The 72089-nt window shown below is 33.4% G+C and overlaps 1 protein-coding gene across 2 annotated transcripts; it reads left to right on the top strand.

Moving 5' to 3' along the window:
• The first annotated feature begins 16522 nt into the window (after positions 1-16522).
• Positions 16523-59517, top strand: LOC140449588 (uncharacterized). 2 transcript variants are annotated; one of them, XM_072542807.1, is made up of 2 exons: positions 16523-16723; positions 57964-59517. In XM_072542807.1, the coding sequence occupies exons 1-2, from the start codon at positions 16712-16714 to the stop codon at positions 59428-59430; spliced, it is 1479 nt and encodes a 492-aa protein (XP_072398908.1). In that variant the 5' UTR covers positions 16523-16711; the 3' UTR covers positions 59431-59517. The 2 variants fall into 2 exon arrangements, with proteins under 2 accessions (XP_072398908.1, XP_072398906.1); XM_072542805.1 differs by lacking the exon at positions 57964-59517 and adding an exon at positions 44702-46320 and having other exon boundaries at positions 16529-16723.
• The last annotated feature ends 12572 nt before the right edge of the window (positions 59518-72089 follow it).

Raw genomic sequence — 72089 nt, 5'->3', positions numbered from 1 at the left:
TTAAATAAAAAATTCGTGAGTGGATAGATGTATAAAATAAAGGAATTTTTCATTGTTTACTATTAGCAAGTGATTTTATTATTAATAATGATACTACATATTATAAAGGAAGCTGAATAATCGAATGTACCACAGGAAATGTAAAGAAAAATTTTAACTTGGAATTCCGAATTTTTAACATTGTTTTAGATAAAAAAATTATTTCTATACAAGTGAAATCTGCCTGCGAAAACTTTTTTTTCCATGTTATACACGTTCCAAAAATGATAAAAAATTAAAAAAATACTATAGAGTCATCCTTTTTACGGTGAAATGTTAAAAATGAGTAATAAATTATTTAAATTATGTGAGTTGTTTCTATTGATTCTTACTGCTCTATTACGCTCATAACTAGACTTCGGCAAATATGCAAATAAAAATGTAGAAAATATGCGTATAAATATGCACGTGTTTACCCGAAAATATGCAAATATTTTACAAAATATGCATACAAATAAATAAAAAAATCGTAAAATAGTAACAATTTTATTTAAAAAAAAAGTGTACATAACTAAATATTTCCTACTATTCATTAAGATTTACATTTATTTTAAGTAACTACATCATTTTTAAGTATGAATAAACTTATTTAGAATTATGGTAACAATAAATGACCAAGTGGTGTTCAAAATTTTCTAACAAAAACTTGTGGCTTCTGTCAGAGTACATATATTTATATATGGAAAAACTTCGTTCAACATCAACTGATGTAACGGGAGCATTTTTCAAACTAACCAAAACATTTGGTTCTAAATTAATTGTTTCCGAAATATTTCCAGCTAGAACACTGACTACTTCAGAAAGAATATGGTAACCTTTATTTTTTTCCATAGTAGCTTCAAATTTTTTTAAAATATCTTTTCCAATATTACCTCTAACGTTCCGACAACATGACGCAAATTCTTTTATTAATGCTGTACTTTCGAACAATGACAGTTTTGGTGATTCTAACTGAGTAATTGTTTTTTGAACAAAACTAAAATTTGATTTTATAAATGAAAGTTCTTGTTGAAGCAAGTTACTCTGAAAAGTTTGTTTAGAATCCAAAAGAGATTGGGAACTTTCATCTGTTAACGTATCAATTATGTTCTTTATTTTAACAAAATGATCTTCATAAAAATTAGCTGCTTCTAACCATGTTCCCCATCGCGTTAAAATAGGTTGTGGTGGAAGAGGAATGTTAGATAGCATTTCTTTATAAAGTTGAATTCTTATAGGAGATTTAAGAAATACTTTTTTGACACTGGATATCATGGTATTTACAAGAGGAAACTTTTTTCGTATTTCATCTGCAACTCTGTTTAATCCATGCGCTACACAAGTAACATGTATTAAATCTGGGAAAAATATTTTTAAATTTTGTCCTGCTTTCACCATATAAGGAGCAGCATCCGATAAAATAAGCGTAATTTATTAGAAGGAATAGTTGTCGGAAGAAAAAAAGTTGCTAATGTTTCTTGTATAAAACGCGAAATTGTTAAAGCATTTGTTTTCTCAAGTTGCTGGCATGAAATAAGATGAGATTTTGGTAAGGTATCTTCTTTAAGAACACCAATGAATAAATGAGCAATATACTTTCCTGAGGAATCAGTGGTTTCGTCTACAGATATGTAAAAATAATTATCTGCAATTTCTTCCTTAATATTAATTAACACCGACGAGTATAGCCCGTTCACATTATTTCTTCTTAGAGACCGATCGCTTGGAACATTAAGTTTGCAATATTTTTTTAGAAACGAACTAAAATTTACATTTGCTAATTTTGAAAGCGGTATGTTTGCAGACACTAATGCGCGACACAAGTCTTCATTAAAAGTTTCTTGCTCATCTAATTTTTTTGAAGTAGATTGGAAACATTTAGCCATTGAAGTTTGATGTTTTCCTCCTATTTTTCCTTTTTTTGCAATGTGTGAAGCAGTTCTCACATGTTGGTCTATCTGAAATTTCTTCTCACATGCTATCTATAAATAAGAATAAAAACCTTTATTTTAACCCAATCTTTAAAATATAAAAATATACAAGGTGTTTTTGGTTAATCAAATAACTGGTTTGGAAAAAAAACACTCGCTAAGTGTTTTAAATGCAGTATTAATCCACAAATTAGTTTTTTTTTTGTTAATTCAATTACAATAAAAATAATTGTGTTTTAGAATAGCTGACTTCATAAAACAAAGTAAAGGTGAAAAATTTTTCTAAATACACACCATTGTATTGTACCATGGACAATTTTTTCTCACTAAAGGAAGCTATTTTTCATTTAAAAACAACCTACGAGTACTAAATTTCAAGTAAATACGTTTGTTGGTTTTAAAGTTATTGTTGTTATTAACTAAAAGAATTTAATTTTTTTTAATTTTAACACCCTGTATCTCGAAAAGTAAATAAGTTTGACCCCTCATTAACTATATCGTTTTGTTCAATTTTTCGAGAAGTATCTACAGTCAAACGTTGTAAGTGTCATTTGGAAACACTCTGTATGTATGAAATATTAGATATTTAATAGAAAATATTAGATACTTACAATTTTGCCACAGACTGAACAGTAGATTTTTCTCATATCCATAGACAGCTCTTTATAAGGTTTAATCCAAGTTGAAGCACTGGTTGTTTTAGTCATTATAAAATCACAATCTTCCTTTTTGTTACGCACAACGAGTGTTTACGCTTTGAATATCAAAACAAAAATGATTTACAAATCTGAGCATCAAATTAGAAATGTTTAGGTACCTAATTCAATAAACTGGGAGATTTTGGAAAATCCCTAAATTAGGAACAAAACTATTAGCCGTTTACCTGCTGTTAAGATACAATAAATTGTAGATAGATTTGGGGATTAGATCATAAAATGCAAATGAGCGAACCCTTAGCGATTATCCAATAACTGAATGCCTCAGTGACCGAGACTTTCTAAGAATGTTGAGGGCTACTTAAATTGATCTTCTTTGAAATTGTAAATGTTTTGTACTTGTAGAGATTACGTACTTAGATCATTTCTTGATTAAAATGACTACAAAATTTTATACAAGAATTGAAATAAATTCGTATGTTTAAAAATTTTCAAATACAGTATTAAAATCTGAACTTTTATGCACTTTATGCAAACTTTTATACAAATATGCCAAAATATGAAATATTTGCATAAAATATGCACAATATGCAAAATATGCAATATACATATTTGCCGAAGTCTACTCATAACCTTCATTGGACAGACCTCAAAGTATTACAGAAAAGACTGAGCCCCATTATTATAATGCGTGAACTATGCCCAGACGAAAAAAACCTGTAACAATAACACATTATTTTTATAGTATTGAACAAAATTATTACACGTTACTCATATTTTTTTGCTTTTCTATCTTTGCTTTTACAACATAAACTAGCGGACCAACTCGACATCGAGTTTTGATGTAAGTTTTGCTGATATTTAAGAGGGGCGGAGTCTAACGATCCATCGTTTCCGTCGCCTGGTGTAAATGTTCCAAAAATCCTAAAAATAAACTGTCATTTTGGCTTTACAACCCTGTGTGGGTCCTAGCCTCCCCAAGAATTTTTCTCCAGTCGTCCCTATCCATCGCCTTCCTCCGCCAAGCACGTATTTCCATATTTCTCATGTCTTCATCGATGTTATCTAGGAATCTTGTTCTGGGTCTTCCTCTTCTTCTTTGACCAATAGGTCTATCAAGGAGCGTTTCCATCCGAGCCATCCGCATAACATGGCCTACCCACCTTAGACGTCCTATCTTTATGTGTTTTACGATATCTGGTTCCTGGTATATCCTATAGAGTTCGAAGTTGTATCGTCTTCTCCAGACACCATTTTCATTTACCGCTCCATAGATGCGCCTTAGTATTTTTCTTTCGAAACATCCTAACATGTTTTCATTACTTTTTGTTAAAGTCCAGGTTTCTGAACCATATGTTAGGACTGGGCGTATTATTGTTTTGTAGAGTTTTACTTTTGTATTTCTTGATATAACTGTAGATTTAAAAAGGAGATTAAGTTTATTAAAAATAAACTGTATCGACGCCAATTCTTTTAAATTGAAAATCGATACAGTAGTTTTTTAGGATTTTCAGGAAGATTTATATTAGGAAACGGAAACAATATGATTGTTAGACTCCGCCCCTCTTAAATAAAAAACGGAAGTAAAACCGGAAGTAACTTTTTTTTGCATATTTTAGATTGTAAAATGCCACGTTTAAGAAAAAGAAGTCGGTTTGAGAACTGTAACTAACTAACTAAATTTATATTTAAATATTATTTAAATTTAAAAAATACAGAAAACAGTATGATGCTCCGCACTAGTCTACACTACCGCCTACTGTTCCACTTTTTTGAGAATACGCCACAATTTTACTTTATAATAAGTTTATTTTTTATTTATTTATTTAAAATAAATTTAATTTAAAGTAAAATTGTGGCTTATTCCCAACAAAATTAATAATATATTTCTAAATAATAAATTAAAAACAAAGTAATGGTTACCTCATTATTTAATTCTTCCACTCCTCACACACGCTGCACTTGTTGGTAACAGAATACTTTCGAACTAAACATAAAAATAAAAAAAACTCATCAGATAGTGTAAAACAGACCCCATAAATTAAAATCGGAGACAGGAGGATCCCGAATTTTGAGTGGTCATTATCGTTATTCCTTAAGTGGAAACACTTGTTGGTGCATTCCAGCATTCGAGAATTGACGCGTTGTTGCATTGTGTATAATATTGAATTCCTATACTTTACTATAGGAAACATTCATTTTATGGCCGCCATTTTTAAACCGGTTCGAATTTTTTAAATTTTAAACCTTAGGGGGAATCTACTCAACAATCTGTTTAATTATTCGAAAAAATTATTCCCCTATCTATCACCGTTTAGGAGGAGTATTGCGTACAAGAAAAGGGCTTAGCCTTTTAGTATATAAGATGGCACTGTTCCCTAGTATTTTTTTTTGTTCTACTCAGAGCTAAGTAATATCCAAAAGTTCTGGGAACACGTCTGCCATATAACACTTTTTATTCTTTTGTATGTACTTATTATTGAATGCCTGAAAATATATTCCTATCCTAGAACCAAAATTTACATACTACTCATAATTGTGCTTTTTCCAATTAGGATATTTTAGTAGCCACAATGTACAGGAATTAATACCTGCGATATCAACAAGATGAGAGATATGGCCATTGGCCAATGGTTCGATTTTCTTTGTACCGTATATTCTTAAGCTAACTTATCGGTGGTATCGAGAGCTCCTTTCATTTTACTGTAATGAAAAATAATTTCAGGCTTATAGGAGAGTTTTACACCAGCCACTTTATCGTCAAAATGCTCAGTTGAAAGTAAGATGACTGCAGTTCTTGGTTTTGGAGTATAATAGACTAACGTTCAATATCTTCTAAAAGCAAACAAACTTGAAGAATCTGTTTTATATGATGCTGGTAGAAACTCCCTTGGAATAAACGCTCTCAACTCTTTGGCCTTAGCTTTTTTCGCCTTAGTACCGTGTTTTCCTAAATTAGCTTGTTTGTTTATTGGCAGTTCAAAAACTTACCCAAATAAATTTGAATGTTTATAATTAAACAAGTAGTGCAGTATACAAGGGCCTATATCTTTAATCCGTATTTATCAGGTTTGCTCTTCATATAAACTCGGAATGGTGCTTTGCCTATAAAAGGTCAAGCTGCTCATCTACACACATGATCGCCTGAATTGAGTGATTTCTTACAATTAATAATGAAAATATCACATACATTTCTTATTGGGGCCAGTTTATCTAATGATTCGTTCTTGCCTGGTTTCAAATTTGTCAAAAAATAGTAACTGGTATTATAGGATGACAGTAAGTAATATTATCACATCAAAGCATATCGATCGCATCTTTTGATCCATGAAAAGTTCCAAAAGTATAAGCAATACTCCAATATAGCGTCGCATTATTATTGCACCGAGCTTTCGACATCCTCTTCGATGTCTTCTTTAGGGCTTTCGAGGTCTCAATCTCCCAAGCCCCCAGGTACTTCTACACTGATCACTAACCAATGCATTATGGGTACTGGAAATAGAGGACGGTTCATTTATACCGTCGATGGTGACGTGGCAGATTTGTGCGGGGGTTGTCACGAACATTTCTGACAGTAGGATTTTGAGTGACGGTGGAGCGGACGTCAATTAAAATCCTACTGTCAGAAATGTTTCCCTTGTTGTTTGAGGCTTGTTGTTCAGGTCTTCCTTCTTAATTCTTATATTTGCTGTTACAATTATTTCTAGTATGTATTGACACTTTTTGATGTGATTTTGGTACCTTTGGTGTATTAGTAAGGCTACACCTTCTTGATTTTGGACCTGTTTTCTTTTGCTGCTCCACTGTAGATTAGTTTGTATTCACTTAATTTTGATTAACCTTTTCCTTTCTTTTTTGTTTCCTGTAGAGAGAAAATGTCTATTCGTTTCTCTTTCAGCACTTGGTTTATTTCTTGGTCGCTTGAGTTGAGCGATCTACTATTCCATGTAGTAATTCTTGCCTGAGTTTTGGATATTACTCGCTTCTCCTTATTTCTTGTCGTGGTCTTCTTCATAGTATTAATACTGGTCCGAGGTTGTACATTGTTTCTTTGAGTAATATTTGTTTTTATGATTGGTAGATTGTTAACCTTGCCAATCACCCTCCACTTTTTATACGGGCTTCGGACCGGCTGTGGTAACCGCAGAGCTACTCAATCCACCCCGCAAGTATACCAGGCAGACTTGATAGTGGAAAACCTGACGTTAGTAAACGCTAGACATATAGCCATATAGACAAATATCTTGGGTCGTTTATTTCAGAAAGAGGGAGTAGCGACGAGCACATTAGAAAAAGCATGGTACTAGAAATAGCTGCAGTTAAACAAGTGCATCTGCTTCTTCAAGTACCATCTCCGTGGCGGAGGTCGGCAATCATCATAGCTATAAATATAATAGATACCATATAAGCAAAAACACTAAAGTGGTACGGCTACTTAAGGCGAATGATACAAAATTGATAGCCTTTGAAAATATGGAAGAGATCTTAATTGGAGCAAAGCTGTGGAAGATGCCACGAGAACCAGAAATCTTCAAAACAATATTTGGAAAGATAGGAAAGGCTAGGGAGAGGGAAACGCCGAATGGTGTATCACTCGCATATATAATGATGTCGAAGCTTTCATTCGGGAGAATAGCACAGAGAGCATCACAGTAGCTTTAATTGTTAAATTGATGTTACTAAAATCTTTATGTCATGAAACATCATCATCATTAGGTTGATCATTAAAATACTTTTCGAAAGCAAGACGTAATAAGTGAAAAATGTGCAAGTTCTAATAATTTGGAATTATTATCGATCATAACAGCGACAAGAAGTTGAAAATATTCATTTTTACAAAGTTTAAAATAGACAATACTGTAAAGAAAAAAGAAATTCTTAAAAGCTTTTTAAATTTTCCGTGCCCTCAAAAACAAATATTTTCCAAGGAAACGATAATACTTTTGTAAGTAATTATGTTATTGACATTTATACAGAAACTAAAAATAAAAACGCATGTGATAAGTGATGTTGATGCCGCAATCTGAAAGTTCACGAGATTTTTGCAAAATCGTCTTTACCAAAATCAAAATTTTACAGATAATTATTTAATTATTAAAATTATTGTACTAAAATAATAACACTGACTGGTCAGTATCATGTAGTGTCACTTTGTTCAGTCACGGTTTAGCCCATGGTGATATTGATAATAAGGTCAATAAAGTTAAACTTTTGTTAATATATCAATGTACAATTTTTAGTTTTTATTATCCACAAAAGTACAAAAAAAACGTGAATTTATATTTGGTATGCACGTTTTATTTTTATCAACGGAATAAAAATGGAGAAGGCAAGTGGAACCACTACATTAAAGATGGATATCGATAGTGATAGAAACCAACTACGGCGTTACTGGTCATGATCATCACAAGCCAAGATCCAGCAACGGGACTATTCAACACTAGAATTGGGACTTGAAATATTCAGAGCATGTATTAGCTATGTGCTCGTATAAATGCTTCATTTAATAATACCGGACAAGATAGATGGAAGAAAAGAGCCAGGTCGAAGACAAACGTCTTCGACCTGGCTCAGTATATTATTCCAGCAGAGAGAACAACCAATACAAACACGGCATTGCAGTAATAGTGACCAATGGATGGACTGCATTAAACCTATGATGGTGAATGAAGACGAAGACGAAGTGGAAATATTTTACCGGGATATCGAAAAGGCAATAAAAATAGCAACTAGAGGAAAACTAGAGAAATAACTAGTCCTAGGGGATTTCAATGCACAGATTGGAAAGTGATAAAGTGTCAAGTGATTTGGAGACTATGTTCTGGGAATCCGCAATAAGAAAGGAAATCGCCTATTACAATTTTGCCAAGAGCAGAACTTGTTTATTATATTTTTAAGTTATCAGGTGGACGAATATATACATTACCCACAGATACATGGAAAAAGTAATTAGGAATCATATACACCACATTATAATGAACAAAAGATCCTAATATCAAAAAAAAAGATAATAATAAATTCAGTCAGATTAACCACGGGATCAAAAAGATAATAAGAGAATAGATAGATAAGAGTGAAATATACAGAGATTGAGGAACTTCAAAAAACTTACGATCTCTTTAATCTAGTAAGTTAGAAAAATGGTAAAAATAAGAAAACAAAATCTCACTTAAACACAAAAACACATTGAACTTAAAAAGAAATAGGGCCAAATATTACAAAAGAAGAAATATTAGCCACATTAAAAACAATACAGAGAGGGAAAAGCTCTCTGCTGACATTGTAAAAGAAAAATTAGCTCGAATAGATTCTATAAATATGTGGTAGGATTCAGAATTTGTTCTCGATTGGATTCATTCACACTTTTCTTGTTGGACTCAATTTGTAACAAATAGGGTTCCTCAAATTCTAGATAGTTCCCCCAACGCTCACTGGAGGCACGTACTATCTAAAGAGAATCCTTTCGACATATTCTCCCGAGGAATGCTACCCATTGAAATGTTAAACTCTTTCTTATGGTTTCATGGTCATCCATTTTTAAATCAATTCCGGTTGGATTTATTGAAATACAACACAAAAGCTTCTATCTCTGCATTCCCTGAAGAACAGAAAGTCATTTTTCACGCTCGAAATGATCAAATAGACTTTTTTACCTCACTTTTTGATAGGTTCTCCAATTTTTTAAAGTTTGTAAGTACTTTAGCCTTTATGATTAGATTTGTTAATAATACTAAACGGCTTTATCATAAATTAACCGATACCCATGAAGTCAACGAATATTTTATCCCTAAATCCCTTTTTGGATGAAAATTAAATGCTACCGCCTTGGAAACTCAGACGTTACATTTGATCAAATATACCCTCTTGTCCTTCATTCGTAGGCTCTTCATTCGTGAGCAATCTTACCTTACGTTCAAATAATTTACCGCAGTTCTCGTTTAAATTGAAGCTGTGCTCAATTTCAGCCCTCTTTGATCCCTTTTCAAATGATCCCTCTGATTTTATTCACCTTACGTCTGTATAATTCTTGATTGGACAATCTCTCACCTCATTCCCTGGAAATGATATGATCAGTATTCCCGGAAATAGATCTAATTTATGGCAATATATGTCCAAACACCCAACAATTGTTTTGGAAAAAGTGCTTAATGGACTATTTGCACAGACTTTAAAATCGCTAAAAATGGTTTCTTCCGCATAAGAACCTAGAACCCAGCTATTTCGTCTTGTTAATTGAAAATAACACTTCTCTTCTTTACTGTTCTATTACATCTTCAAATGTTCTATTAGATTGTTTAGATCTAATAGATCGTTTGTTGGAATAGATCCAACAAAGCTTAAAGAAAAACGAGGGTTCTGTTTATTCCCAAACCAGAAAAAATAGATTACATCTTAGCAAAATTATACAGGCCTATAAGTCTGACTTCATTTATGTTTGAAAACCATGAAAAAAAATCTTTACTGAATACATCTTCGGTGAAGAAAAACAGTCTAAATAAAAAGCCACTACACCAGCGGCAATGAGTTTTTCAAGCAGGAAAATTAAGCGAATCCACTCTGCACAATCTGGTGTCAGAAGTAGAAAGATGTTTACAGCAGAAAGAAGTCAGCCTTGTTGTATTTTTTGACATAGATGGTGCATTTTATAATACGTCCATCGAGTTAATATATAGTGCAGTGGTGAAAAAAATCAAAAATACAATATTAAGTGGATTTTTTAGATGCCTTAGAGCCGAATAATATCCATAGATACGTATGAAGGTGTCACAAGGCTGAGGGTAACTAAGGGGTTGTATTGCCACCTGCATTATGAAATATAGTCTTGGATAACATGGTTCATGGGCTAAGCTGACAAGGAATCTGGATCCAGGGTTCTGCAGACGACATTGTAATAGTGAATAGGGGAAAATTTCCCAGTACTGTTGTGGACCAGATCCGATATGGCATTCATTACATAAATAATTGGTGTCTGAAAGAGAACCCTCTGTGAATACTACCAAAACCAGTTTAGTAGCCTCCACCAATAAGAGGAAGCTTACTGGACTAAGTGAGCTTACATTATTTGTGAAGCAACTCGAGGTCAAGTATCTAAGGGTAACCCTGGATTTTAAACTCAATTGGAGCACTCATATAAACAATATACCCAACAAGGTTACACAACTCAAACTTCTGGAACTGCAGACAAGTTGTAGGTAAACCTTGGGGATTGAAACCAATGGTAATCTATTGGTTATACACCATCAGTGATAATTCTGATTATTAGTTCTGGTTCAGTACTTTAGTGAAAAAAAAAAAAGACTTTGCAATTTTGTGCGATCTCTCCCACCACAATACAAAGACAAATGCTTTTAAATATAATAGGAGCCTTGTGTTGTTCATGAAAAACTCCCTAACAAGAAATGTAAGTTGGTATGACGCTGAAGGATGACTGTCACTCGAGGATTCATAAAAAGATTACTTTGTGATATGTTTGTATACTTTTCCGAAATAAAACATTTTTACATTATTACATTACGTTATTACAATATTAATGAGGTGATTAGTTACAATTACGTCTTTCAAATACGATAGACGCAACAATTGTCGACGGGGATTAAGAACTAGCATGCCAAATATTACGAGTACTACAGGCACTATTTCGACTACAACGCTTCTACCGACAGCTACAAGTTCTTCGACTACAACGATAGTTACACATGCTCACGTTTACGCTTACATTCATGTCTACACAAGTTTCTACATTCCTGTTTTCCATTAAAACTTTTAACCAGACAGTCACAAAATGGTCCAGGTGGATAAAACGATTGGAAGGCGCATACAAAGTTTTTAAAATTCCAGAGGAAATGAAATTGCCCTATTTTCTACATTACATGGGGTTGGAAGCATACAATACGCTTTGTGATAAACTACCTCCCGAAGTCCCTAAAGACAAGTCATATGATGATACAGTTAGGTTAATGGTTAGTTTTTACAACCCCGCACTGCTTGAAATTGCTGAAATATTTAGGTTTCAATCAAAAAGACAAGTGAAAATATACAAGAATACCTACATTCTCTACAGAAGCTTGCAATAAACTACAACTTTTCTATATACTTAAAAAGCGCTATATGCAATCAGTTTGTTTTTGGTTTACGGTTAAAGAGAATACAGGCCTGCTATTGGAAACAAAGGGATTAAACTTGGATCGAGCAGTAGAAATTGCAGCAAGCATGGAAACTTCAGAAAAGAATGGTAATCAATTTTCTCACAACAATAATTACAATAAGGCTAGTATATGTGGTGGATGGTAATGACTACTCACTGGTTGGTCGGGAGTGGATACGTGCTCTTGACTACTCTGGGTATAAAATAAGTAAAGCGGTGGTGTGTACTTCTTCTTCTTCTTCTTCGTCTAGCCATTCACGTCCACATCTGAACATAAGAATGATTTTTGCACCACATCGGTGACTTTGGTTTTCTGTCTTATCCATGTGTTTGTTTTCTTGTCCTTAAGTGATATACCTAGCATTGCTCTTTCCATCGCGTGTTGAGTGACTCTAAGTGTATTCATATTCTTTTTTGTGATTGTCCATGTTTGTGCCGCATAAGTTAATATCGAAATAATGCATGCATCAAAAACTTTAGATCTAAGATGTAATTGAATTTGTTGATTTCTGAGTATATAGTTCAGTTTACCGAATGCTGCCCAAGCTAACTTTCTTCATCTTTTTATTTCTTCAGTTTGAATTTCCCTATTTAGTATTATTTTTTGTCCTAAGTATATATATTCTTCAACTTTTTCTATAACTTTATCGTTTATTATTGTCACGGTGTCTTCGGAGTGCATGACTTTTGTTTTGTTTAAATTCATTTTCAGTCCTATTTTAGAACATTCGGTATGTAGTTCTAAAAGCATGGTTTGCATTTCTTGTAGGTCAGTAGCTATCAGGATTATGTCATCTGCAAATCGTAGATTACTGAGGTAGCGGCCATTGATGTTTATTCCCTTATATTTCCAATTTAGGTTTTTAAAAACGTCCTCCAAAACTGAGGTGAACAATTTGGGTGATAAAGTATCTCCCTGTTTGACTCCCCTGTTTAATGGTACAGGGTTCGTGTGTTCATTTTCATTTAGGTAGTATGTAGCTGTAGCTTGGTTCATAGTTTCTTTTATTAAGTTAATATATCTGCTGTCTATTCTACAATTTTGCATTGCGTTTATTACGGCCGTGTGTTCTACGGTATCGAAAGCTTTTTCGTAGTCTACAAATGCTAGGAAAACTGGAAACTTGTATTCGTTACATTTTTCTATTAATATTTTTGTGGTTAACAGGTGATCGGAAGTTGAATAGCCTTTTCTAAAACCTGCCTGTTTATATGGTTGGTATTCGTCTAATTTCCTTGTTAGTCGAATAGTTATGACTTTGGTGAGTATTTTAAACAGGTGTGACAGAAGGCTGATGGGTCTGTAGTTTTCCAATTTTCGACTATCACCTTTCTTGTGTAATAAGATTACTTTAGAGTTGTTCCAGCTCTTAGGGACTTTGCCCTGATGTAAACAACTGTCCACAAGCTTAGTGACAATTGCAATTAGTTCCTTACCTTCTTCTAATATCATATCTGTGGTAATACTATCTTCTCCTGCAGCTTTATTTCTCTTCATGTTTTCCAATGCTGTAGTTACCTCTGAAATTGTTACTTTTGGCATTATTTCTGATCCAACATTTTTTATTAATTTCCGTGCTGGTCTCATCTCATTATCTTGTTGATGTATTCTGTAAAGTTCTGTGTAAAATTCTTCTATTCGTGTCAGTATGTTTTCTCTAGTTGTGATTTCATTTTCGTCTTTTCCCATTAATGATATCATCTGACGTCGTCCTAGTGTCGGTCTGAGGCATTTCATACTCTTACTTTTTTCAATAGTTGTTGTTATTAATTTTTCGTTTTCTTTTCTTTTTTGTTGTCTGATTCCTTTTCTAATCTGCCTATTAAGTTCTCTATATTCGTCGGTTCCCCTTTTGTTAGATTTATTTAAGATCTTCCTTCTTTTTATTTGTTGTAATATTTCTTTGTCTAATTCACTGTTTAGGTAATAAGGTTATTCAAATCATTAATATCATTGGAGTTTATCTGCTGCATGCTAACTTGATTTAATGCATGCGCTATCTTTTTATTAAATTCACTATTTTTGACTTCTTCAGATGTCCATTTGTATCTTTTTTCATGTATTCTTTTTCTTTTTAGTTTTTTGTTAATTATTAGTTTTGTTCTTATTAGTCTATGATCGCTTCCTAGGTCAAACTGATTTAATACTGATACGTCTTCTACTAGGTTTCTATTCTTCGTTAAGATATAATCTATTTCATTCTTTGTCTTTTTTACTACTGGTGTCTACTAGTGCAGATAAAGTAACTGCAATTGCAAATACCCCAATACCTACAAATAGAACTCAAGTTCGGAGTTTCTGTGGTCTACTTAATTATTACAGGCGTTTTCTTTAAGACACTTCTACAATATTACAACCAATAAATAATTTACTTAAAAACAATGTCAATTTTAGTGGTCAAATAAGTGTCAAACTGCGTTTGACAAAGCAAAAAAACTCATTTTCTCTAGAAATGTTTTATGTCAATATGAGCCAAACTTACCATTGGTCCTAGCAACTGATGCATCACCCTATGGTGTAGGTGCAGTACTTTCACATACTTTTCGAGACGGTATAGAGAGACCTTTACAGTTTGCTTTTGAAAATCTTACTGCTAAACAGCAAAAATACTCACAAATAGACCAAGAAGCAAAAATTTTTACAATTTTTTATATGCTAGAAAATTTACTTTGCTCACTGACCGTAAACCTTTAGTTAAGATCTTTGCTCCTGATAAAATCCTACCAGTATTTCGCAAAATTGTATTTAGAATAGAGTTATTACATTATTTAATTCCGTTAGATGATGGTTGAACCTGGAAACGTCATGTAGACCAAATACGGCAAATTGGGGAATATACACCATCTCAAAATAATCAGACATGGATTCATACATTCCGAATCATACATTCTGGATACTATTACTCACAATTTGGTTTCAAGGGAGGCATCCATTCCAGAGCACAGTGTCTCACCACCACCTACCGAAGTGACTACCGAGGAATCGGAAATTTCAAATAATATGGAAATTTCCAATATTTTACCTGGAGTTCAAACTGAAATGGATTTCTTGAAAAAAAAAATTGTTGTCGTTGTTGTTTCGACAAGCGTTTGAGATAAAAAGGGCCCCTTAGCCTAATTCCTAAAAACCGTTATCAGCACAGTTTTTGTTTCTACGGTTTTAACGTCAATTGTAAATTGTTTGTGTATTGTTATCACTGTCAGTGTATTGCAATGAGCATAAATTCTGTTGTGGCGGCAAGAATTGTGGCGGCGATAGAAGATGGCCACGGTCAGCACGAAACTGCGAGAAACGTTGGTGTAAGTCTCTCGAGTGTGCAACGAGTATGGCAACGGTACGAAGAGACCGGTCTGCTTACTCGAAGACCTGGTTCAGGTCGAGGCAGGATTACAACAGCTAGAGATGACCGCTTTGTCGTTTCTAGTGCTTTGAAAAACCGAACGGTCACGGCAGTTTCTCTTCGAAATCATCTGCAAGAAGTGAGAAATGTAAACATAAGTAAATGGACAGTTAGGAGAGGACTTCATGCTGCTGGTTTATCTTCTCGAACTAGAGTAACTGGACCGCTTTCCCGTGAACGCCGAATTGCTAGATTGAATTTTGCACGAGAACACTTGGCTTGGACAATGCAGGATTGGAGTCGTGTATTGGTTTCCGATGAATCGAGATTCTGTCTTACGAGCTCAGACAAACGTGTAAGAGTGTGGCGACGTCTAGGCGAGATATATGCTCAAGCATGTGTGGCCGAGCGTCTTCCATTTGGTGGAGGGTCAGTTATGGCATGGGGAGGCATATCGTTTGATGCTTGCACGGAGTTAGTCTTTATCGAGAATGGGACATTGACAGCGCATAGGTACCTGACACAGATTCTGGAAGACCATGTTTTACCGTTTATGGTTATTCTTGGAGACGACGCAACATTTTTCTATGATAATGCACGGCCCCACACTGCTAGGATAGTTACTGAGTATCTTGACGAGGTTCAAATCACACGATTTGTTTGGCCTGCTCGCAGTCCAGATATCAATCCCATAGAAATTTGAGAGAGCTTCGCGACATATTGGTGCAAGAATAAAATAATCTTCCGCAGAATGTGATCCAAAATCTGATCCAAAGCATGCCTCGTCGTTTGCAAGCTGTTATAACTGCCAGATGAGGGAATACTCGCTACTGAAGTTCTTAAAATTTCTTTTTTTCAACAAAAAGCACATCAAATTAAAATTGCCCTTTTTAATATTTAGTATATCAAAGGAAAATTCTTCATTTCCATTATTTTTAATAAACTTTAAACGACAAAAACGTTGTTTTCTTTAAGCAATCCGTTAAACTATGTAAACTATGTTACAACCGAAAATAGTTAAAACAGAATAATAATTTCTAAAATAAATTCAAATTACGGGGTGACCCTAATTTTATGAAAAATACCCTAACAAGAAATGTAAGTTGGGTATGACGCTGAAGGACGGCTGTCTACTATCTGCTGTCTGTATACTTTTCCGAAATAAAACATTTTTACATTACGTTATTACAATAATAATGAGGTGATTAATTACAATTACGTCTTTCAAATACGAAAGACACAACACCTTGAATAGTAGAGTTTTAAAATCATTGACAATTTTAATTATTTACTAAAAATCTATTAAACAATATTTAATCTACTTAAATAAATCAATAGACAATAATTAAAAAAAAAGTCCGTTACTGTCCTCCTGTGTAAATAAAGTCAAGGGTTCAGATGAATATCAACTGCAAATAATATTAATACATAGAAGAAACAGATAATATTTAGTTGATTATGAAGCGTATTTATAAACTCTTCGAAAATTTCAAACCATCAGTGTCCGTCTTATCAAAACATAGTGCGTTCTTCCGCTTCAGATAACAGTTCCAGTATTTATTGTTATTGCTCAACCAGAAGACTGAAAATTTTGTTTTTAAAGCGTAATAATTGGGCAGGATGAGAGCTACGGTAAGTACCTAATCAATTAGTTTTATCAACATTTCAGGTAAAAGTAAAATATGAATTTTTCGCTGTGAAGTTCGAATAGAATTTAAAAACTAGAATCATAGAACAAATTTTAAGCCAAATTCCAATGTTCAACTAAATCTAAATCTGATATGTTTGTTTTTTAGTTTTTTTAGCATTCCAATTTCCTTATCTTTATAATTTTTATAATGCTTTATTTTGACGTTACAGCACCTCTTTATTAGTGAATCTTTCTTGAACCCATTGCACTTTCAATATATTTTTGTAACATCACATTTCGAACAATTCAGTTTTCTTTTAACCTTAACACTTAACTGGTATCGACATTGTTGTACTCGTAAAAATATCTAAATCAAATTGAAGTTTTTATATATTTATTAGGTATATCATTATGAAAGAATATTTTGTACATATAAAGAGTTGGCTGCAAAAGTTTAACATAAACATGAATTATGCAAAGATAAAACAGCAGTATATTTTGTATCTAAAAATGTACATCTTTAGAACAATGCCCTAAAACTAAAAAAATCATTAATAAAAAAATTTTTTTTTTGGTTCTAAACAAACAAAGAGTCATTGTTTTAAAATGTTAAAGTCTTATTGATATAAAACTAAAAACAAAAAAACTGCAAGCACGTTTTGAGACATATTATTTTTTAATGCAATTTGATCGTTGCAGTCATTGCTGTGATTTTTACAAATATGATTTTCACATGTGTCCAAAACAAGTTGGTGTTTATTGTCTTTGGTTGATGGACAAACATCTGCGCCGTCTTCTGGAAGGCTTCTGTTTCTGCTGTGTGGTCAATTTTGACTCTTCTGTCGGTGTAACCAATTCATCAAGTTTAAATAATTTACGAATTATCACCGGAATTTTTCTGAGAAGCCTCGTTAGAGTTAGGCGACGCTGCTAATGTGCATTAATATTTTTTTTTCCCAAAGTGATCACAAATTATCTCTATGTCACTGTTAGTAATAGTTTGAAAATGTATAAACCAATTGACAGAGGTAATATTCATAATAGCATACAACATCGCACATGGTCATCATCATCATCATTCTGGCTTTACAACCCTACGTGGGTCCTATCCTCCTCAATAATTTCTCTCCAGTTGTCCCAATCCATCGCCTTTCTCCTTCTTCTTCTTCTTGTGCCACTCCTATCGGAGATTGGAAATCATCGAGGCTATCCTGACCTTGTTTACAGCTGACCTAAAGAGTTCATTAGTGGTACTGCCAAACCACTCTCTCAAATTACGCAACCATGAAATTCTTAATGCGTATTTATGTCCTCTCATCAGGTGACCCAAATATTCGAGTTTTTTTCGTTTGATCGTTGACAAAATTTCTGGGTCTTTTCCTATCCTTCGCATTATTTCAAAATTTGTGACTCTTTCAACCCAACTTATCTTCAGCATTCGACGGTAGGACCACATCTCGAAACTTTCAATATTTTTTATATTGTTCTGCTTGAGAGTCCAGGCCTCTACACCGTATAATAGCGTGTTAAATACGTAGCCCCTTAGCATTCTTAATCGGAGAGGGATGGTTATATCTCTGTTGCAGAAAAATTTCTTTATCTTTATGAAAGTGGCCCTGGCAATTTCGATACGTCTTTTTATTTCATTGTTTTGGTCTCCAGTTTCGTTTATTGAAGTACCCAAGTATTTGTAACTGGTTACCTTTTCAATTTGAATGCCGTTTATACTAATATGTGTTGGTTGTGTCATGTTCTTACTGAAGAACATATACTTGGTTTTTTTGATATTGATACTTATGCCATAATTGTTGCTGGCAATATTTATATTTGTAAGTAATCGTTGTAATTCTTCTACTGTTCTTGCAACTAGTACAGTGTCGTCTGCGTATCGAATACTATTTACAACCTCTCTATTGATTACGATTCCTTCGTTTGCTTGCAAAAGGGTTTCCTGGCAGATGCTTTCACTATAAACATTAAATAGCAGCGGTGACAAAATGCATCCCTGCATTTTCTATTTTGATGTTAGCTTTCTGATTCCAATATAGATTGAGAATTATTCGCAGATCTTTATTATCTATGTCTTTTCTTCGCCTTTCTTCGCCAAGCACTTATTCCCATATTTCTCATGTCTTCATCGATGTTATCAAGGTTAACCTGGTTCTAGGTCTTCCTGTTCTTCCCTGACCGATGGATACATCAAGGAGCGTTTTTCTAGCTGGGTCATTTTGTTCCATCCGCATTATATGCCCTATCCACCTCAGACGTCCTATCTTCGTCGGATAAGCATCTTTCTGTGGACTTTATTTTTTCTTTTGTTGCTTTCTTGCATTTATCGTTAAACCAATGATTTTTACGGGCACAAATTTCTGCTCCTATTTCATCTTTCGCTGCTGACTCAATATCTTCCTTTATTCTGGTCCAGTAGGAGTCTATATCTGTCTGGCATCTTCATTTACCTGATTAGTGGAATTGTAAAAAGCATGATACCAGGGTTCTTTATAATGTCATCTCTCTTGCCACCATGATGTATTGAGGACAGAAGAATTAAGTACTTATTTTCGTTCGTTACAGAAGAAACCAATGTTTTTAATGAAGAAAAAACAAATTTAGACCAATGAAGTGCATCTTTTTTATTCGGAATTATATACAACGAAACATCTCTTTTGTTTTTACGTACGGTTTCAACATAGGTCAGTTTTAGTGCGAGCATTTGGTCTGCCAGTTTAATTGAGGTACACCAGTTATCTCCAGTTATCTTCCAGTTGGCTTTACCGGTTCAATAGGAGATAATACTGATAATGCCGGAACAGAAAGCTTCTGGGGATTGGATACTTCACTTTTACCTTTATTTAACAAATAATGAATGTTGGTATCATAGAGCCACCTAACTTCTAGACAATATTTGTTAGGTTTACATTTTATATAAACACAAAAGGAACAGCGACCTCTAAAACCAACGGGCATCTCATAGATAGTTAAACAGTCTTCTGGTATATAACACCTTTTACAGTTTTCTATAAAGTTATTAAAAATGTCACTGATATAACGAAATTTGTCATTAAGTCTCTTATTCCTTGTAGCCTGTTAAAATGTACGGCAGCTAACAGAAATAAAAATCGTTTCAGTGACATCGTAGCATGAAATATGTCGCATTTCGTGCCGTCACTTGCAAATAGTCCTTCAACATCCTTATGATTCCATTATAAAGACGGACATGATATATATATATATATATATATATATATATATATATATATATATAACCAAAGAGTGCTTTTTTATTATTATAAAGTCAGTATGCTCAACAAAAGAAGCTGTTCTATCATATGAACATGACAAATCGCTAACTTTTTCATTTGTGCATTCCACATTTATGACAGACTTAAAATTTAGCAAATAAAAAGCCTTTTCGTAACACTCTTTGATAGGGGTGTCTATAAACAATTTCAATTTTGCAATAATTATTAAGTGAAACTTTTTAAAATTTTTAAAGCTTCATATTTGTGATATTGTCCTTATTATCACGCGAAATCAAAGCTTTTTGTGTATTTTTAGAAAAGTTATTAATAATTTTTTAAAAATTGACTTTTGGAGCTATTTTTGCAATAATTAAGTAACAAACTGACTAAAGTAACTATACAAACTCCCATTTTAAAGCATTTTCTATGCTTTTTCAGTCAAACTGTGTCACTTGTCCATATAATTCACTGGTCTTCACTTTCAGTATTTAAAATCAAATATGTAGTTATCTTACATTATTTATATATTGTTTATAAGGAAAAATAACGTTTAATTTTTTGCATATTCAGTTTATTTTATATTACCACCAATTTTATCAAAAGTAGCTGTTAGATACCTATATCAACGAGTGTCATGGAAAAATCGTTAGTTCCCTGGTTTAACTATGTATTACCGTTTGGTTACGTTGGGGTAATATGTAAAGAAAACTTTTTTAAAAATCTACTTTTATTATTTACAAAAACACATAGCATAAAATAAAATTAATTATTAATTAATCTATTTTTTTCTGTGATAAAATTCAAATTGTTTATACATAATCCTACACCGCATTTTTTACATTACGTCCGAGCCACTGAAGAGCAGTTATCTACAGTACATCTTCTTTTTCTGGTTTGATAAAATTTCATGAAATAGTCGTCCTAAGTTAAAGGACTCTGTTTTGTATTTTATTAAGAAACTGCTTACAATGCTCCTTCTAAAATCTAGATTAGTCATAACCTGCCTAGCTGCATCAATCGTCCAGTCAATAAGCGACCAGTATCACTTTCTGGACCTAATAGAAATCCTTCTTCTAACAATGTCTTCGTAACATCTTCATTATATTGAAGAATACCATATGAACAGCTAGCAAAGAGTTTTTCTTCTCGACCTGAGAATACCGAGAAACACTCGATCTAGGTTAAACACCATAGGATATTGGAGCATCGTCTTTATTTATTATACATTCATTATTTCCTCGCTGTGGCTTTGTCAGCGTTTCTTGTTTAGTTATAGAACAATATGTAGGAATCCTATTTTGTCGAATACTTCATATTCTTAACAACTAATTCGTGCTGTAATTTTTTTGTGACAAAGCATCTGTGTTGAAAGTATGTCACAAGTTTTCTCAACATTTTTAGGTCCCTTTTGTTTATTTTTGACGATTGGTATTGGATTAACACAGAGAAGCCGCTGAAAGATAGAATTAACAGAAATAAATGTAATAGGGTAAAGGGTAAGAATTTCAAGAAGGGAGAGGATAAGAAACGAAAAAATCAGGGAACGCATGGGAACACAAAGTATAATAATGGATCACATACAACAAAAGTAGCTTATATGGTACGGATATGTACAAAGAATGAAAAAAAATACACTTATAAAACAAGTACTCGCATGGACACCTACAGGAAGACAGAAGAGGAAAAATACGAAAAAAACATGGATGGAAGGATTAAGAAGATCGATGAGCTTCAAAGAAGTTAGATAAGGACAATAGAATAACCCAAATGAATGGAAATTGGACAACTTTCACAAATTCGACTTAACTCGGGACGACTTGCACAAAGTATAGATAGGGAAAAACGTTAAGATAACGGTAGTTATTTATATAATAATATTTCTGGTATTTTGTAATATTTAACGGAAAACGATTTATTCTTATTTAACAGTTATACTGATAGTCACCTACGCAAGTTAAACTATTCGCGTATTGTCGTTGGTTTTGCATAATCATTGTAAAGTTTTTTTTTATTTAATAAAACTTCAACAGGAATCTTATGATTATTGCTCTCTGACCATTCACTACGATCAATAAGCAACTTAGTTCTATATACAAAATGTTAAAAAAAACTTATCTACGGTTACATTCAGCAATATTCCTTAGGCTCTAATACATTATAGTACTACTAGCTAACGTGTACACTTTAGCCCCACTTTGCTCTGCTTTTCCACTTTCACTCACTTATAGCAGTAAATCAAACGGCTTCGTTCTCTTAAGTCTTCTTATCTGGTTGGCGTTGTCTAGGAGTTTGATGGCCTCGACATTCACGTGGTTGGAGAGCCTTTGTTCATGACTCGGCTAACTTACTTATTTGTCTGGATAACCGTATCCATCTGGAGGTCTCGATGAAGATCACAGTTTCTGAAGTACCATGGAGCGTTAACGATGTTCCTTAATAATTTATTCTGATATCGTTGTATAGTTTGGATGTTACTTTCTTTTGTACAGCCCCATAGCTGTATCTCATATGTCCATATCGGCGTAAGGACTTGCTTATACAATAACAATTTGTTATAAGTAGACAGAGTGGATTTTTCCCATCAACCAGTACAGCTTTCTGAACTTAATTTCTAATTCCTCCTTTTGTTTCATAATATGTGCTTTCCAACGTAGCTTGGAATCTAATGTCATACCCAAATACTTTGCCGTATGTACAGAAGGTATTTGGTTTCTATTTATACTAACTGGGATTTTGTTGTTCTCTTTTGTTAGTAAAATTGACATGAACAGATTTTATTTCATTCAATTTGATACGCCATCGCCTGGTCCAGAGGTTAATTTGTTCAACAGAGTTCTGTAGCATGGTTGCTGCATCCTCGTGGTTTTGTCCGACTGCTAGAATGCATGTGTCGTCTGCAAATGTCGCAATTGTGTTAGGTTCTAATGATGGAATATCGCCGGTATAGAGCAGGTATACCACTGGCCCCAGGACACTTCCTTGTGGAACTCTAGCTTTAACCTCTCTTAATTCTAAATATCTCTTCTTCTTCTTTTGGCATCATAACCCTGGATGGGTCTTTGCCTGTCTGGCTATGTCCTTCCATTCAGATCTCTCTTGTGCCCTTCTTCTCCATTGTCTTATGTTCATTGTTTTCAGGTCGTCTTCCTCGTCATCCAACCATCTCGTTCTGGGCCTTCCTTTTTTTCACCTTCCTATGGGCTTCCATTGTAACATTTTCTTTGTTGTTTCACAAATCTTACAATGTCATAACCTTCATTTAACTCATTAACCTCGTCGTTTCTCCTGATTCTCCATGTGCCATCTTCCTCTTGTACCGGGCCATATACTTTCTTCAGTATTTTTCTCTCGAATGTCCTGAGTTGGGCTTTCTCTTTTTTCGTCATTACCCAAGTTTCACATCAATAGGTTACTACGGGTATAATCAGTGTTCTGTAGATAGTCATTTTGGTTCTTTTGTCTAATAATTTCGATGTCAGCAATCTTTTATTAGCATAGTATGTACGATTCCCTCTGGAAATACGTGCATTAATTTCGCTACTTACGGAGTTCTTCTGATTGATTTCTGTGACGAGATATGTAAAGGCATCCACTCGTTCGATAGTATAGTTGTCTATTGTGATATTATTTTCATTGTCAGTTATTCTTTTAACTGTCATATACTTCGTTTTTGCTTCGTTTATTTTGAGACCTCTTTTTCTTACATACATATACATATACATCGTCTGCATATGCAGTAATTTGTACTGATTTGGTGTTTATATGGCCGGTTATATTGGTTTTTCTGATGACTGCCTCAAGAACTAGGTTGAATAGCATGGTTGATAGGGCATCTCCCTGTCTTGCTTCCATGTTGATGTTAAACAGGGGAGTCAGTTCTCCATCTACTCTGACTGCGGCTTTTGAGCCCTGCAACGTCATTTTTATGAGGCTGATGTATTTCTTAGGTATACCTAGATTACAAAGGTCTTCCAGCATTCTGTCTCTTTTCACACTATCAAAAGCTTGTTTAAAGTCTATATACATATTATATAGGTCTATGTCGTATTCATAAGCTTTTTCTTGTATCGTTCTTAGTATGAATATGTTATCTGTAGTGGCTCTATTTGGTCTGAATCCATTTTGATAATCACCAATTATATTTTCGGAGTATTCTAATAATCTATTGTAGATTATACCAGAAAGAATTTTGTATATTACATTTAACAATGTAATTGGTCTATAATTCTGGCATTCCCTCTTATCTCCTTTTTTATATATTGGCTGTATGAGGCCAACTGTCCATTCCTCTGGCATTTGCTCCTTCGTCCATATTAATGTTATTACTATATTTATAATTCTAAATATGCTTCCTCATATTTAACTCGAAAGTACCTGTCGAACATATAAGTTTCTAGTAGTTCAAAATATTGTTTTGGTAAGTAGCATCTTACCAAATTGCGGAACAGACTTTTCCTTCTTCTAGAGCTTTTTCTACTATATCTGTTATTCTATGCACCTGATCTATCGTTGAGTGGCTTGTGTAAACCCAAACTGATGATTAGGAACTAGATTTTTTTCCTCTATAATCGGTGTTAGTCTCTTCAAAAGTAATTTTTCGTATAATTTAGACATGACAGGTATGAAGAAGCTTCTTGTGAAGGTTTTCCTGGTTTTAGTGTCATGGCAATTTCTGCCACCTTCCATATCTTAGGTACGTACCTCAGCCTAGAGAAAGCGTTTATAAGGTGTGTTATTTTTATTATAGCTTTCCTTGAAAGTTGCTTTAACACTTCCCTAGTAATTAGATCAAATCCAGGAGCTTTCTTTGGATTTATATTTTCTTTTATTTCCAAATATACTTCTTTTGTAGTTACAGGGCTAATCTCCATTTCATCTTCATCAGGGAACTCCCAGTTAATTATTTCTTGTTCTTCATTTGGTTGAAAAGTATTTTCTAGTTAGTCAGCAAACCTGTTGGCCATTTGTATATTGCTTCTTGCCCAGCTATTATACCATTAGTATTTCTAATTGGTGGATTCTGTAGGATTGGCCTTTTTAATTGTTTGGTAGCCTACTATAATGAGTAATCAGTAGCGCTATCATTTGATAGATCACTTGGGTAGATGCTAACCGATTCGTTTTTAATTTTTTGAATGTCTCTTTTTAATTTTTGTGTGGCATTATTTAATCTAGTTTCATCAACTGGTGCTCTAGACTAATGCCACTTGCGTCTCAGTTTTCTTTTTTCGGTTATCATTTCTCTGATTTCTTTCGGGTAGTTATTTCCTTTTATTCTTTCGACACTGTTCGTGTTGTTGTTCCAAGCAGCTTGTTGTACATTTTTATTGAGTAATTCTACTTCTGCCTCTAGTTGATCAACGGTTCTTAATGGAACTGAGAGATTAATCTTCTCTTCAAGGTCTATCTGGAAACTTTTCCAGTCAGTATTTTTATTAACAAGTCTAGGGGGGGCTTTCGTTTTTGATAACAGTGTCACTGAATGTGAGAATAATTGGAGAATGGTCCGAGTTCATATCCAATGCCTCTTCTATATCTATGTAATTTGTTGAAATATTTGTGACTACAAAGAAGTCGATAAGGTCTGGGATTTTATTTGTGTCAGTAGGAGAGTATGTTGGCTTTCCCGTTGCTATTGCATCGCATTTTATATATTTCATTGCTTCTAAAAATTCTTTTCCTTTGGTGGTAGTCAGTCGTGTGGCCATTCTTGACTTAATTTTTTTATGCTTTTTTTAATTGTTATGAATACCTTTGTTGGGCTGTATATATATATATATATATATATATATATATATATATATATATATATAAACTTTTTTATTTCCTGGGCTTGTCGGTCTGTTGTAAATAAAAATATTAACTAAGTAGTGCTTAAACGTTCCGGCAATTTTTCATTTTCAATATTATAAACATTAAATTATACAATTCATGTTTACACTGTCTAGAAGTTTAACATGGATTGAAAAATGGACAGTGGGAGTGTGACATCACAACTGTCAATTACTTTCCAAACAAAAGTCGAAATGCCCAATCTCAAGACTTTTTAATTTCTATAAAGTTAACATTTTGCTTCCTTTGCTGCTTTTTCTTTTAAGTATAGTGTTTTTTCCGATAATACCATCATAATTCAGTGTTCTATTTCTATGAAATATAGTTTAAAAGTTTAAATTAAAGACATTCTAACCTTACTTTATTGATACATACATTTTATTGCTATTTTTATAAAACAACATGCTTTATTATTTACACAACCTTGTAAAATTGTTGTAGTAACTATTAGAATACTTAGATATTGCAAAAAGCGAAAAGATTCTGTAAAAAAATGAAAAAATAACGAAAAATACAAATTATCCACACTAAACAAGGTTTGTTTGGAAAGTGAAACTGATAGATATCAATAAAATCTACGTCATCACTTCCACGGTCCATTGGTATCTGACATTGACATATGACATTTGGCAGGTATCTTAAAACAGGATTGCCTGCAGATATCTTAAATATCTGCCATGGTGCATTTAAAACCAACTCAATTTATTAAATCATGATACATATTAGAAAGATTTTTGATGTCAGTCTTATTATTGATAGAATTTGGATCTTTTTTATGTGAATCATATCCAATATGCATGTTTTGTTGTCATTTTGTTTTTTTTTCAAAATCTGTAGATTTTCAAAATCAAAAGAAGGGCTACTTTTTAGAGAATGTTTGGCTAGGACTGTTGTGTTTAATTCGTTGGTCTGTTCACTATGTTTGTCTGCAACAACCTTTCTATGCAGGTACTGGTGTGTTTTCCCAATATATGTTGAATTACAGTTTTTACAATTTATTTTGTAAATAACATTTGATTGGTGATCTTTATTAATCTTGGGTTTAAATTTTGAAAAATATTTTTCAGTTGTTTTTGATACTCTGCCAACATTTTTGACATTTGTTCAGAAAATCCATTAATGTATGGTAAGGATATACTTAGGTGCTGACTTTTTTGCTTTGGAAGCTAAAAAGTCAGCCCCTTTTCAAACGGTTTTTTTAATAACAACTTTAATAAAATGTTAAAACTTTTTAATACATCGTCGTCGTGGATGTGAAGAGAGCTAACCCACATTTTCTTAAAAATGAGCTAACTGCAGCATCGCAATCAGAAAGAAAGATTTCATATTGTAGTGAAGAGATCTAAGTGAATATGTTGTTTCAAATGGTTTATATTCTAAAATGTGAAAGGACGCTAAGTGAATTCACAATCCTTATTTTTTGGAGTGAAGTGATCTATGCCACTTACCACCACTGGGTACTGAAAATATTTTCAGTGCTGAACAGAGCTATCAGACGCTTGAGCTTAGTCTGCAAATAACAACAGACAGATAAATTATTATTATACAGTCGATTAGTCACCTTATCGTTAGCTGGGGTTTGCTGTTACAGCAAAGTCTCACGGTACTCAATATTGTAATAAATATTAAATTTATTTTATTTGAAAGCTTCTTTGTCTGGGAGTACTTATAATCGTAAGATAATTTATATACAATTTTCATGGAATTGAGCTTAGGTTCAAGACAAGTAGCTGCAGGAAAAGAGGCAAAAATTATTTGATGATTTTCACTCCATTTAAGATAAAAGAGGAAGATGGAGCTTTATCAGCAGTAAAATTACGAAAAAAATACCTAATAGGCGATATAAATCAAATAATGGAGATGCCGCCTCTAGACGCAAATACACTATGGTGTACAATTTAAAGTTGGACGACGAGAACATTCAAGTATGTAAAAAGTTTTTTCTGGGTGCATTTGATATATCTAGAAAAAAAGTTGAAACGGCATTAAAAAATTCAAAGTCGTCAGGTATCATAGAGGAGGACAAGAGAGGTCGAAAAGTCCCCCTAACAAAATCCCAGATAATCAAAAGGAGGTAGTACGTAATCACATCAAATCACTACAGGTGATTGATTCTCACTATTGTCGAAGTTCAACCAAGAGGAAATACTTACCTTCTGGTTTGTCTGAAACACGACTTTACCAGGATTATTTAAAATACTGCGAAGAGTATCAGGAAGATTCAGTGTCGTTTTATTATTATAAACATATATTCAGCACCGAATTTAACTATGGCTTTCACCAACCAAAAAATCAAAAAAAGACCAATGTAGCTTTTGCACGCAATTCGCAAATAAAACCGACGACGAAAAAGAAAAACATGAAGATGAATACAATCTACATCAACTTCGAAAGAAAGAGGCTAGGGAGCATAAGAAAATTGACAAAGATCGTGCTAAAATGGATAATACTTTCAGCACCTTCACTATGGATATGGAAAAGTATTTACTGACTCCCCAATTAGAAGTGGGGCAATTATATTATGAACGGAAACTAAAAACCTACAATTTTACTGTGTATAATCTCAAAACTACTGTTACTATTAACTACATGTGGCATGAATTGAATGGTACAAAAGGATCATCAGAAGTAGCTACATGCTTATGAAACATGCTTTCTGAGCTACCATCTGAAGTGAGTGAAGTAACATTTTATTCTGATACTGCAACAGGTCAAAATAGAAATTCTATTTTATCTGGAATGTTTATAATTTTGTCTTCTTTTGATAATTTACACATTATTAATTAAAAGTTCTTGGAATCCGAACATTCAGAAATGGAATGCGACAGCGTTCATTCTGCGATTGAAAGTAAGGGACGAAAAATAAATATATATGTGCCTGACGGGTGGTACACAGTGGCAAGAACAGCTAAAGTAAATCACACTCTATACGTCGCGTCGTTAAGGAATTAGATTACAGCCATTTTTTAGATTTTAAAACTTACAGCGAAAAATTAATTATTAACAAAACGAAAACAGTCGATGGCGATGTTATGAAGTGGCTAAATATCAAATGGCTACAATATAGAAAAGAACACCTTGATATAATCTTCTATAAAACACAACTTAGTCAGGTAAACTTCAAACAATTGTGCATTCGTAGAAACACTCGAGTTGACAACAATGTTTTCAGTGAGCTTCCGAAACTTTATCCTTCTGCTTTAGGAATAGAGCATAAGAAACTAAAAGATCTACAAGATCTTTGTAGGTCAGGTACTATCCCAGCCACTTACCATGATTACTACCTCCGACTTTTAAAAACAATAGAGAGAATCGCTGCAGACGATTCGGAATCCGAGTAGCGATAAAATAATAGGATTTCTGTATAACATTCAATGTTAAATAATATTAAATGTTAAAGACTAAAACCTAAATTGATCTTCTCATACTTTTGTGTTATTTTTGTATCCAAAATTAAACATTTTAAGCATAATGTCACCTTGTATTATTTAATTTCGTAGAATTAGATCTTTTCACACAACAAAAAACAGTATGACTCGTGAAAAGTTATCTAGTGGTGAATGGAGCTAAGTGAACGAAACCCTTCTACCCTCATATAAATCAATGTTTTATCAGTGTTTGGTTTAGTACAAAGTAGGTAACACTTTGTTTGATAAATCCTAAAAAAATTTTAGGAATAGTTCAATGAACAGGAAACTTATAAGCTAAAATGTATTTTTTTCCTGGACATGGTAATCTAAAATGCCCATTATCTCGAAACTGACTTTTGTTGGTTAGCTCTCTTCACATCCACGGCGACGACATCTTAAAATTGAAGCCTCAAAGAATCGATTGCGATCTGTTGAATACATGTAGAGTCACTGTTTAGGCAAGTACAGGTGTTTAAACAAGAATCTGTGATACTCGTATGTTAAAAATAAAGGTAATACTAAACATACTTGTCGGACTATTATATAAATTTTTATTTCGACCATTACATATTCTCTTGATACATACAAAACATTGTTAACTGATTATCAAACAATTTGTTTATCTAAATATTAGATATACACAGAACCAACAAACTCATTCCAACCATCCAATTGGAATTTCGAAAGTATTTATAAATTATCATGAAACCAATACTAGGGTCTTTAAGTTGCAATACAAATATAAATACACATTTATTAATTATGTATAATTGATAATGAGATATATTATCGACGCCAGTCTCTTTGTTCTATAATATAAATGATTCATTTCACCTCCGCAAAAGTAAGATAGTGTTCTACGGAAGTATGTACATGATAAAAATTTTCCGAATCAATTTTAATCGTTAAAACCTGAAGCTGCAGAATGTTTATTTGCTCAGGATTCTCTTGAAGAACGAAACTTTATATCTGAATCAATTCCAATAACAAAGGGACTTAATCAAAGATGTTTTTTATCTCCGACCTTATTTAAAATATATATTCAATCATCGCTAGAGCAGTGGAGGAAACAAGTATCCGGAATGGGTATAGACATAGGCGGTGGTAAATGTCTAACAACTTTATTTTTCGCAGATGATCAGGTAGTTGTAGCAAATGATAAGGAAGAGATGGACTACATGTTTTGAAAACTAAAGAAAGAATATGAAAAATGAGGCCTCAATATAAATATGTCAAAGATAGAGTATCTTAAAATAGAAGATGATGAAGAAGATCCAGAGTTAGAAATTAGAAACACAAAAACATGCAATGAATATAAATATCTCGGATCTATAATATCTAAAGAAGCAGTAGCGCACCTAGAATTTGCCTCTAGGGGGGGGGGCGGTTTAGGTTGGTCAGCGAAATTTTTTTTATGATATGTTACCTCCATTTTGAGTCCTTAAAATGTGTGAGTAAGACTGTCGGAATAGGGTCCTGGGGGGTTAACCCCCCCGGGTACGCCACTGTAAAGAGGGCACTACCAAAAGAGCAGGGAAAAAAAGCGGTAAACATTCTAAACTCTCTACTATGGTCTAAAGATATTAGACAAGAAACTAAATTGACAATCTATCGAACCTTGGTATAGCCTATTATGACTTATGGGGCAGAAGTTTGGCAGATCACGAAAAAAGATAGAAAGAGAATAGAAGTAGTAGAAATGAATTTTCTAAGGAGAGCGTATGGTGTATCCAAAAAACATCATATGAGGAACGAAGGTATTAGAAGGAGGACAAATACTGTATATGCCAGTGTAGACAGAATTGAAACGAGAAAACTACTGTGGTATGGTTAAGTAAAGCGAATGAATGAAGATAGATGGCCAAAGAAAGCTTTAAATTACATACCACAACAAAAAAGCCGAAGGGGAAGGCCTTCAGTTGCCTGGGAAGAAAATGTACGTCATATAATGACAGATAGAGCCATCAAAGAAGACGAATGGATGGACAGAAAACGACGGCGGTCGAAATTCGAGAAGCGGCAAAGAGATTATTTTTTTATCAAATTAACAGTCAAAACGTATGTAAAAGGCGTAATAATAGGTAAATATTGTTGTGTTAGATAAAATATGGATTTATATTTTTGATTGTATACTTCTATTTATATTATTATGTTGAAAAGTTATTTCCACATAATGTTTTTCTGTGAAGATAAACATATTATATGGAAATGTTTTTCAAAAATATTATTTTTAGTCATTTTATTTAGTTTGTTTATCTTGCTGACGTATTCATTTCAATGAAATTATGCGCCAAAAAATTAAATGTAAAACTAAATCCAATATTGTGTGAATACTTTTTCTTTATTAAGGAAAGATTATTGTCAATCATTATATTTCTAATCGTTTTTTTTTATTTATGGTTCAAAGAAATATATTGTGTTTCAACAATATTCTATGTTCTGTTTAGATACTCCAGTCACTGTGAAGGAAAAGAGGTCAATACCTCTAAATTTTTTATAACTGAATCGATTTTGCTAATAATTTGGAATTAGGCTTATCTTACCTCCCTCTTCAAAAGATATATGCGATAGGTGAGCTTTTTATTTTTAAGGGGTGAAATCACCCCTTATTGAAAATAATGAAAAAAAATTATATTAAAGCATTTTATGGATTTAAATCGTGTTAAATTAGGTAATTGAAATATTGTCAATTATATTAATGGATATTGTGTACATTCTCAACCCTTAAATAATCCTAAAAACCACCCCTTTTAATAAAAATAATTGTAAAAAATCGTTTAACAGATTCAAACGCTTTTGTAGTGCATTTATATCATCTACAATGTAATTCTCTGCTTATATAAAATAATTTTGGTTGATTGCAACACTTCAACCCTTAAAAACTACCCCCTATGTCAAAATATATAAAAAAATCTTTTTAAACAACTTCAAAAGTTTTTAATGTACATTTATATTCAAAAATTCCTTTCTTACCAACAAAATATTTTTTGATTGGTTGCTTATTTTCAACCCTTAAAAACCACCTCTATGCTCACGAAACAAATTCCCCTTTGGTAAATGTCTAAATAAAAAAATTAAGTATACTCATGCTATTTTTATTGTAAAAAATTATGCATGAAAATACTTTACATTACAAAGTATACAAAATATATAATACAAAAATAAAAATTATTTACAATATATCAAATTATTCATTGTCTGAAGCGTCATTCTCGTCGTGTTCTAACTCCACCTCTTCGTCTATTGCAGGACAGTTTTGATAATTGTCGCCAGAGCATGTTCCACACGTAGCATTGCAAAATAGACCTAGTGTACGACAGTCACACGCTGAGCAGCAACCCTTGTTGCAATTGCCAAAAATCAGTTTCAATAGTTCTTCTGGTGCAGGTGAACTTGTCATTTTTATTGGTTGTAAAATATCATCACTCTTGAACCATCCCCAATCCGTTATATCAATCTCTTTGTTTCCAAGCCATATCTGAGTTTGTAAATAAACTCTTTTGATATGCTCATTCAGGGCACTTACAGTTGGTACAAGAGATGATAATTTAACTGCACTATTTTTAGTTGTGGCTTTAATAAACGATTCGTATCGCATTTGTTCAAGTAATGATGAATAATCTTCGACCTTATTCATTTTGTTCATGTGGGTGTCTTTGGCAAGGCCATACAGCAAAATTGTACAGTATCTCCCAGCTTCTAAAATGTCTTCGAGATCTGAAGTACTCCTGTCATTGGCACTCATTGGCGGCTTGCCCACGCAACTTCAAAGGAGTGTCGGTTCTCTGTGTTCGTTAGTTCTCTGAAGCAAATTTTCAGTTTAGAGGTGCCTATATTATATACATAACATATATATGTATGTATGTATGTATTATATACATATTTGTGTGAGTGTTAGTATGTCTGTTACCAGTTTTTCGAATATACTTGAATAAAGCATTTATATATACAGAAAATAAGTTGATGCTCCAAAATATAAATAACATGCTCCAAAATTTTTTTAGAATAAATCCGTTAATTTTTAAGCTACAGTGTCCATTAAGAATAATTAAGAATATTTTGAAGGTAGTTTCAAAAGCTACAAGACTAAGTAGATTAAAATGTGTTAAAATTCTTTCCTTTTAAATAGTAAAGGGTTAAAGTGCTGATTACAGGTGTGTCAGCCGCTGTATCTCAAACTTCAATTGGGTATATCTCTATTATTTTTCGAGCTACAACAAAAATAAAAAAATCAAATTTTTGTTAAAAAAAAAACTACATTTTGGCATAGAACCATTTTTTACGCATCTCTTATAGTTTTAGATTTATTTTGAAAAAATGTAAATTTTTAGATAATTAAAAAAAAAGATTTTTTAATTTAAACATGATTTTTTCAAAAAATACGCATTTTAAACAGGCTAAACTTTTAAAACTTATAAATAACACTAAAATAAAATGAATTGTAGAAGATATACGTTTAATTCCAATTCTACTTAGTGTTACTATACTACAATAGTGTTACTTATACTGCTCGGTTTTTTTTAACGCTAGAGTAATTCAAATTCTCTCCTTCGTATTTCGCTTTGTTTTAATCGAAATGGTTTTTAACATAGCTCATTTTAAAGGTTCATTCTAGCTCTTTAAAAAGTGTTGTATGAGTTTTTATCAAAAAAGATGTCCATTTTCCGATATTTGATGTTAAATGCATCGAGTATAGTATCCCAAAAACAAAAAGTCATCTTCAAACAATTATAAATCGCTTAGTATTGCACTTATAAAACTTAATAAAAAAACATTCTCTTTGTTTTTTATAAGCTTTTTTTTTGCTCATTATAGATTTTTCAATAAAACGCTTTGCTTTTGAGTTATTCGTTCAAAATCATTGGAAAACATGTTCTTTTTTGCGAAAAGTTTACTTTTTCAAGTGCGTATAACTCAAAGAGTATTAATTTAGCGAAAAAAAATTATATGACCTTTTTTGTTTATAATTTGATTCTATATCAATTCCCGGGGTTATTTTGAGTGTAAAAAGTTTAACCTCCTAGATGGGGTGCCAACCACCCCAGGGGTAGAAGCACACATCGACACCATATAACTTATGTTTTTTGAGTAATTTACTACCTACTGTAAAAATTTCAGATAAATCGGTGCAGTTATAAAAAATTTAAAGGGAAAATGCCACAGTAACTGGACTAAGATGGCCACGGTGAATTCTATTAGAAACATTAAATTCTATATTGTTCTGAATCTATTTCCTTGTGGCATTTTAAAGTAATTACTATTTAAATGGGAATAAGCCACAATTAAAAATTAAAGTAAGTTTATTGACATTTCAATTTCCATTTCGGAAATCGTTCTCAAAATACAAACAGTAAATTAAACAAAATTTGTTTAATTTGACCTTTATACGAGTCAAAGACAATTTCCCAAGAATTTTCTCAAATACTTTTACCAATTACAGTGTCAGAAGTAAGAGCAGTTTTAAAGGAAATGAATAACCGTGAGTCTTCTGGTGATAATGGAGTCATTACTAATCTGTGCTTTACGCTGTGCCTTCTATAAGTTGCAAGGCAAAACAGACGATGCTAAAGATGTAAGAGACAGATATGGAGAATCTAAAAGTTGCATTTTTCAACAAATCTCCTCGTCTAAGCAAAAATCTTTGGCGAATTTGGTTTCTTGTACTTATAAAGCGTAAACTGAAATGAAAGAAATGTCATCTTTCTTCGCATTTTTACTTTTGGAAGTTCTTTATTTCGTTGACGTTTTGGCAGGTACCCCATGCCTTTATTAAAACAATATCTGAAATATATCGATGGATTTTATCATAGTATTTAAAAAAAAATTGAATAAAAACTTACCATAACACGTAAATTAGTCCACATGGTAAATATTTTTACGTTTATGGTAACTTTTTATTAAAAAAAAAAGTTTTTTAAAGGCATGGCATATCTGCCGAAACTTAAACCAAAATAAAGATTTTTAAACAATAAATAAGATTCAAGAAAATAAAACAAACAGTATATATAATACACTGCGCACCACGGACAAGAGGCCACCTAAAATTTTTGTCATTTTTTAATTTTTACGAATCATACCACAAAGTAATTGTCATTAGATGTTTGTGTAATGTTTAATAAGAATATGTTCTAAAGTAGTATGCAATCATTTTTTAAATAACAAATGTCAAAACAAAATTAACATTGTACATTCTTTCTGTTTTCTTCATAAAATTACAATTAAGTCTTAATTGTTAATACTGTGTATTACCACCTCTATTGTGAATTACACTCCTCATTCTATTTGGCATTGAATTGATCAAATTCTGGATGTCGTTTTGAGGAAAAGCTTCCCATTCTTCCATGAGCGCCAACCGAAGCTGCTCACGATTTATTGGAGCGGGTATTCTGTTTCTTACCCTTCATTTGAGTTGGTCCCAAACATGTTCAATCGGGTTCAAATCTGGACTTTGAGCCGGCCAGTTCATTTTTGGCACACCAATAGTTTTCAGATATTGCGTTACCCTCCTGGTTACGTATGACCACGCGCTGTCTTACATAAAAATAAAGTTTTCGCCGACAAACTCAGCAAAAGGCATTACATGCTCGTCTAGAATTTCGGTAATGTATCGGTGTGCATTCAACGCTCATCTATCAATAAATACGAGATCAGTACGGCCCTCGAATGAAATGCCTGCCCAAAACATTATCGAGCCTCCTCCAAAAGCAACACTTGCTCGTCGAACACAGGCAGCATATCGTTCCCCACGTCTTCTGTATGTTTTGATGCGACCATCTGAGCCATAAAGAAGTATCCTGGACTCATCACTTAACAAAACATTTTTCCAATCTTCTATCGTCCAATGCTCGTGGTTTGTAGCAAACTGTAGTCGGCGTTGTTGATATGCTGCTGTTAACAAAGGTCCTGTTGCTGGACAGCGAGGCCTTAGACCAAATTCCCTCAACCTTCTTCTCCTCACGGTAGAAGTGCTTAAAGTCCACCCGTGAGCATTTTGAAAACGGTTTTGGATTGATCTAGCCGTAAAGAACCGATTTTGCAAAGAAGTGCGTTGTAAAGAACGGTCTTCTCTGGCCGTCGTGATTCTTCTCGGGCCTGATCCTGGTCGTCGTTCGTAGGATCCAGTCTCTACGAATAGTTGGTAAATTTTTTGGACCATACAACGATTGACTCCAAGCTGTCTGGCCACTTCTCTTTGATTCCATTACCAATCAAAGTAACAATTTGAACAGATCTAGCAAATTTCTCAGCCATAGTTTTTAATTTAAAAATTGCACAAATTTATTCTTCGAACAACTGGACCCCAGTGAAAGGTTTTTGAAAAACAGAATAGCCATATTCTAAGAAAAATAAGGTACAAACAATACGTGCATTATCCGAATTCGTAAAACTGATATCAATTCTGCAAACTTATTACCCTTAATTGACCTGTCGGCACCGTTTGTCGGTGCCTAAAAGACGCTAAAAGTGTGTGCATTGTGGGAATTTAGTTACAATAGAATAAATTGTATAAACTTAAAGTTATTGAAAAAAAAATTCTTACAAAATTCTAGGTGGCCTCTTTTTTGTGATGCGTAGTGTATATATAAGTTTTGTATACGGGTTAATTTGAAGTGACCAGGGCCTGTTTTAATACAGTGAATTAAATTTTATTGAATATTGGGTATTGCGTGTATTAACGCAGAAAATTGAACGATAATACCCTTTTATCAATTTTTTATCAGAAATATATGAATGTTTACAGTCTATACGTGTGGATGCAGTTTATTTTTAACCTAAGAACGGTGCTATTTTTATAATACGGTCCTGGAAACAGATAATCTTTAACAAATAGCGTGGTAAAGGTCACTTGTTACACTTAGTAACTGGTACCAGAAAATCTGACAGATAAATAGTTGGTTCGTGGGATAAAGGAACTTTTTGAGAAATCCAGCGATACCGCTTCTTTGTATTTTTCGTTATATTCTTTAAAATGTAGCAGCTGATACATTGTATCTATTATTTATTACATAGATAAATTATAAGTAGAGTAGAGCATTTAATAATAGTAATATAAATTATTTTTATATTTGGTACACAGATGGATCTACAACTGCAAAAGGGTCAAGTGCAAAAATTTAATTTGGAAAAATAATCATTTCTGTTCTACTTCTTTATATGGTGCCCTATCCAATTAGTGGATGTTGGCGACAATTCTGGCATACTCCTCTCGATCTTGAGTGGCTCTAAAGAGTGCATGGGCATCGAGGTTTGTCCAATCCCTTATGTTTTTAAGCCATGAGTATTTCTTTTTTCTGATGCCCCGTTTTCCTTCTATCTTCCCTTCCATAATAAGCTTTAAGAGCTGGTACTTGGAATTTCGAAATATATGACCCAGATAAGCAGTTTTTATTCTTTTTATTATTGGCAGCAATTATCGTTCTCTGCCCATTCGATTTAATACTTCGACATTTGTTGTGTGATCTGTCCAGGGAATTTTAAGTAGTCTTCTAAATACCCACATTTCAAAGGCCTCCAATCGGTTCATCACATTGGCCTTTATGGTCCAGATTTCTACACCATATAGCAGTATGGAGTAAATGTAACATTTTACAAAGCGATATCGAAGCGGTAAGTTAAGGCTGCTGTTGCTTAGCGAGGTTCTCATATTAGTAAATGCTGTTCGGGCTTGCTCAATCCTGCTACGTATCTCTATGTCTGGATCGAGATCTTCAGTTATCCAACTACCGAGATATATGAATTTGGGGACCTTTTGGATGTTCTTATTGTTTACTCTTATATTCAATTGCATATTTCGTGTTCTACTAACCACCATTACCTTCGTCTTGTCTATATTAATCTTCAAGCCTAGTTTATATCCAACTACCGAGATATCTGAATTTGGGGACCTTTTGGATGTTCTTATTGTTTACTCTTATATTCAATTGCAAATTTCGTGTTCTACTAACCACCATTACCTTCGTCTTGTCTATATTAATCTTCAAGCCTAGTTCATATCTCCTTCAACGTTTATTCTATCTCTTAGTCGTTGTAAAAGATTAAAAGAAAAGTAAAGAATAAAGAGAAGGGGTGACAGAACACAACCCTGTCGTACACCTTTTTAGATTGAAGAATATGATGTAGATTTCAGTCCTACTCTGACAGATGCCACTTGATTCATATAAAGGTTCCGATGATTTTAAGGTTATTTTCATCTATCGAACGTTGCTGGAGCAATCTTACTAATTCTGAATGATTAACACAATCGAACGCTTTCTGGTAATCTATACAGCAAAGGAAGACATCTTTTTGCTGATCTCTGCATTTCTGAAGTAGGACAGTTAAGCTATAAAGTGCTTCTCTTGTGCCAAATTCTTGTATGAAACCGAACTGTGTGGAGCTAATGTCTACTTCTTAATGTCTGTTCTACTAGGAGAATATAACTCTGTATTCAAGGCAGAAATTATGCTTGCTGCCTGCAATTCTTGTACAAGAAAATTAACATGAAGTCTTTTGGACTTCCTCACCTTTATCACGACGATGCTACGGCCCTTGAAGGGCCTCGAACACTCTCAAAGACAGCTTTCTGCGCCATTCTGCTCTGTACCTTGCTTGTTTTCCAGTTGGCAACACCGATCTTCTCAGTATCCTGAACCTCAGCTTTGATCTACGCTGCTCTGTTAGAATCTTATTTATCATGTTCGATTCAAGGTCCCTGACTACATGTCTTGTCCACTGCAGACGGTTTCTTTTGATTATAGTGGTAATATCTTGTCCATCAAACTTATGCTTGTAAATTTTCTGGATGAAAGTTTTATCTACAGTTGGTTCTTGCCACTCGTAAGGTCCCTTTTTCGAGCTGGGAAATTGTACATTCCCTTAAAAAATGTAATCACTTATAATCGACCAAGTGTCTTAACAACTATAATATTTAAGAGTCATTTGACCTCATTATGTAGCTAGTTCCAATTACTATTGTTTTCATTTTTAAATGGGTATACTACATATTTGTACGTTTTTCACTAGGGGTGATCTGATAGAATCGAGTCCATTTTGGATAATTTTAAAATTGTAATAAAAATTTTATACTATTTTACAAAAGGAAGTTTTTACTTGATTGTAATTTTTTTAAACTATGATATACAGCTAGAGAATTTCCCTTTTAAATTTTATATTTGCTCCTTCATATACCGTTTTCACAGATCGCTCCGAATGTCTTCCGTAGTACCTTTCTTTTAAAAATTGGTAGAGACCATTTGTTTTGTTTTGGTTAGGGTCTATGCCTTTGATCCATTTATGAGAATCCATTTGTTACTGTTGGGGTTAACCGATGTCCCTCGATATATGAACTCTTTGATCTCTTCGAATCTTTGCTCATTGCCGCTGCTACTAGCTTGGTTAGGATTCCAGTGATTCTTGTTATTATGTCCACGTCGTCAGCATATATCAGAACTGGGACTGATCTTCTAAATATCATCATCATCATCCAGCCTCAAAGCTTTACTGCTGAAAACAAAGGCCTCTTTCTCGTATTGTCAACTTCGTCTAACTTGTGTCACTCACTCTTCTCTTAAGTTATTGTCCTTAGTTCGGTTTCTGGGTCGTCGTATAAAATTTAGTTCGATTTTTCTGTCCTGAAATTTCGTAAAACTAGCTTTTAATGAGATTAGGGAGTGAGCCGCAAGCCCAACACCCAAACTAAAGGGCCGCGGGGGGTATGCTAACTCTAATACTTCTATTAGGGTTAGCATTCCTTAGCCAAATGGTATAGATTTAAGGCGCTGGAGACCTAACTTTAGTCATCCCTTCGTAAGTAAAATTTACTAGTGGCATCTACAAAAGTGTAGACTTAAGCATTACTTGGTATTTTTGGCAGCATCCCCTTGGCATGGAGACTATCACCAAAACTTTAACACTAACTTTTCTCCCTCCTCCTTTCTCATCCGGGCTTGGGACTGGTAATGGCGGAGTTTCTTTTGGACTTAGCTGATCGATATATGCACATATTGTTAAGCGAGCTTTGGAGCTCTTAAGAGACCTAAGGCAGTCTCTAGGCTAGCGTGAGAATCTCGCGAAGAACTCAATGGACAGGCGTGTAACAGTGTCTACAGCAATAATCGAGCTGATGAATTAATAAAAGAGATCCCGAAAAGAGCTTGGATCCAATTACAACTTACGATCAAGCACATGGCAAAACGTATATTTGGTGGACTTGTACTAATAGTGCTGAAGAACTATGGAAAACAAGCAGGTATCAGCTTAAAAACAGGTTTCTTTACTGAATACGCGTAGTCAAAGGACACCAGCATACCATGAGACTGTTTTATAGATGTTTAGGTTGCAGACTATGTAGTATTTAACCTAAAATAGCCACCTATATTTAAAAGATGTACAAATTACATATATTATACACTTGATTTTTGTTCCGAATGTTATTAAAATTTGCAAAATATCTTAGTGTGCCATTTTTTATTGCAGATTTTCTCTATAAAATAGATTTATATTATAGAGGTTGATTAGAACTTGGTCACTCTTATTATATTGAGTTATAATAAAACTTCTATGTGTCTTAAACATAGACATATAATAAAAGATTAGCTGCTGCAAAACAGTTGCGTTTCCCCAGTGCGATAAAGAAAACTGGCATAAAGCAGTCACTACATCTCTGTCTTGTCAGATAGGTTTGTCGACGACGTGACCTTCTTATTGGTCATTTAGGTCAAATTTTCTCTATCACACTGAGGAACTGGCTAAAGGTAATACATGGTCGTATCTACAATAAATGCGAGGAATACCTGGATGACACACAGTTTGGTTTCCGTAACGGATTTGGAACGAGAGAGGCACTGTTTGGAATGAACGTACGTGCTCAAAGATGTCGAGATATATCTGTAGACATATACTGTTGTTTTATTGACTTCCAAAAGGCATTTGATCGTGTTAAGCACTCTATATTGATCGAAGCTCCAAAAGACATTGGCTTGGATGGCACAGATGTTCGAATAGTTGCAAATTTATATTGGAAAGAAGATTAGAAAAGAAGGAATACTTGTGAAAGGTGAAGACATCAATAATTTGCGATATGCGGACGATACAGTACTCCTAGCTTCTAGACAAGAAGATCTGCAAACACTACTTGATATTGTCGTTGAGAGTTATAGGGAGGAAGGTCTTGATCTGAACATACGGAAAACTAAAATACTCGTAATAAGTAAACAACAGCATATAAAACCGTCTATATATGTAAATAATATCAAACTTGAGCAAGTTGATAAAATCTTTTAACTTGGACAGCAATTAAATTGTAACGCTGAAAGTCACGGCGAAATTAGATCTAGGATAGAGCAGGCTAGAGCGGCTTTTAGAAGGATGTCCAAGGTGTTATGTAACACAGACCTAAAATTGGCATTGAGGATCCGCCCACTTCGCTGCTACGTGTTCTCGGTCTTACTTTATGGTGTCGAGTCCTGGACTGTGAATAAAATCGATCTAAATCGCTTTGAGGCTTTCGAAATGTGGTAGCTATAGAAGAATTTTAAAAGATTCCTGGGTGGAGAAGATTCGAAACTCCACAATACTAGAACGTCTGAACAAGATTACTGAGATCATAAAAAGCATCAAGCAGAGAAAGCTGGAGTATTTCGGACATGTAATGAGAGGTCCCAAATATAGGTTGCTACAAAATATCATGCAAGGAAAATAGCAGGCAAACGCAGTACAGGACGAAGAACCTCGTGGTTGAAGAACTTGCGAGATTGGTATGGTGTTATTACAAGCATGCTATTTAGGGTGGCAGTGAATAAAATTAAGATAGGTATGATGGTAACCAACGTTATAAAAGGACATGGTACATGAAGAAGAAGAAGAACTTGTATTATATGTTAATGGTCTTAAGCAAAAATTTAATAACTTATGTGTTTTACCTGTATAAATTTATGAAGCAGAGATTTAAACACTTTAACCACATAACAAACCAACAAATCAGTCAACGATTACAGTTCATAGAAAGAATCTTAACGCTAAGGTGGAACTATGTAAAGCACTTAGCGAAAACACAAGATGGACGGTGGAAAAGACGAATTGTGGAATGAAAGTCTCAGAAACTATAAAAGAAGTCAACGGCTATCGACTAGATGGACCTCCTACGTGAAAATAATAGCGGGAAACTAACTAAAAATGGCCTTGTATAGAGAACATTGGAAGAGCCTAGGAAAGACCTGATATAACTGACATCAAAGTGAAGCTCAAAAAAGTCCAAGAAAGCCCCAAAACACCAAAATTAAATATCTCAATATCCAAAAAAACGTTAATAGAAAATGACTTAAAAATAGAAAAATATTCAACAACGTTACACAGACACAAAAAACAACAACGGATGACTGATGAAATTCTGGAATTAATGGAGCAAAGAAGAAAACTGAAAGGTAACAAGACAGAATATAAGGAAAAACAGAAACTAATTAAACAAAAAATAAAGGTGGCTAAAGAAAAATGGATGGAGGATAAATGCAAGGAAGTAGAAAAGTTGAATGAAAAACATGATACGTTTAATATGTTTAAAAAAGTTAGAGAAGTAGCTGGTCTTTATCATAAGAAAACTTCACAAACTATAACCGATTCATCGGGAAAAATGATAATAGACGAACAAGAAATTCGAACAACCTGGTGTAATTATATAAGTGAACTGTATAATGATGATAGACCCGAAAAACTGGAGACTTTAGTTGAAGGTTAAGGACCAGAAATACTAAAATCAGAAATACTGCATGCTATAAAGTTAGCAAAGAACAAGAAAGCCGTTGGCCCTGATAACATACCGACAGAGATGTTTAAGCTTATAAATGAGGAAAACATTGGAATACTGGTCAAGCTTTTCAATGATGTTTATTCGACTGGTGATATCCCTGAAGATTGGTTAGTTAAAGTCCGAATTCATAACACTACCAAAAAAACAACGTCCGAAAAACTGTAGCGATTATAGAATGATAAGCCTTATGGGCCACACTTTGAAAATATTTCTACGCATCATCCACAGTAGAATCAGAGATAAATGTGAAGAAGACGTCTTTGCTGTATTTATTGACTATGAAAAGGCCTTTTATCGAGTACAACATCACAAATTAATTACAATAATAAAAGATAAAGGAGTTGATAGTCAAGACATACGATTCATAGAAAAGTTATACTGGCGTCAAACAGCGACAGTTCGCATAAACGGAAAATCAACAGAAATATGTAAAATACAAAGAGGTGTCAGACAGGTATACTATCCCCACTGTTATTTAATTTATATTCAGATAGAATATTTAAAGAAGCGCTGCATAATTTGGAATGGGGCGTGAAAGTTAATGGAATTCTGATAAATACAATCAGATATGCAGACGATACAGTTATTTTAAGTGATGACATGAATGGATTACAATGCTTTTTAAATGCCATTGATACAGTGGGAAGAGAGTTTGGCCTAAACATAAACTGTTCAAAAACAAAAACACATGGTGTTTAGCCGTTTAGCACATCAAGATGCACGATTATATGTTGATGGTCATATAATTCAAAGAGTGTCCAGTTTTAATTATCTTGGTTGATATATTACTAAACAACTAGATCCAGATCAAGAGATAAAACGTAGAATCGAGATAGCCCGCACGACATTTTTAAAAATGAAGTCATTCTTCTGTAATGATAACTTGCAACTTCAACTTCGAAAGCGCATGGTTAAATGCTACATTTGGTTAGTCCTCTTGGACTAACTAGTCAAAGCTGAGCAACTCTTTAGAATAGCTCAAGACAGAGACAGTTTCGCCATGTTAATCGCCAACGTCAAGGGGACTTGATAGGGCACGTTAAGAAGAAGGAAAGACCTAGACCAGAAGTGGACGCGATTGGCTGAATATTGATTATGATAACAGTTCTTTAATTTTATGATGTTTTAGACGTCATCAGAGAACAACCAACCATACAAGATCATGCAAACTGTCGTAACTTGATTCAAAAAATTAAGGTCTGAACATTGAATACTAGATCAATCGTTAGTAAAAAATAAGATTTTTTTCGTCACAACTTTATAAACGAGTTTGATAGTTGAAATGTGTAGTATAAGATACTACAAAAAAACTCTTATCCAGAGATTCAATAATTTTTTAGAGGAAATATGTTTAAATAAACAATCAAAACGCCAAACTACTTATTTTGATTATAACTTAAAAACTTGTCTATTCAGAGATTTGACAGACAACTTTTTTGGAAAAAAAGATACACAAAATGAGATTGCCAAATTAAATCATGTCGATTAAGAATTCAAGGAAAAAGTATTTTGAAGATTTCATGGGTTAATACACAAGGAAAATTGTAGAGATCTTCAAGAAAAGGGTTAAATATAAGTGAATTTTCTATTATAACTGTTTTTTTCTTATCTGTCTCAATACTTACTAAAACAATATTATTTTAAAAATAAATAAAAATAAAAGACAAGACCTTTTCTAGAAGAATTCTACTAAAAGATTTCCTTTGTTTTCAGATGAGGAAGGAAATATGGATGCTACTAATACTGACTCTAGTGGAAAGAACAGTACCGACCTCTGTATCATCAGGTGACTTATCCAAATGTTCATATGGAGAAAGAGGGTCTTTGACTTCTACTTGTGTCAACGCCTATCCAGCCTATTTCAGAAGTACCCCGTATCGGTTCGATCAGTTGGACGAAACTGTCAAATGTGTTAACTGTACCTTGACTGTCATCGATTCTGGAACTTTTGATATATCCGGAAACCAGATAAAGAACCTCTGGTTAAATAGTAGCAAAATAGAAAAGATAAATCCCAAAGGATTTGTTGGGTTGATATTTTTAGAACGTCTTATCATTAGCTACAACAGTATTAAATCAATTTATCCAGGAACTTTCACTGGAGTTAAGAAAATAAAAAACATCGATCTATCTCACAATCAGCTAGAGATATTGTCAGAGGATGGATTCCTGGAACTCGTTAATCTTGAAGAGTTAAATATGGAATCTAACAACATACAAACCATTGCTGGGAAAGCGTTTAATGGACTTACCAATATTAAGATCCTTAATCTTAAAAATAACAGAATATCGGATGTTAAAGGTGTTTTTAGCAATATGACATCTATGAGTATTCTTAACTTAGAGGGCAACCACATACAAACATTGGGTGGTGATGAGTTTCTTAACCTAACAGGACTATTAGAGTTGAATTTAGCTCACAATAATCTTAAGAGTCCTGTGATTGAATTAAAATCAAACAACCTTTTAAAGAACCTTTATTTGCAGAACAATTTGATTGATAGAATTCAAGCTAAGTTTCTGAAGGGTTTACACAATTTAGAAAATCTAGACTTAAGTAACAATCAACTGATGGATATTAATACAAGAACATGGGCAAATCTATATAATCTGCGTCATCTTAACTTGTTCAACAACAAAATTACATCCATACAAACAGGAACATTTGCAGGCTTGCCCCAACTAGAACTACTCAACTGTTCTCACAACGAAATTATCGAAATAACCATCACTGGTGTATTCTCTTTGCATAGCCTACACGCTTTAGACCTTTCTTACAACAACCTTACCGATTTCGACTACGTAGGGCTTATTTCTAGGCTTCCCAGACTCTCTTATCTACAATTAGAGAACAATAAGTTGCCTTGTCCGTTAGAAGATGAGATGGAAAGATATTTCGCAGAAGACAACTTTAAATATGTACTCTACGATCCAAACGTAGGGTCCTTTAAGTGTGTTGACACACCAGTCAAAAGTTCCCTAAAAGTAGTCAATGACGTGGTCGGTTCTTCGCAACCAGTCCCACCGAGAGTCACAGGTGCAGAAGTTACCATCATTGTGCTTATGTGTGTAGTGTTTGTTTGTATCGGCTTCTTGTTTTATATGCAATACCGCACTTATCAAGAGATCAACTGCAAGGGACCAGCCAGGGCGATATCTTCGACGGGGTTAATGTCCTCGGAAATTATTGAAAATGGCGAAGATAATAATTATTTGCAAGAATAAATTGGACTTAACGATTGACAATATGTGTAGATATCTGTTTTTGAAAACAAATATGTGATAAATGAGATATTTGTGTAAATGAGAACAATAAGATTATTTTTAATATACGTTTCGTATTGTTATTTTGATAGTAAAAAAATGAAAACCTGAATGTATTGAATTAGTTGTTTAATTAAGAAAAGTAAATATTAGTCCAGGAAACGAAGTTGGGAATTTGGGATTATGTTCAAACTAACCTTTCCTTCAAAATCTGTGGGAATTGATCCGTAGTAAAAACTACCCCTCATTGCCAAAATCTATAAAAAAGCTTAAAAAGAGTGAAATTTGATTCAGGTGAATTCAATAATGATTGTCTGATACTCTAGCTATAATTTTTGATTATTTTTACCCTTTAAAAATTTATTTTTAACACATTAAGCCCCAAAGCATAAATGCGCACCTTTCGTCTCGGACCAAAGGATTTTTTTTTACTTCTGACATCAAAGTTATATTAGTTTTTGTGTGTGCATGATAATTTGACGTTCTGACAATTAAAACAAGGAAAAAACAGTGTGGTCATTTTTGGTACACACGTTCTGGGGATAAAATTTTTTGTTCTTGGTTTTACTCCAGACCATGAGCACCAGGTTGTCCCACACAGTTTGTAATGCATGAACAAAATATATTGCGACAAATATACATATTATGATATTCTATTACATTAACTTCTTAACAGTACTTGCATGGGTATCAAAAAAACACTTAATGCACATAAAAGTAGTTGAGGGGCAGCCTGGACAGTATGTATGTACTTTTTTAGCATATTTCATTGCGGATTGCCTTCCATCACGTTCTGAAAAATATTTATAACAAAGTGTGCATCTTCCTCTATTCTCTTTTTCTATAATGCAGTGTCGGACCGATTGTTCTTGTTGTGGTTCGGGAGCACCCCTAGTGTGTAGCAATGACAAAACTATTTTTTCTCGGAAAGAAGTAATAGATATTGTTTTACCCGTAACATATTTGTAAAGCACATGCGCATTGACAACTGCCGTATTAGTCAAAAGTTCGATAGCGACTTTCCGGTACCACTTGATACTTCTACGAATGGGAGAACTGTATGCTGCTTTTTGGTCCGAAACATCAATAAAGGCTTTTGCTGCATTGTATTCGACAACAGTCAATGGCTTAGTAACAGGTCCCCGTTTAGTCTCTACTTCAATCATTGAAGGAGGATTCTTAGTAGTTAGAAAGAGAACGTCTCTCTTATCCTTCCACTTGCTGACGATAACTTTTGTGTTGCTCTGTAAAGATTTAATTTCTCCTCGTTTGAGCTTGACATTTAAGACAGCTTTTGGATTGTGTTTTCTGTTGGCGCGTAATGTACCAACTAAATGTGTGCTTTGTCTGTTTAACTCGTGTGCTAGTTCAACGCTTGTATAGAAATTATCCGTGAATAATGTTCTTCCGGTACCTAAAAGAGGTTGCATGAGTTCCATAACTACCCTAGAAGCTAAGGATTTCTCTGATGGTATTTCTTTTCCCCCGTAAAGTTTCACCGCATATGTATAACCTTCAGATACACAAAGTTTAAACAGCTTGATCCCATATTTATGCCTTTTTCCAGGTATATATTGAAGAAAACTTAACCTTCCACGAAAAGGCATCATTGTCTCATCAATACACAGAGAGTTGTTAGGCGTACAAATTTTCTGAAATTTACTATTCAACATTGTTATAAGAGGTGAGATTTTGTATAGTCTGTTATTTAGTGAAATATGAAAACACTGTAAAAGGACCTCGAATCGGTTCCTGCTAAAACCGCAACTTTGAGAAACCGCATTTTTACAAAGTGGATTGTTGCTCCAATAGTCTCTCAGCACTGGTTTCTTGTCTAATCCCATCCACATTATAACGGCTAAAAAACGAAGTAATTCATCTCTATCTGTGTCTTGCCATTTGCAAAAAACGAATAATTTTTGATGGTCTCATTTACAATCCCCTCAACTACTTTGTGTTGAGCATACCTATTTGTTTCTGTTATTAACAAATCTTGAATTTCATGATCAACAAATACTAAGTAAAAATCAATCGGTTCATGACCACGTAGTTGATCTTCGTCAATGTTAAATCCTGGTCTATCAGTAAATTCAAATTTATCTAGTTCTTCCGGGTCATCTATTTCTTTCCACATTATTTTATCTGCTCTTAAATTAACATCGTCTATGTTGACGATTCCTTCAGTTTTTCTGGGTTCTAAATAATGAACAAATCAATACAAAATATAAAATTGCAAATAAGACATCTTACCAATTACTAAATCATCGACTGCATTAGAAAGACCTACTTCGTTATACATCTTTTGTTTTTTTCTTGGTCTACTAACATCGTCACCCCTTTCTAAAAAGTACGAAAACAATCAAAACACCAATCTATACTGTGAGCGAAATCAATTACCTATTACCACTTTATGAATAGAATTACTGGGCCCAGTTTCTTCATCACTACTCGAATAATGTTGATCACTATCATTCCCTTGATAAGCAGGATCGTCGTCAGAGTCATAATCTGATATATTACAATTACTGAAATCAGATTCTTCTAGTATTCGACGAAGTTCATCTTCTGATAATCCTTTTTTGTTCATTATATGAAGATATTAATACTAAAATCCTAACCTACAAAAACTAGAGGCAGGTTTTACCAGACCAAGACAAATTTCCGTTTTCTATAGACCAGACCTTTCTAATTTATCATATAACAACACAGAAACTGCGTCCCTCACATGACCACAGTCTCTTAAACACGATAATATACTGAGGACAAATTGGTACACATGGTCTGTGGTAAAACCATGCTCTGCACCAGTGTGGTGCACATGGGGTTTAACGTGTTAAGGGTGAAAACTAGCCCTAATTGCTCAAATTTATAAAAAGAGCTTAAGGGGGATAAAATTTGGATCGAATGATTTAGGTAATAATAGTTTGATATTCTTAATATAATTTCAGAGTATTTCAACCCTTCAAAATTTACTTATTAAAGGGCAAAAACTGCTCTTTCTTCCGAACTCTACAAAAAAAGTTTAAAAACAGTAAAATTTGGTGAAAATGAATTAAATGATGATTGTCTGATACTTTAGCTATAATTTTTGATTATATTAAACTTTTGAAAATTCGTTTTAAGTGTGAAAACTAGCCCTAATTGCTCAAATTTAAAAAAAAATGCTTAAGGGGGATAAAATTTGGATTGAATGATTTAGGCAATAATAGTTTCATATCCTTAATATAATTTCAGAGTATTTCAACCCTTTAAAATTTACTTTTTAAGAGTGAAAACTGCTGCTTATTCTAAAATCTATAAAAAGCGCAAAAGGAGTGAAATTTGGTTCAGATGAATTCAATAATGATTGTCTGATACTATAGCTATAATTTTTAATTATTTTAACCCTTTAAAAATTCATTTATGTGGATGAAAACTACCCCTAATTGCTCAAATTAATAAAAAAAAGGTTCATCATCATCATCATAAGCGGCTCGACAATCCGTTGTGGATCTTGGCCTGCTCACAAGGAAGTCGCCACTCCTGTCGATTCCTGGCAACTTCCCTCCATCTTCTGACCCTTAGAATCTGTAGGTGTTCTTTCACATCATCAATCCATCTTCTTTGTGGTCGTCCTCTACTTCTAGTGCTCTCTGGTTTTGAAAATATTAATTTCTTCGTGTATTTGTGATCTGACATCCTAGCAATGTGTCCAGCTCATCTAAGTCTCTGTACTTTAACGAATTTCATAATATCTCGATCCGTGTATAACTGATATAGTTCAAAGCCCATTTTCATTTATGGCCTCAAAAATCTTTCCAAGATTTTTTCTCCCAAAAATACCAAGAAGTCTTTCATCATTTTGAGATAAGGTTCACGTTTCAGCCCCATATGCCAAAACCGGTCTTAAGGTCTTGTATATATTGATCTTTACTGCACGTTTTATATTTTTATTTTTTAAGCGTTTCTGGAGACCGTGAACAGTTCTGTTTGCTCTTGCTATGCGTTTTTTTATTTCGTCGCTGGTTGTGTTGGTTGCGTTTACTAGCGATCCAAGATATGTAAATTCTTTGACTTGCTCAAAGGTATGGTTGTTAATTTGAATTCTTTGTTGGATATTACTAGTTTCTCTTTTGACTTACTCTTCTAGCTGGTCTAGCTACCTTAACACTACAACTATATCATTTTTTAATTGTATCTTACAAAAACCTGTGAATGTGTCCATTCCCTCAATACATCTTTATGCTCTACTAATAATTTTTCCTTATTAGTATGTTCGTACATATTTTTAAACCCATAATTGGCTGAACTTTTAGATCTACAACTAAAAATTCTAAAGTATAATTTTTATCTAATCTCTTACAATTTAGAGTAGTTTTCGCTACCGTTTTCAATCGTGTACCTCCATAAGCTTCTAACACAGTATTACACTTTTCAACTTTGTACTTACTATATCTGAATAAGATATTTAAGGTATCTCTAAGTAATATATATTTTATTTACTTCGGATTCTGTGTCCATCTTGAACTCAATGTCTGGGTTATTTATGTTGACTACTTCAACCCATTGAATTTGATTTCTACTATTGACTGCTTCAACTCCTTTCACTTCTTCTTCTTAGAGTGCCATATCCCTACTGAAAGTCGGCTACTACCATGCTTATAATATTGTTATACTGATCTCGGTCTTGCGCTACGTGTAGCAATTGGTCCGCTGTCAAACCTGTCCACTGCCGCAAATTCCTCAACCAAGAGAGTTTCTTCCGTCCTATCCATTTCTTTCCTTCGATTTTACCGTTGAGAATTAGCCGAAGGAACTCATATCTTGGTCCACTGATTATATGTCCAAGATATTCTAGTTTACGCCTCTTAATAATATTTAATAGAGTTCGTTGATGTCCCATTCTTCGAAGAACTTCTTCGTTTCTGGTTCTGCTAGTCCATGGAATTTTTAGTATCCTTCGATACAACCACATCTCAAACGCCTCGATTTTATTCATGATATCGGCGTTTAAAGTCCAAGTTTCACATCCATACAAAAGTACAGACCACACGTAACATCTTGTAAACTTTTCACAGATTTACAAATTTAATGAGTTATTGGATAATAGAGGCTTGAATTTTTGAAATGAGTTTCTTGCCTGTTCAATTCTACATCGAATTTCGAAGAATGGATCCAGATTTTGGGTAATCCAACATCCAAGGTATTTGAATCTCTGAACTTTCTGCAGTGGTTGTTGGTTTAATATCAGTTGGGTTGCGCCGATATCCACTTTACTGGTCACCATGTATTTAGTTTTATCGATATTTATCGACAGTCCCCAATTTGTGCATTCCATGTCAACTCTATTGATTAGCTCCTGCAGATCGTCGATATTTTCAGCTAGAATCACAGTATCGTCGGCGTACCGTATATTGTTAATTATTTCTCCTCCTATGATAATTCCTTTTTGATCTTTTAAAGCTTTCCTAAATAGATTCTCAGAATACACGTTAAAGAGGGTGGGAGACAGTACACAGCCCTGTCTTACGCCTCGTTCAATACTGATTGGCTTTGATTCTCTGTTGTTGGTAATAATAATGGCTGTTTGGTTCCAGTAAAGTTTGGCAATAGGTTTGATGTCTTTCTCATCTAGTTGGATGCTCTGCAAGGCGGTAATTAGTCTGGTATGCTGAACGCGATCAAATGCCTTTTTCTTACAGAACCAAATTTACCGAACTATTCCTTTCACTGAATGTACATAATATGTCGTCATCTGTTGAATTGCCATCAATTTCTCGTCCTATCTTCTAATTTCTTTAACTTTTTAACATTTTGCCTTTCATATCTTTACTGATTGGAGATTTTAACAAAACGGGTGACTACGAAAGTGACTTGCTTCACCACATTTAAAGCAATTTTTTCCAAACGCTAAGCACTGGGCAAGTATATGTTTATGGTTACAATTTTTATACAAAAATTTTAACTCAGTTTGTGTATTCCCGCTTTATTGTCTATTTTTTATTGTATTTACTTCCAAACTTTAGAATTTGGAAAACGTAAAATAAAATAGACTATTACTACAGTATTTGTCTTCTTTCGTTATCAAATTTATCTGTAAATTTTTCCGACAATGATTCTTTCAGAGCACTCCAGTCTTTACTACTTTCTTTTTCATAATTTTTCCCGTTTGTGATATATATTATTGTCCTTGGTTTCTTACTATTGCAGCTTGGCATTCAAACATTTTGCGTTGTCCTAAATTAATATTCAGACCTTCAGCAGTGATATGTCTTATAATATTTTTATTTTCGAAACTATTTGAAGGAACGTCGAGATGTGCTTTCTGTCTCACTACTTTTATTTACTTCTCCAATTAGTTTCTACTGTTAGTTCCTCTTCCTGAATATTTTTCTTAATACTGTGGGAAAGTTATAGATATTGCATAGCTTTCTTATAACTAATATCAGAATACAATAAAGACACCTCAAAGTATAATATTGTTAGATTGTACTGTAAATGTTTCATCTGTATTTTAAATAACGCCATTTCCATAAAGTTTAAATCATTATCCATTTTTGCTAGGTATTACCATAATACAATAATAACGGTTATTTCTTATATTGTTTTACTTCAACCCTAAATAGTGTAATGAGAGTTGCCAAGTTGTCAGGCAAGTAAACGTTTCAATCCTAAAAAGAAATCTGTAAGTAGGACATGCGCGAAACTTATGTAATTTAGAAATCTACCATTAGGTGGCGTGTACATTCTGTTTCGTAGCATTGGACTGTTATTATTTCAGTTGAATTCGACTGGGAAGTTTTTTTTATTAAAGTCATAACAAAGAATATAGACGCTTATCTATATTCTTTGGTCATAATATCGACAACTGCTTTAAAAAACATTGTAATTCACTTGTGCTTAGTTTAGAGGAGAGCGATTTAAAAAAAATCACATTTTATTTTTTTACTTCGTCACTTTTAATATTTTTTGCAGTTTTCTTAATCCATATATTACAGCTTTTCCTCAGCTTTTCACTTTCATGTACTGCATTGTTGTTAAAATGGTTGGTCCTGATTTAGTTCGAGTTACAATACCAAGTTTTTCAAGAATTTTAGGTGATTTAGGCTTTTTTATACAATGATATTTCAACAATTTATGTTTCTTTGATTAGGTGCTTATAAATGGTAACTAATGAGTATATATCAAAATAAATAGATTATTATTAGTTTTTTTATTGTTTTTACCTTAACGTGATTTATGTTACTCAACTCAAACAAGTATCTAAGTATTCACATCATACACGCTCACAAGAAGTAAATAAAATATTATCTGTATAATATTTGCATAACAATAACCTTCCGCATATCATATTAAAGATAGTAAAATTATACACTTTAAACTTCCTTTTATAATAAAACAATGATACCTCTGATTGGGGTGTAGTTAATATTTTTTGCAAATCAAAGGAGGCAGTTACAACTGTTGCTGTTTTCTTTATCACGACTTTTGGCTTCATGTGCAACACATTTGTTTGCAATCTCTCCCTCTCTCTCTCTCTCCCTCTCTCTCTCTCTCCCTCTCTCGCTCTCTCTCCATCTCTCTCTCTCTCTCTTTCTCTCTCTCCCTCCCTCTCTCTCTCTCTCTCTCTCTCTCTCTCTCCCTCTCTTTCTCTCTTTAATCCTGACCCCTGGAAGAAGTGTAGTGGTCATCGTGATGTTGTGTATTGTCCGTCCCCAAAGATCTCTGTCTCTGGTCATTTCTTTTAACTAATGTATAGGTCTTTTGCATATGCCTATAATTTGATCGATCCATCTTGTTGGAGATCTTCCTCGTGGCCTTCTACCTTTCCTTGGACAATAAGTCTTTCCATGTTTTCTGTGTCTGCTCTCATAACATGTCCAAAATATTTTAATTGTTGGAGACGAACTTTGCTGGATAGCCGTTTGCTGACTTTTAGCTCATTTAAAATTGAAATATTTGTCCTGTGGTCCACGGAATTCGTAACACTCTTCTCCAACAAAACATTTCCGTGGTGTCTATCTCTCTTCTTTTCGCTTGTCGTAGGATACAAGATCCGTTTGTTTGCAATATGTAAAGCATATTCCTTTTCTAATGGATCTTTCTCTGTTTTAGTTTTAGTGTTATGTAGATTACAAGTGATACAAGACACTGATTTTTTTTCGGTGCAAAAAGCCGATATTAAACTTAGTATTGAATATCTGTTTTTGGTGGCTGGCTTATCGCATTGGCGATTCTCTAACATCCATTTATTATATTGTGAAAACAATTTGGGAAATGTTAAAGATTCATCAAAATACATTTTAATTGTTCTTTTATTGCGTAGTGGGATTCTTTTGCGGGAATAGAGTTTATATGCGCACGAATGGATTTTTTATATTTTTTTTTACAGAATTTGCTTTGTTCTTATGACGTATAAGTCTTATATCCAGGTATATGTCTTATATCCAGGTATAAAGTCTCCACCTTCTTGACTATTAATTTTTAAAATAGCGTAGTTAACCACATATCTGTTATAAAAAAGGGTCCAAAAATGTTTTTTTACAAACTTCTTGGAGTCGGTGTTCTGCTAACTGCAAATTATATTCGTATGTCCAGTTTCTTCTGGACTCTTATAACTTTGCAACCTTTATCTTGTCTAAGAACAGAATTACATAAATATTCGCTGTTTGTTATGATGTTATGTTATGATAAGCCATTTCCCAAAAATTAATAAATAGAGTCTATCATTTTCAGATAATTTCGATTTACATTCTCTGCTACATTTATCGTTAGATTAAGATCCCAATTCGCTAAATTTTGTTAATTTCCCAGTTTTAACACTTTAACACAAACACTTGGATCCCTTTGTCTCTTCCTTCCCAGATGTTTCTTCTTTGGGTATTGCTTTTTCTTAACAGACTTGTAATGAACTTTCATGAACTTTGATGAACTGAATCTTTAGTGCATGTAGAAGTTTCCGCTGTCGATGTATCTTGAGTATGCAATGCACTATGAATATTTGATACCTTATTTTTATCAATAGAAGTTAGTTCGATCGTAAATGTATGATCGTAATCGAAGGTATTATTATTTTTGTTAGGAAACGGTAGCAGATTCTTGATTTGGTATCGCATAGGCCTCAGTCCATTTCGTAAAATAATCCATCACTACCAGGATACATTTATTTCCATCATTCGTCTCTGGAAGTGGACTTGCAATGTCGATTGCAGGTCCACTGTTTCATGGGTGCCTCTTTTTACTAACTGGACCATTATTGGTTGCACACAGTTCACATTTCCGGCACCATCCTTACATCATCTTTACAGTTTACCCAATAGAACCGTTTTCGAACCTTTTGCAGAGTCTTCGTGATACCAAAGTGTCCACCTGATGCACCGCCATGCAACTGACGCAATACATCTGACACTTTACTTTTAGGTACAATCAACTGAAGCTTACATTCTGTACCATCATCTCGAAGGTTCTATACAGAAGATCATCTTTTAGCACTAGTCAATTCCATTGGCTCCAGTAACACTTGACTTCTGGACTACATGCACTAATGTCTTACCAAGAAGGTCTTTCACTTCGACGCATCACATCCAATACTCTTTTTATACATGGATCATCTGCTTGAGCGTCTTGTAGCTGTTGAGACTGCCATTGATCATTAATGACGGTGGTTCGTCTCACGGGGCAAAGTCGTTCTGCTAATTTAAGACAATGATTACAATTTGTAGTGCATGACCGTCTTGACTGAGCATCAGTATTTGAATGACTTTTTCCAGCCCGGTGTTCGATCTGTTCTATCTTTCTGGCTGTTGTATTATTTTTTTGTAATTTACGGCGAATGTGACATATGTTGCTACCATTCCAACATCTCGTTTCACGTCTATTCGGCATCGTGTTACAAACTACTTTCCGTACGATTTCCTCCAGACGTTTGTCGCTTTGTTCGTCGCTCTCTTCAGAGGTTCGTACTCGATAGCTCCGTGAAGCTCGACTAGTTGTTTCGTGTTCCAAGGCCATGGCGAGCGCTTTATCTAAAACTTTCGGTCTTGTTAGTCGTAAAGGTTTCTGTAGTTCAGTGTCTCTCAACCCATTGATGAAGGTATCTATAGAAATTTCTTCCAAAATGTTGTCTGGTACCTCCGGATAAGCCAACCTCGCTATAAGAGCAACATCTGCTTTAAATTTTTTCAAATTCTCACTTGCTCGTTGAATTCTACTTCTTATTTATACATTGTAGTCTTGTTGTAGATGGGCATCTCCGTAACGTTTGTTTAGTCGAGTGAACAAGATCTGGTAACGTTTTTCTTGACCCTTAGGAATCGATCTTAGGATATCCGCAGCATCATCTCGTAAAGCAGCAGTCAAGGAAACAGCCTTTTCTTGTTCTGTCCAACGATTGGCTGTCGCAATAGCTTTAAATTGTTTAAGGTATATGGACCAAGAAGACTTTCCATTAAATGGTGGCAATTTGAACCTCATAAGATGTGTCATTTCGTCTCTAGGTGATTCTTCTTTCACTACAGGATCTAAAACTACTGCATTAACTGCTGGTAGCACTTTTGTATTGGTTATAATGCTCTCTAATTGTTTGATTTTCTCTTCTACTTTATCCAATGTTCTAGAAACTCTTCGAATTTCTCACTGTTCTTTTTAGAAGTTTCTTCCATCATTTGAGAAACATTTTCAAATTTCTCATCGAATCTTCTAGAAACATTTTCGAATTTATTATCAATTATTAGAGAAACATTTTTAAATTTCTCATTTATTTTCGTTACAACTGCTTCTTCTGCTGATTGAAAATGGAATGTATCTGGGTCATCTCCATTCTTGTTGAGGACATCCTTCAGTCGTTCTTGAAGGATCTTCTTGGACCCGCTGCAGTCTTCATCGCGTACTGTTAGTTGCTTACGCAACTGTTTTGCTGAAAGTCACACTAGCAGCATCTTTGGTCAGGCACACACGTACTTTTTAAATGTTCTTTTTTACAAAGGTCACTACCGAACTACGCGGATGTTCCCGACGAATAATACTTTTTAAAAGGTACTGCTGAATTTATTTTTAAATTTCACACCGTGACACTACTGTACCGTTTTTAAATAAAACAGCACGATAGTTATATGGGCTACGTCGAAATAAGCAAGTTCACTATAATAGCATAACAGTTATTAGACCAAAATAAAGGTTATTCTTTATAGATGTTATTTAATTCATACTTAAAAAACATTGTAAGTAGAGTTATAATTTTATTTATATCAGGTGTCGATGTATTGGATAACCTTCTTTTCCATAGCAAATTATGTATCTAGTACGTACGAGGTTATAGGTTTTTTAATCTGACATCTTATTTGATTCTGTCATTTGTTTATTCTAATATAACCATCCTAATGGTCAATAGATTAATTGTTTTAATCGTGGACGTTCAACTACTGACCAGATTTTCATAATTCTTGATAAATCAAGCAAGAGTTTAAAAAATCTATGTATGTAATGTTTGCTAGTTGATTTTACAGTGGAATATGACAGTATCATTAGACAAAGTCTGTACAATGCTATGAACGATTTAGAAATTCTAAAAAACTAGGGAAAAACCCAAGATGCTGTTGGCAGTAAACATTCAGAACGGCACATCAACCACATTTGAAAAACATAGTTCAATGTTTATCTAAAAAATACCATAAACATTTTATTTATTAACTATTTTAAAAGTGCATTAATTTATATTTTTTATAATGTTTTAGGTTATATGGACATGTATCATCCTCGTCCAATCCACATATTCACTAACTACATTTCCTCCTCACATGTCATGCGTTTATGGGCCAAGAGGATCACTTACTGCAAAATGTTTTAACGCCACGTCATATTACTTCAAACTAACCTCATATAGGTTCGATTACCTGGATGAGACGTTGCAATGTATCAGCTGTTCTTTAAAATCTTTGGAGCAAGGTACGTTTGATATTCCTGGTAACGAAATCAAAACACTGGATATCAGGAACAGCAGTATTGAGAAAATCTGGCCCAAAGCGTTCATAGGAATGATTTATATGGAACAGCTTCTACTGGCTCACAACCCAATTGAAGTCGTCTATCCAGAAGCATTTTTAGGTGTAAGAAAAGTTAAGTACCTTGATATGGAGGACACTGTCAATCATCTAGAACCTAAAGTCTTCCAAGACCTTTATCTTCTGGAAGTTTTAATTTTAAAAAATAACAAATTGCAAGAAATCAAAGCTGGTACCTTCGATGGTTTGCATAATTTAAGAATCTTAGATTTAAGTGAGAATGCATTAAAACACGTAAACAATAGTTTTGATGATTTAGTTAACCTAAAGATTCTTAAACTTAGGAACAATTTTATAAAAACAGTTTATGGGGATGAGTTTAACCACTTAAAGACATTACTTTTACTAAACTTAGAATCGAACAATATGTACACTTTTGCTACTAATTTAGGTCCGGAAAACCAACTCAGAACACTTTCTTTGGCTAATAACTTCCTTAATGTTAAAAGCTTTAGGCCTGGTACATTCAATAATCTAAATTTTTTGGAAGAGCTGGACTTGAGCAATAACAACTTTAATAATTTAACAGTAAAATTATTTCAAGGTTTGTTTAGGTTAAGAATTTTAAATTTAAATGACAACGGATTGACTACAATAAATACTGGTACTTTCTCTGGTTTGCCTCATCTGCGAGTGCTCAATATATCTCGGAATAATATACACACTCTAAAAGTTACAGGAAGATTTTCATTACCAAGCCTGATGAGCCTAGATGTTTCGAATAACAATATAAATGACTTGGATTATATGAGCTTAATTATGAGAGTACCCTCTCTCAAACATATTGATCTGATGTTCAACAGACTTTCCTGCAAAACAATATCTCAGTTGGAAGCTCTACTAGAAAGTGATGAAATTACTTATCTTATTTCTGACATACCAGAGTCAGTGTCATGCCCTAAGCTAGACAAAGCCTCCGCCTCGCTATTAGTTAAGGAGTTTGCTGAAAAGTTGGAGTACCAGTACATCAACAATACATTGCTCATATGGATGTTTATTTTGATAACTATTGTGATATTGCTTATAGGTGTGCTATTTTATGTACAGTTCTTTATAGTCTTTAGAATGGGCGAAAGATCTTATAAAAACATTAGAATTTTAAGTAATCTAGGAATTAGACGTAATGAAGAACGTGTTTAGTATTTACGTAACGATTCAATACATTTTTGGTATTTTGTTTTTATATTTATTGTATTAAATATGATAAAAATAAAGTTTATTATAATTTGCGATTGTTTGTTAGAAGTAAGGTAAACCGACCCAATAACGGCCCAATTAAGGAATATTTGACTTTAGACATAAATATTAAGGAAACGAAATAATATAGAAAATGGATTTAAAGTATACTTTTTGATCTTCTTCTTTTGACATCATAACTCTGGATGGGTCTTTGCCTGTCTGGCTATGTCCTTCCATTCAGATCTCTCTTCTCCTCCTCCTCCTTCATTGTCTTATTTTCATGATTTTCAGGTCGTCTTCCACGTCATCCAACCATCTCTTCCTGGACCTTCCTTTTTTCCGCCCTCCTACCGGCTTCCACTGTAACATCTTCTTTGTCGTTTTCGTGTCCTCTTGTCGCTAAACATGTCACAACCATGACAGTCATACCCTACATTCAGTTTAATAACCTCGTCGTTTCTCCTGATTATCCATACGCCGTCTTTCTCTTGCACCAGTCCATATAATTTTCTCAGTATCTTTTTCTCGAATGTCCTGAGTTGGGCTTCATCTTTTGTTTCACAATCATAGGTTGCTACGGATCTTATCAAAGTTCTGTATATATACACTTTGGTTCTTTTGTCTAATAATTTCGATGTCATCAATCTTTTATTAGCATAGTATGTACGATTTCCACTGGAAATAGCATTAATTTCGCTACTTACGGAATTCTTCTGATTGATTTCTGTGCCCAGATATGTGAAGACAACCACACGTTCAATAGTATAGTTGTCTTAGCTATAATATTTTCATTCTCAGGTGTTCTTTTGATGGTCATGTACTTAGTTTTTGTTTCGTTTATTTTAAGCCCTCTTTTTTGTGCTTCGGGATCAATTTCCTTAAACGTGTCTTGCTTCTACTAATAATGGCGACATCGTCTGCATATGCAGTAATTTGTACTGTTTTGGTGTTTATATGGCCGGTTACATTGGTTTTTCTGATGTCTGCTTCAAAAACAATTTGAACAGTATGGTTGAAAGTGCGTCTCCCTATCTCACCCCCATGTTGATGTTAAACAGGGGAGACAGTTCTCCATCTACTCTAATTGCAGCTTTTGAACCCTGCGACGTCATTTTTATGAGGCTGATATATTTTTTTGGTATACCCAAATTTCAGAGGTCTTCCAACACTTTGTCTCTTTTCAAACTATCAAAAGCTTATTTAAAGTCTGTATACATTTTATATAGTTCTATGTCATATTCGTAAGCTTTCTCTTGTATTGTTTTAAGTATGAATATGGTGTCTGTAGTGGCTGTATTTGGTGTGAATCCATTTTGATAATCACCTATTATATTTTCGGAGTATTCTGACAATCTAGTGTAGATAATGCCAGAAAGAATTTTGTATATTACATTTAGCAATGTAATTGGTCTGTAATTCTGGCATTCCCTCTTATCTGCTTTTTTATATATTGACTGAATAAGACCAACTGCCCATTCCTCAACTTTCATTCAGAATTTTTAAAAATCATGGGAGACATGGGAGAAAAAATGGCTTACGACAACGTTCAATAAAATCTATGACTCGGGAAAAATCCCAGAGAGCTGGTTAAAATCTATATTTATTGCTATACCTAAAAAACCTAATGCAAAAAAATGCGAAGAGCATCTTATTATCAGTCTAACGAGCCACATTCTTAAGACCTTCTTAAATATAATACACAGAAGAATTTATCAGAAATGCGAGTCACAGATCTCACGAATGCAGTTTGGATTCAGGGATGCGTTAGGTACAAGAAAAGTCTTGTTCGCGGTTCAGGTATTATTTCAAAGGTGCAGAGACGTCAACTGCGATATTTATGTATGCTTTATCGACTACCAGAAAGCTTTCGACAGAATCAACCACGATAAGCTCATGGATATACTAAAGGCAACTGATCTGGATAACAAAGACCTTCGAGTAATCAAGAACATATACTACAACCAATCGGCAACTATTCGGGTGAATGACCAACTAACAGAAGAAGTTGCAATAAAGAGGGCTGAATACTCTCTCCCCTATTATTTAACGTCTATTCGGAACACGTCATGAGCCAGGCCTTAGAGCATATCGAAGAGGGTATTCTCATAATCACATCAGATATGCAGACGACACCTTCCTCTTTGCAGATAGTTTAGAAGGTTTACAGACACTAGTAACGCAATTATGGAGAATAAGTCAAGAATGCGGGCTTGATTTTAACATCATGAAAACAAAGTACATGGTCATTAGTAAGAAGCATATTCCACCTAATCAATTACTGGTAGATCAGCAACAAATACTCCAAGTGCCCCATTACTACTATTTAGGAACCACCATAAACGACCAATGGGACTACTCAGTTGAGATAAAACAAAGAATTGAAAAAGCCAGGTCAGCATTTGTCAGAATGAGCAAGATATTTAAGAGCCACGACCTACCCTTAAAACGAAAATCCGTATGCTACGTGTTTACAGTGCTGCTCTATGGGGTTGAATCATGATGAAAGTATTTGAATATTATTGTGTCTTTGACACAATGACTCAATGAAAGTATTTGGATATTATTGTGTCTTTGTTGGACTTTTGAATCCTTCTACATTCCATTTTTTAATTTGGCTATTCTTCCCTTTTGCCACTGTCGCGATTTTCTGCCGCAATTTTGCCCCCACAAGATAGTAATATGAGTCAGAGTTCTCCCCGCGATACGTTCTGATATTAGTTATGTCTGTTGCTCATTTTTTTGAGATGAAGATGTGGTCAATTTGATTGGCTTCATTGGTTCCTGGTATTTTCCATGTTCCTTTATGGATATCTTTTCTTTGGAAGTTAGTGCTGATAACTACATAATTATTTGCTGTTGCAGCTTAGCATTAAAGTCGCCTAATGTTATAACTGCATCGTGTCTTTGAATTTTATCATTTACTTCCTGAAGTTCTCCATAGAATCTTTCAACCTCGTCTTCATCAGCTTCTTCCGTCGGTGCATATACATTAATCATTGTAACGTTATATAGTTTACCTTTGAGTCTTATGGTTCAAATTCTGTCTGATATTGGTGTAAATGCGATAATGGCTTTTCGCAGTCTTTTGGTTACTATAAACCCTACTCCTCGTTCACCTTGTCTTATTTCATTTGCGGAGTTCTGCAGTGCCAATATTTCAACCCTGTATTTTTCAATTTCTTTTGGCATACTTATCATAGGCCTGCCTTTAAGAGGGTTCGCACATTCCAGGTTCCAAATTTTCAAAAATCTATAATCATGTCCATTTTTCTTTGTTGAGTTCGTCGTTGTGAGATCCTTTCGTTTGTTTCATTAGCCATTCTATTCGTAACAATTGAGTTTTACAGGGAAGTGTTGTTAGCCCTTCGCTTAACCCGCTATTCATCGAAAAACCAAGGCCAAGGCTCCCTTTTTCGTCAGCCCTGACCCCACCTTCCACTGGGGTTGGTTACCCAATCTCCAGTGGGGTTGCTCCAGTTTTCGGTGTGTACCAACTTGGAGGTAAAGATAGGAATTGAGTAGGCGAGGTAATTCCAGTCTAATGGTGAACTAATTCCGGCCTGCATGTCAAAAAATGTAAATACTTATTTTAATATTTTTAAGTACGTATAAAAAAATACAGAAGCATAAAAGGATCATTTTTATATAGAAGAGGCATAGAAAAAACTAAATAAAATAAAAAGATGTACATACTTAAAATAATTTTGAACCTAAAAAAAAAACAACAAAAAATACTTTCATAAGTTACTTAGCAACAGTCTTTTTTTTTCATTTATTGCATAAGAGCGAAGAGCTATGAAAGACCTACAAATTATTTATCTCAGGTACAGAAAAAAGACCCCTTTTATGAATGTACTGAGACGAAGCAATTAAACAAACCAGTAGCGCACCTAGAATTTGTCCCTGGGTGGGGGGGGTTAGGTTGGTCACCGAAATTTTTTTTATGATGTTACCTCCATTTTGAGTCCTTAAAATGTGTGAGTAACAGTGTCAGAATAGGGTCCTGGGGGGTTTTAACCCCCAAAATCTCCCTGGGTGCGCCACTGAAACAAACAATTTCCTCTGGATCATACTAAATAATATAATCTGTCTCTGGTCATCTCCAGTGATATCCTATTTTTTCCATAGTTTTGATTTTGAATTTATCTTCTGTTATTTCTTATACTACTCCTGGAAAATGTTTTTCCTCGTAAACTGTAATGACGTCGTCACCTAGTTTATAGTCGCTCACCTCTAAATCCATAGAATTGTTATCTTTCGGCTTTCTAGTTCTTTCACCTCTTTTTCTGCCAGAACCAACATTTTTGTTTAAAATTTCATTTTCTTTTTTATTTGTCCACTTATCTCTCTTTATCCATCTATCTCTCCTCTTTGTTTTTCTTCATTCTCAATTTTTAGGTTTAATTTGACAGCTTTCGAAATTTAATTTTCTCTGCTTTCTTGCCATCAGATTCTGCATTATTCTTCATGATGTTGGGTGCTATTTTTCTTTTTGTTCAAGCTTTTGTTTTTCCCTTCATTCCTTTTCATTTTTTTCAGCTTCTATCCTTCTTTAGTACTCCATGAAATCATCAGCAATCGTTACTATAGGTGTTAGTTTTTTTTGTAGCCTTTTTTTGACGTTTGAAATATTTTTCTGGAGAAATAATATGCATTTTTAAATGGTTTGGAAATTTTGGAGGAGTGATAAATAGGATTCACCAGAATTTTAGGGAAGACTGATTTTCAAAATAAGTTCAGAAATCATGAATTATTTTGCGCTATGTAGCTTTGACAGGTCGGAATATAGCAACATCAAACGGCTACATGATATGTATGAAATTTAAAATCAGTGCTACCAAAACAATTCCATTTTCACGACAAAACTCGCTCAATGCCAGAGATATATGGCTAACATGTACATTAAAAAATAACACGACAGGTCGCTTAATGTTTTTTCGTTCAACAATTTATTAAAATAGTTTACGACATACTCATAAAACGTTTCTGTATTCATCCATCCACTTTCATTGTGTCCGATACCCCAACCTATTGGCATAATTGGAACTAAAAAATGTTTTGGTAGCCTTGTATAGGGAAACAAAACCATTGGTGGTGGGATATCTCCACTAGCAGATATTGTTGCTAATACGGTCAGACATTCTTTTTCATCGAAAGCAGCTATGAAAGAGGCTGTCTCGTCACAGTTGAATATTCGAAGTTGAAATAATCTTATACTTTCTTGAACCAATTTCTTACCCTTTGATCTGTAATGAAGGAACGACTAGCTGTTAGCTGCCAAATAGACTTGATGAAGAGAAAAATCCAAACTAGAATGCAAAGGCACTCATTAAATCTCCAAAGCAAGACATAATTGTCTCCACCTGCTTTCAACACCTGTTGAAAGCAGGTGGAGATCTATTAGAAAAGTAACTAATTAGTTGGTTGTATTTTTTATGTTGTTCGTTCAATAAAATCCCACTAAATAAACTAACAATAATAAAAAATAATTTTGCGAATCCAATAAAAGTTCTTAATCTAATAACATCATTGCGGGCTCTAGAAAAAAAAAACGGTAGAAAAGAAGCTGCATGGAAAAAAGGAAAGTTAAAAATGTAAGAAAAAAAAAAGACTAGAAAATCGGTGAATGGAAGCATTACAGCGATTGGCTATTGGAAAACGGCATAAAAAGGTTTGAAATCAAAGTTTATATAAATTTACTTGAAATTATTATTTAAAATGGTTTTTTCTTACACTCGAATGTGTTGTCCAGACACTTCATTAATGTGGTTTCCAATAATTGCAGTATCTAAATAGAAAATGAATCTTAATTAATGAAAATGAATCACAGAACAGTGCAATAAATTATAATGAGTCATAAAATAACTATGACACTAACCACAATTTTATGTAAGTCTATTCTAACAGATGACATAAATAAAATTACTATGATTTAAGATGAGCAAATGGTCCAAGTGATGAATAAATATCTTTATTCAATTGAGAAATTGAGGTATTACAAAATATCTAGAAAACAAAATAAAAATTTTGGGAAATATAATATTAGATACAACAAATATTTGGATTTTTACGAAAAATTATAAAATAGATAAAAGAAAAAGGAAACCTTGGATGACCAATGAACAGTAGATTTGATGGAAGCCAGACACATGGTCAAAAATAAAGATATAAGTAAATGAAATCAATTATGCAAACCACTAACTAATCAAAGAAACAAAATAGATATAGTTAGGGTATAGATATAAAGAAAGTAGAAGATCTTCAGGCTCAACATGAAGTCAGAGAATTACATAAAAAAAATTAAAGAGGTTTTGTACTACTACTACTACTTAAGTACTACTAATATCTGATAAGCTTTTTTAATCGTGTATACAGTTTTATCTATCTCGGGTCTAGTATAACTAACGATGGTAACTGTGAAGCAGAATACTGAAGAATACTTCAAGACTGGATTATAACCACATATATGAACACAGAACAGTATTTTCATATTAACAACAAATGAATGTCTAGGCCGCTTACAAAATCATCACCATCTATGGGGTTTCTTCTTCTTAAGGTGCCCTCTCCATTACTGAAGGTTGGCTATAACTATCGCAAATTGCTCTCTATCTTGAGCTGTTCTTAGTATCGAATGTGTGTCCACGCCTGTCCAGTCTCTTACATTTTGCAGCCAGGAGCATTTTCTTCTTCCTGGACCTCTTCTTCCTTCCACTTTTCCTTACATTATCAGTCGTAGAAAGTTGTATTTTTCTCCTCTGTAAATATGTCCTAGAACTCGTTTTTCTGGTTTTTACAATATTTAGCTGTTCTTTGTCAGTCCGCATTCTTCTCAGCACCTCGTTGTTAGTCATGTGTTCTGTCCAAGAGATCTTTAACATCCTTCGAAAAACCCACATCTCAAAGTCTTCTACACATCTCATACTTGTGATTCCGAGAGTCCATGTTTCCATTTCGTATAGCAATATGGAATAAATGAATGTTTTTACAAGTTGGTATCGGATATTAAACGATAAGGTAGTTGGAGTAGGAGTTTATTAGGAATTTTTTCATTCTTTGAAAAGCGGACCTAGTGCGACTCTATACGAGCACGTATTTCAACTTTGTAGTCAAGATTGTTTGTTATCCAGCAACCAAGATACTGGAATTTTTGTACGGGCTCTATCTGTTTGTTGTAGATAAGAATATTAATGGCGGCATTTGGTGCACGTGTAACGGCCTTACTTTTGTTTTATTTGTGTTTATTTTCAGCCCCAATCTCCCTCTCTGGTTATGGCATTCAAAAGTCATTGCATTCCCTCAGCACTGTCCGCAATAATGATGGTGTCGTCTGCGTATCTTAAGTTGTTTACATATGTGTACCCCGGAGGTAAAGGACACTATGTCCATTTTTATCGAAATTTAGATTATTGCACTTTTGAATATAACTTTTCTGGCTCTACACATAGGTAAACCATACTATGTCCAGAGACAATTTTACGGCAAGTTACCGACTTTTTAATAAACACCAAGTCCACTTCCAGTCAGAGGTAAACAACACCATGTGGACTTGGTGTTGTTTACCTCTACTATATGTGTGCACCGTCATTTACCATCCGGACATAGTGTTATGTACCCTTGTACACTTCCCGTCATATAAAAATGGTACACTTTTTTTCCCAATGTAAACCAGTGTTCAGACCAGAGATATATAAGAGAGCCTCTCTTACATATCTCTGGTTCAGACGTTTCAAAAAAATAACGTTCAAAAATGTGCTTAGATAAATATTATTTTTATTATTAACAACAAAAAACGGTTTCTAATAAATTTAATAACCAGAGAGACGGTTGAGTTAATGTCCAAAATGTTTGAAGAATTTGTAATAATGGAGATATGACAAAATACTATTATTTCAGCAGTTTCGAATTATAATACATATATTTAAATTCCACACTTGTTCACTGTAAAAGTTATTAATTTTGTATTAATTTCAAATTAAATTTTTAATTTTTCCAGTGTGTTTTATTGATTCTAGTATGCCACAACTCAATACAGTTTTGTGCTACACTTTACGAGAAACGAATGACAGCTCTCGATTTGAAATTAAACATAATAATTTAAAGTCATGTCTAAATTTTTTATTTTTTAATATTATTTTTGAATTAAAATATTTTCATAAATTATAATAAAACACGATTCAAGTCCTTCTTTTAGCCGGTTTGATATAATATATTCGTTATAAGAAAGAAGTGGACGAAAATGATAATTTGTTTGGAGATAAAAATTTGGATATTGCTAAAATCTATGAGCCTCCAAGTGGTGAAAGCTCAGAATCGGACGACAATGATATGAGACGTATAAGTAAACCAGCGAAAACAAAGGTAAAAGAGAAAGCTATTATTAGGTACTCCTACGATTAGTGGGGCAATAAAAAAATCTTCTTCAGGACGATGTATCCCTAAGCAGTGATGCAGGCAATTTCAATGAACATAATAAAGTTATTTTAGAAGAGAAAAGTGTTAAAAGAAAGGTACAAAATATAACTAAGTGCAAACAAAAAGGTAAAAAACGTGTAGTAAATGAACAAAATTGGGCCTGTAATGTTCGCAAACGAAAAATAGCTGGTGGCAAAGAGTATCTCAGTAAAAGAGGCAAAGACATGCCTGCAAAAATGTTAAAGCCTCCTTGCATGTGTCGCATGAAATGCTCTAAAAGATTGCCAGAATACGAAAGACAAAAAATTTTCAACTCATACTGGACTGAGACCAACGTTTCAGATCTTAAAAAGCAATTTATCTTCTCATGTATCGACATCCAACCTACTCTTCGATTCAAGAAAAAAAAGATCCAAATTCTACCAAATCTAAAAATAATACACTACACTACCATTTTACAGCGAACAATCACCTATTAAAGGTGTGCAAGGTTATGTTTTTACACACTTTTTATATCTAATTTAGTAGTAGTAAATATGTTAAATATGTTCAGAAATGAGGTGGACGAAGCAATGAGTAGAAGAAACCTACAGGAAGGGGACTGGCTAAACAGGAGAAAACGGTTGAGTGAAGGAATACAGTGAAAACTGTGGAAATCCTTGTATATATATTGTGACAATTAGGGTTTATAGAAAATAATTTATAAGTTATATACTACATAATATTAGATATAAAAAAGTATTTGATTATTTTAAATAAGTTATATACTAGAGAATTTTATAAAAATATATTTATGTGAGGGCATTTTTAATAAATTAGCATATAATAATTGTAAAAAGTTGTATTTTAGTAATTTTAATGTTGTAAATAGATTTAAGTGAGCCATGTGCTTAGGCAACCAACTATACAGTGGATTGACAGATAGAAATTAATCATAATACGAATATAAGTGGGGTTATAATAATAATGTTGGTTTGAGGTGTTTAATTTATATATATTTGATGATTTAAATGTTTATTCTGATCTGAAAAGCCTAAATGTCAACAAAATTATCAATGGAACATTAACGAATTCTTCAGAGTGCAGAGTGTGACCATTGTTTACAGTCGAACATTCTCGAAATAATGATTATGGCGGTGGATCGAACAGATATTTTTTCGAGAACATCTATATAGAAGTTAATAGAACGATTGGAACATGATCTCTTACCAGATGGTTCTGGAATAGAAAAAAGGATATAAATACCCGTGATTTGGATTCAAGATGGAAGTTTTGGAAGTTTTTAGTCAGAAGTCAGGCCAGTTTATTATGAAAGTTAGTTAGTGAAGTAAATTGTTCAGAATTTTCAAGAAGTCAGTCAGAAAAGTTTAGTAAGAAATATGAAAGTTAGTTGGAGTCAGTGAATCAGATTATAAAAGTATATTAGAAGAATATTGGATGGACATTGGAAGGAATTAAAATTATATTATGATTGGAGATTAGTATAAATCAACTTATAATAATTGGATATTGGTATATTGAAAAGAAGAATAAATATTAATGCTGTTTGCTGGTTTGGTTGGTGGTGTATAAATGCTGGTGAAGAAAACTATATCTTAAATTGGTAGAAGCTGATAATTGGAAAAAGTAATTTCACAAAAACAAGGATAACCGAAGTACGAAGACATTCAGTGGTGATTAGAATCTATATAGTGGAAAACAGTTCATTTAGGCATTCAGTGAAAGAAAGGTACAAAATTTTGTTAATATAATTTAGTTAGTGTCATAACAATTTCAATTTAGAAGATAGTTTGTTTAAATGATGTTTGTTTAAATTTTACATTGTCTATAGAATTTAATTAGTTTTATAAGAATATCAATTTAAAGATAGTTTATTTTAAATTTACATTGGCTAGGTTAGATATATATGTGTGTTTCATAATAGTTATAATAAAGATAATTTAAAAAAGTACTTACAAACTAATTCTTTGGGAACCGCGATAAAAACCCTATATTATTAAAAATACTCATTGCTCATCATTCAAACAAAAAACACATCATAACAATTTGGCACCCAACGCGGTGGCTCTCTATTTAAAAGAATTAGTTTGGGAAGATAAGTGCTCTCATATAATTAAATTAATTATCAGTAAAAAAAAAAAGTTATAGATTTTATTTTTAATTATATTTGAACAAGTAAAGTCTCAAAATGTCTCAAGGAAAGAAAGGTACAAGAAGCAAAAAGAATGAAGAAGATGTGGAAGTAGAAACACAACCTATACAAGAGGAGAGTTTAGTTCAAGTTCCACAAGATACTGCAGAAATGAATCCAGAAAGAGAGGAAAATGTCAATATGGCAGCTTTGATGTCATTAATGATGCAGATGAACAAGACGATGGAAGAGAATTCAAAAGAAATCAAAGAAGACATGAAAAAAATGGAACAGAAAATGGAAGAGAATTCAAAAGAAATCAAAGAAGACATAAAAAAATTGGAAGAGAATTCAAAAGAAGTCAAAGAAGACATGAAAAAAATGGAACAGAAATTGGAAGAGAATTATAGAAAATTAGAAAAGAAAATAGAAGATAATAATAATAAAATTGTAAAACAAATGGATAAAAAACTTGAAGCTGCAGAGAAAAAAGTAGCAAATGAAATAAAAAGTATACGGAATGACTACAAGAAAAGGATAGACAATGAGAGGACAGAAGTAAAGAGGATTATTCAAGATAATAAGATAGATATAGAACAGAAAATAGAGTTACAGAAATATAACTTAGAAGTAAAAATTAACGAAGACAGGAGAAACACAGAAGAAAAATTAGACGATATACAACAAAATATCCAAATAAATTGTAATCAAATAAGAAATGTGGAACAGAAAATAGATGATATTTCACAAATGAGAGACTGGGATTAAATTCTCTGGTAATATAAAAAATTTGCATCCTAGAGTATACATAAATAGTTTAAAACATAGATTAAGATTTGTGAATAATATTAATGATATTAAAGATTATATTAGAATGACATTAAATGACAATGCAGCAACTTGGTTTGCTAGTATTGAGAATGATTTAGATAATTTTCAAACATTTGAAAATAAATTTTTAAATTATTATTGGGGTGAACTAGAGCAAGCTAAGTTTAGAGAAATTCTATATTTTGGAAAGTATAATCAAAATTTAAAATCAAATATGGTAGATTATGCATTGAAATTGATAACAGTTGCAAAATATTTAGAACCACCACTTAGAGAGGATGAAACAGTCTTAAATGTATCTAGACATTTTGATGTTGATGTTGTGCAAACAGTAACTGTACAAAATATTCAAACAATAGATAGTTTTATTAATTTTATTCAAAGAATACAAAGAGGCAATATGACAAGTAATAATAACAACAGAAAAAACAGTAATAACTTTCAATATAATAGAAATGATAATCAACAATATAGACAATCATATAACAATAATACTAGATATGGTGATACTTTACAAAATTTTAATAATAATAACAGTAATCCAAATAGACAGAACTTTAATAATAATACTAGTTATAATAGACAAAATTTTAATAATAATACTAATTATAATAGACAACATTTTAATAACAGTACTAATAATAATAGACAAGATTTTAACAATAGAAGAAATACAGAGCGACCTAACTATAACAGACAGGTAAATTGTGTTCGAAGAAATAGAAGCTGCGAAGACAGGGAACGAAGTAGTACAAGTCAGGAAAATGTGAGTAGAAGTCATAGTAGGGAAAGACATAGGACATCAGATCCAAGTGGTCAGATACAATCTGACAATTCTAATAATCAAAATTTTGTGCAGTAAACTTTCTGAATTACAAGTTAGGCCATTGCTATTATGAAAAACCTTCTGAATTTATTTCTTTAGATGAAGAGAAAATTATTGAATCTATTAATTTAATTTATATAAATGCTTTGGCCAAAAATAAAATGATTAAAATTATGATAGATACTGGTTCAGAAAGTACATTAGTCTCGGAGAATTTTATTTTTAATACATTAAAACTTTCAGATATAATAAAGATTCCAAAAATTAAAATTATTGGTGCAAATAATAAGAAGTTGGGTGAAATTGATAAACTAGCAAATTTTAAAATTAATATTCTTAATAAAGAAATTAATATGCAAGGATTTATTGTCAAGGATTTATGTGTTGATATATTAATGGGAAATGATGAATTGGAAA

Source organism: Diabrotica undecimpunctata, chromosome 9, assembly GCF_040954645.1.
Source record: "Diabrotica undecimpunctata isolate CICGRU chromosome 9, icDiaUnde3, whole genome shotgun sequence".
In the NCBI taxonomy this organism is placed as follows: Eukaryota; Metazoa; Arthropoda; class Insecta; order Coleoptera; family Chrysomelidae; genus Diabrotica; species Diabrotica undecimpunctata.
The sequence above is the reverse complement of the archived record's forward strand: the minus strand, read 5'-3'. Positions and strand labels throughout refer to the sequence as shown.